The 50,660-nt window shown below is 39.6% G+C and overlaps 2 protein-coding genes and 2 pseudogenes across 3 annotated transcripts; 2 read left to right on the forward strand and 2 right to left on the reverse strand.

The window, feature by feature from the left end:
• Nucleotides 1–2,190: 2,190 nt before the first annotated feature.
• On the forward strand, nt 2,191–9,414 carry LOC145812744 (uncharacterized). Its single transcript, XM_082907875.1, has 5 exons — nt 2,191–7,723; nt 7,807–8,094; nt 8,176–8,275; nt 8,373–9,002; nt 9,194–9,414. Exons 1-5 carry the CDS (start codon nt 5,454–5,456, stop codon nt 9,278–9,280), a joined length of 3,375 nt encoding a protein of 1,124 aa, XP_082764001.1. The 5' UTR covers nt 2,191–5,453; the 3' UTR covers nt 9,281–9,414.
• Nucleotides 9,415–23,955: 14,541 nt separating this feature from the next.
• Nucleotides 23,956–27,388, reverse strand: LOC145812846 (uncharacterized; annotated as a pseudogene).
• Nucleotides 27,389–40,629: 13,241 nt separating this feature from the next.
• Nucleotides 40,630–44,133, forward strand: LOC114308548 (extra-large guanine nucleotide-binding protein 1-like). The gene is made up of 7 exons (XM_082908074.1): nt 40,630–40,719; nt 41,175–41,279; nt 41,413–41,595; nt 42,364–42,502; nt 42,585–42,766; nt 43,638–43,733; nt 43,912–44,133. Exons 1-7 carry the CDS (start codon nt 40,630–40,632, stop codon nt 44,131–44,133), a joined length of 1,017 nt encoding a protein of 338 aa, XP_082764200.1.
• Nucleotides 44,134–44,869: 736 nt separating this feature from the next.
• LOC114308555 (protein root UVB sensitive 4-like) lies at nt 44,870–49,858 on the reverse strand (annotated as a pseudogene). The gene is made up of 8 exons (XR_014356317.1): nt 49,667–49,858; nt 48,193–48,255; nt 48,032–48,108; nt 47,555–47,660; nt 45,762–45,868; nt 45,512–45,663; nt 45,337–45,397; nt 44,870–45,154 (listed from the first exon to the last, which is right to left on the reverse strand). The product of XR_014356317.1 is annotated as a protein root UVB sensitive 4-like (transcript).
• Between the last annotated feature and the right edge of the window lie 802 nt (nt 49,859–50,660).

Here is a 50,660-nt window from a genome sequence, read left to right on the forward strand (position 1 = left end):
CTGGCACATGAGTAGCCTTGAAGTACTGCTCCATGTCCCATAGAAAATTCTCAAGTTCCTTCGCACTCTGATTTCTGCCAAAAGCTTTAGGGTCTGGAACTTTGATTTTCGAAGGAGTCTTTTCCGAATTCATATGCCCACAGACAACCTTCTTCAGAAGGGATAGTTCATCCACAACTTCTTGAAACTTGTCTTTCCAAGAATCCAAAATGGCTAGCACATCTGTCAGCATGTCTTTGAACCAATCTGCTGTTGAGGTCTCAAGGGCAAACAACCTTGAGGCCACAGCATCCAATCGATCCGTCAGTGAGCGGTTCTCATCAGCAGGGTCACCCACAAGATTTTCCAACCGCGTTACTCTTTCTTTCAAGGCATCCATGCCAGAAACCATTAGAGCATAACCGTGCTCTGATACCAATTGTTACAGGGTCAATTTTTGTTTTCAATTTCTAGCTTGTAATGGCACTAAGTCTCAGCACTTAGTCTCAGCCAAGCATGCACGAATTACCCACTATAAGTTTTGTAAGCAAGCAAGCATACACAAATAGATTACAGGAACCGTTCTCAACCTTTATTATCACAAAATAATACAAGGATACATGAGTATTCGTACAGATAACATGATATGTCTAAATCCCACTATCCCTTAACATTTATAAGCATTTTACAAATCAGTTATGAGCAGTTGACACCCCCAACTGCTAAGGCAAATTCAAACCAACAAGGCTGCTGCAAATTGTAACTGCTGGAAACTGCCTGGAACTGTCTTGGACCAGTCCCTTAATTCTAGCAGCCTTTATCTTGACTTTCTGCAAACATAACTGCTATAAACTGCCCTATCTGTCAGCTTTGCATCATGCCAAGGAACTGCTATGAACTGCCTATCCATTTCAGCCTTTTGAACCCTTCTGAGTTTAACCCACGAAATTGTAAGTCTTGGCCTGCCATGTCTTGCCCACTGATCTGTTTGACCCAACAAGTCTATGCTGCCAGCAACATTCGAGCTAAGTATAGCTGTTCATTTGCCCACATGAAACATTACTCGCCTTTGGGTCTGGTGGCATTGCCACTGCCACTGCCACATTGTTACCTTGACTTAGGCATGTGTAGACGTCCCCGAACGCCCCGGGGGGAACGAGCTCCCGTTCTGTTCATTTGGGGTCACTACAGCTCAGGACTCTCAAATTGTCACGGTTCTAAATCTGAACCAAAGAGTCCAAATCCGGCAAATCGTTTTGAGAAAACAGATTTTTAGAAAAGAAGTGCCAAACATGGACTGCTTTGCCAGATACAGAGTCGCCACCTAAATATTTTATTTTGGGAAATTTAAGAAACCCTGACTCGGTGCCAAAGGCCATGTGTCTGTCATCACCAAAGTTGCCTCGGCTCGGGAACTTGGGTACGATTGGGGAAGGTCACTTCGTGAGCACCCCCGCTCGCCCGATCGAAGATCGGCCTCTACTAACCATGATATCTATTTTTGAAAATTTTGTGTGTCCTTATTCCGGTTATTAGCTTAGGTTACTATGTGATGCACACAGCATATAAGTATAGACTGGGTCGCCCGAATTGGAACAAAACATTTCATGCTTGTTTACTTGAAACACTACAGGAAAAATGGTGTATAGCAACGTTTTTTTTGTGGCGTTTAGGAAAACGCCACTATAAATTCACGAAACACAACGTTTTCAAAAAACGTTGTGTCTGACCTCAATGAAACGGTGCCGTATTGGGTCAATGTATTCACCGTCAAATCTCCGTCTCTTTGAATTCAGTCTCTCTTTCTCAGTCTACCACAACTCAGTTTCCCTCTCTTCCAAAACCCTCGATTTGAAGCTCTCACTCTCTCTCGCTTGAATTCAGTCTCTCTTTCCGTCTCTCACTTTCCATCTCTCACTTTCTCTCTATATGTTCCATAGCTCGGTCTCTCTCCCTCTCTTTCTCTCTCTTCCAAAGCCCTCGACTGATATTCATCGAACCAGATCAAAGACACACACACACTCTCTCTCTCTCTCGCTCGCTCGATTGCAGGTGTTGCTCTTCATTGATCTGTCGCTGGAGAGCTTTGATCAGTCTCTTCATCGAACTTGAACTCAAACTCGATCTGTTCTTCATCAAATCGCAGATCCAAAATCGATATCATTCTCGAACCAGATCGATCTCTGTTGCTCTTATCCCAGGTACAATTTTCATTCTCTTGAAGGATGTCTGGAGGTTTCTCTGTCTTCTAATTCTATTTGGTCATTTTCCTTATTTTTGTCTGCTCTAATAATGGGTTACATATCTATAGAGGCTTATAGGGTGTTAAATCTTTGCTTATAGCACTGTAATCACCCCGGTAAGTTTGATGATTGACAAAGTACTCCAGTTTTGGAGTCAAGAAATTTTTTGATCTAATGCCTTTGTCATATGGCTAGTAGGCCTTTTGATTTGTTTTTGTTTCCTTCGGTGAGTGTTTATCCACATTTTATTATTTGACAGTCAGAACAATGCCATTTTAGCTCTGTGCTGTTTTGTTTGGACGGCTGAACTATCCTGGAGATGTAATGAACTACAGAACTACTGAGAAATAAATGTCCCTGTATGAGAATGTGATAATCTTTGAGTTTCATCGACACATATATAAATATATTGAATGTATTCTAAATCTTAATGGTATTCACGTTTAGGTAAATGGAAATATGGAGTTTTCTTTAATTGTAGTCGAGTGTTGCTGCAATTCTTTTTTTGTTTTGCAAATTTAGATGTATGTTTTTAGTAATTCCCAAGCTTAGAATTAATTATTGATGATTATCAGTCTGAAATTGAGTATGTAGGGTTGCCTCCACTTGTTCTGAAGGAAGGCGCTAACCACAGTCTTTCTTCCTCTTTTAACTGTGTTGGTGGAGATCATAGAATGCTGAGAAACCCTCTGGCTTTCTTAGCTAATAAATTATTGATAGTTGCAAGACTAATTTCTGTACTGATGCTTTTGATCAGATGGGCTTCAGGTTATTTTGCAGTTTGTCTAAGCATATTTGGCTAAGTTGGTATGGGTGTCCTTCAATTATAGGGAATCCTGTTTGGTTGACTTTGGTGTAGTGGAAAACTTAGTGTAAACATATTTCTTTTATTGCCTACGAGCAAGATAATTTTATTATATATTGGAACTAGCTATGTGAACTTAAAAGACTCGAAAAAATTCCATGACATGAGATTTAATAGAGGATATTGGAAGTTGAATGATGGTCTCTACTCCTAAGGTGAGATGGACAAATCAGGGCACCAATTTTATCCACAAACTTGGCAAGTAAAAACTGCATTTTCTGTCTAAAGTTGGATTGAATCAAGATACCTTTAGTTATCAACCCATATTGAGGCTGGAATGAAAATTATATGTATGTGGGTCTTAGACTTGGGGATTCAGCAAATGGAAAATGGACCTTGATGATATACCACTGAGATATCCGGGGCGCAATAAGATATAGACTTAATTGCGTGATACATAAGGTTTAAAAAGTTCTTTTGGGGGTTGAGATTGTTGTTATTGTTGTCCACTGTCTTTTGATCTGCTGATATTAAATTTTATTTTCTATTTGGCTAACATGTTTCCCTGCAAAACTTGCTAACATGTAATTAGTATTTCATAATTCAAGTGGATTCAATCTTCTTTTGATGCATGTCTTACATATGAATGGCAATTTACATCAATTTCACATTGCTGTAGGCAAGCAACAGTGTTTCTATTGAAGTTTTCTTTCTTGCTTATGAGACTTAGAAGTTTGAACAACAGTTCTAACATAGATTGTCCAGTTATATAACTACAATTTTGAAAAGCAATAACCTTTATATATTGAATGGACCAAGTAGAAAATAATTTTATTGTATCTAAACCAAAGAAATTCGAAAGCTACGTGGTTGGAATTCTAAAAACTCTAATTTGATGTTTGAAACATGCTACAGTTGAATATACTTAAAAATACTATTACTACATCATTTTAGCTTATTACTTAAAAATACTATTACTACATCAGTTTAGCTTTTTTGTTTTTTGCAATATGGCAATTTGCAAGAATATACTTTTTTTGACAAAAAAGATCCGCAACATTATAGTTGCATAAATACATTATTCAAGTGGAGCCAATTCAATATTGATGGCAGAAACTGAACTTAAGAGAGTGGCAAGAATAGACTTGTGTGCAATAATAGAGACTCATGCTTCTTCATCACTTAGACAAGATTCTTTTTTTTTGTTTTTGTCCAGTCATGATTTAGTTTTGTGGACAAATCAGCTGACCTTTATAAGCATGGTAAGATGTTACACACACATATGTAGATGGTCTCATGATCTCAAAGTGACAATGTATGAGATTAGTTGGATGTTTGCAATTAATTATCTATTTGGCAAGTGTGCTTGGTCTATATTTTTTGTGCTTATATTTTTTGTGCAACATTATGATTTTGAATTTCTAATGTTTATCATAATTTTTTGTTAAGTAATTTGAAATCTACCCTCGTCTGCACAGTTTTCTTTTTGGGCTTTGATAGGGACACAAAAATGGTGCTATACAAATGAAATAGAAAACTACTAAGATATATTGGTATGTGTGGGTGTTCATGTAGTAGTGAGAACTTGTTGCTTACTTGTGAGTACAAGAACAAACTAAATGAAGCATACCTAATATCTAGTACTTGCCATTGTAATGTGCTATCAACTACAATCATGGAATTTTTTACTTTGTGATCAATCAAGATAATCTGGTTGTTCTTGTAGAATCTTCATTAGAGATACTCAGTCATCTTGATGAAGTTCTATATCATAATCTATCAAGAGCATTGTAGAAACTTTTAGTTTCTTCATTAGTATGCTTCATGCTAGAAATGCTTCTAGTATGCTTGATAGTGTTGATTCAAGTTGCACCACCGGGATGCAAAAATCATGACAGTTGTTAATTTAGCAAGTAATTATCCATGCATGCATGAATAGCCGTAGACCCGTCCAAGAATCTTCATCAGAGATACCTAGTCATCTTTGATGAGGCTCTTCTTGGATTGTCCAGTTCGGACAGTTCAGGAACACAAGTCTATGTTGTAATTAGTAGTTCTACTGCTTAAATATAGTCCATCTCGTAGAGATTTCGTGTAGTAACTCCTCATGTTCTCCGGGTGCATACTAGACAAGGTGTAGCAATACACCCAGTCTGTGTAGTGTACTTGGAGAACCATGGGGAGATGCTGCCGAAATTTCGTTAGAGATGGATAGAGCGGTATGAGCTACTTTTTACAATATAGACTGTGTATTCCTGAATGGGAAAGTAGGATGAACCAACCTATTAGAGAAGAGTTAGAGGTAAATGGTGTCATGTCGCATGCATTATAAGGTACTTAATTGAGGTTAAGAATAATTAAAATGAAATGATAATTTTGAACTTTGTTGATTTGACAGTGACAGTTGTAGTGTAAGACGAAGTCAGATGGATAAAAGTTGGATAAATCAGCATAGGTTGCATCCAGAATATATAGAAGGGGTTAAGGAATTTGTTAAACTTGAATGCCAAAATAATCTTCTATCCAATGAAGTCACATGTCCATGTAAACGGTGTCGGAATGTCAAACTAGTAAAGAAAGACCTTTTGGGGGAACATTTAATGGTCAATGGGTTTCTTCCAAGCTACACCAGATGGATTTTTCACGGGGAAGATTTACCGGCGTCTGTGCCATTGAATGAGAATGTCAGTGATTCGAATGATGGCGATGAAGTCAATGAAATGATATATGAGGGGTTCGGACTTCCTCCACCAAGCTTGGTTCATCGTGCTAGTAATGAGACAGGAAGTTCTAATATCGAACTAGGCCCGGATAAGAAAACTGAAAGATTTTTCAGTTTATTGAAGGAGGCCGAAAGAGAGTTGTATCCAGAGTGTCACAAGTTTTCAACGCTGTCATTTGTCGTTCGATTATTGCATATCAAGTGCCTTAGTGGATGGAGCGACAAGTCTTTCACGATGTTGCTTAAACTTTTGAAGGATGCATTCCCAAAAGGTGAAACTTTGCCAAAGTCGTTCTATGCAACGAGGGCACTCCTTAGGGAATTGGGCCTTGATTATCACAAGGTACATGCATGCCCAAGAGACTGCTCACTATATTGGAAGGAGACAGCTAGTAGGGATGATTGCATAGTGTGTCAGACGCCTAGATACAAACAGTTTGAGGGTGAGAAGAATGATTATAAAAAGAAGCAACAAAGAATTCCCCAGAAGATTGTGAGATACTTTCCTTTGATTCCAAGGCTTCAAAGATTGTTCATGTCATCCAAAACTGCTTCATTAATGAGATGGCATGTAGAGGGCCGAATTGATGATGGCAAAATGAGACATCCTGCTGACTCTCTTGTCTGGAAAAATTTTGATACTTTGTATCCCAAGTTTGCGAGTGAGCCTCGCAATGTCAGACTAGGTTTAGCAGCGGATGGATTTAATCCATTCAAGGCAATGAATGTTGCTCACAGTAGTTGGCCAGTTATTGTAATGCCTTATAATTTGCCACCGTGGTTGTGCATGAAACAACCTCATATGATGATGATATTGCTCATTGATGGTCCTTCTTCACCTGGCAATAACATTGATGTCTACTTGCGCTTGTTAGTGGATGAACTGATTGAATTGTGGGAAAATGGTGTTCAGACGTACGATGCAGAAACTAATCAAATGTTTCAATTGCACGCGGTCTTACTGTGGACAATAAATGATTTTCCTGCATATGCAAATTTGTCTGGATGGAGCACGAAAGGTGCTTTAGCTTGTCCTTGTTGTAACATACGTACTCGACATCGGTATTTGAAGAATGGAAGGAAAATTTGTTACATGGGGCATCGCCGCTGGTTGAATGCGAGTCACAAATTTCGAAAAGATGCTGCGTCTTTTGATGGAACTTCTGAATTTGAACCATGTCCAACTCGGTTATCGGGGGCTAATGTGTTACGACAGCTAGGGCCTAAGCATCAACCAACTAACAGACAAAAAAGAACTAGGAAAGGAAAGGAAAAAGAGGACAACGAGGAGGATCATAATTGGAGGAAGAGGAGTATTTTCTTTGAGCTTCCATATTGGGAGCATAATTTGATTCGCCACAATCTTGATGTAATGCACATTGAGAAGAACGTGTGTGATAATGTATTGTGGACGATATTAAATGTTGATGGGAAAGGAAAGGATAATTTAAATGCTCGTCGAGACTTGCAAGATATGGGAATTCGAAAGGCATTACATCCTAAAAAAGGGGTTGGGAACAGGTATTATTTGCCGCCTGCATGTTTTGCTATGAACAATAAAGAGAGAGGTTTGTTTTGTACACTCCTGAAGAATATCAAAGTTCCAGATGGGTATGCATCCAATATTTCTCGTCGTGTTAACCTCAAACAACATAGCATATCTGGACTGAAAAGTCATGACAACCATATATTGATGCAACAAATACTTCCAATAGCAGTGAGAAATTTGTTACCGAAAAAAGTTGTTGAACCATTGATTGAGTTAAGCAATTTCTTCAGGCAGCTGTGCTCCAAAACTTTAGAGCCAGATGGGTTAGATCGTCTTCAATCCCAAATTGCTCTTACACTTTGTCATCTTGAGAGAATTTTTCCTCCATCCTTTTTCGATATAATGGAGCACTTGCCTATTCACCTAGCAGAGGAGGCCAAGATTGCTGGTCCAGTGCAATATCGCTGGATGTACTTCATAGAAAGGTGTGCAATTCTACTCCAATTTAAGGTTGTAGTCATTTGTTTGTTTATAATTGAAAGTCATGTGTGCATTTGTTTGTTTATAGGTATCTTATGACACTTAAGTCATATATGCGTAATCGAAGTCATCCAGAAGGTTCAATTGCAGAGGGATACTTAGTTGAAGAGTGTATGACCTTTTGCTCAAGGTACTTGGATGATGTCGAGTCAAAATTGAATCGACCAATAAGGAATTACGATGTTAGCGACAATCCTGGGATATTACTGGGTCATGCTTTAGGAAAAGGAAAAGGGTTTGCGCTTGATAACACATCATGGGTACAAGCTCATCGGTATGTGTTATTTAACACTGCTGCGGTTGTCCCATATCGAGAGTAAGATACAATCTTTGTTCCAAAATTTTATTGATACCATTAATAAGTATCTTGCATTTTATAAGTACTTTAAATGTATAGGGAGCATCGTGATGTTATTAAGCGGTCACATCGTCGTCTTAAAGATTTTGATGTGGATCGCCGTCACAATGATGAGTTTCCCAGATGGTTTAATTCTCATGTAAGTACTAATAACTTACATGTTTTTAATTTTCAATTCTCATGTTTTCAAATTCTTTGTTAGTTAATGTTTAATTTTGTTGACTTTGTAAAAATAGGTTGAAGAGCTTCTAGCTATTGAAAATGCTGTGTTGTCAGATGAGATTAAAACTTTGGCATTGGGACCTAGTAAAAAGGCCACGAGATTCAATGGGTATATAATTAATGGTACTAGGTATCATACGAGGAGTCGTGAGTGGAGAAGAAAAACTCAAAATAGTGGGGTTATGGTGAAAGCAAAGACTTGTAGCTATGCAAGTACCAGAGACATGAATCCTGTGGAAGGTGAAGTAGCATACTATGGATATGTGACAGATATTATTGAATTGTATTACTCATACGACCGTAGATATGTGCTATTCATGTGCGACTGGATTGACAACAACAAAGGATTGAAGCAGGATGGGTTTGGTTTCACACTTGTTAATTTCAATCATTTGTTATATACAAAGAAACAAAATAGTGATGAGCCATTCATCCTAGCATCTCAGGCACAACAAGTTTTCTATGTTAATGATCCCGTTGAAGCTGATTGGGAAGTGCAGATGAGAGTTCTTATAGTGGAAGTTCAGATGAGAGTTCAGAGGAGAGTACACGCATCATACCTGATCCACCCATGTCATGGTATCCTCCAGGTAGCTTGCCTAGTACATCATCGAGTACTGGTTCGACACATGACACTACTGCTGGTATGAATTATTTTATTCAATTGAATTACTCCATTAGATTTCTCTGTTGATGTGCTTTTTTCTTTTGATGTTTATATTTCTTTTTTTTTAAACTAAGTGACACTACTCCATTTGCTCCATTGTCTGCTCAATTCTTGTATTATCATTCTTTCTAGTATCTTCTAACTTGATATTGATATTTGGATGAGTAGGTCATAGTTCGAGAGGCCCAACACTCATGCATGGTAGTGATTGGAACCCAAGTGGTGGCATTTTACATATTGTGCCTAATGAGTTGAACCAAGTGGTTGACGGGTATACACCCTTGGCTTCTCGTTTGGGTGTTTTAGCTCGAGATGGGAACCTTATGCCCCTCACTTATAGAACTTGGAGCCATGTACCGAAGGAAAACAAAGAGAGAATTTGGAGAGAAGTAAAGGTAAAAGAATTATTTCATTTTACATATCAATTTTAATCTTAATTTGTTATTATTTATTTTATTTGTTTCATATTTTATAGTTTTATTTTTCTTATTTTGTATTTTTTTTTCTTTCTTCTGCATTGCTGTCTAGCTTCCTGGCTTTGACCTTTCTACCTTCCAGGAAAATGATTAAAAATAAAAAATAAAAATTATTATATTCAATTACCCAAAATAGTGCTTGTTTGTAAGACAAATACCAGCATTGCCATTGCACACTTGGAATTTTTCAATCATCATCGTTGGGTCATAGGAACGGCTAATATTATCTTGATTTGTGAAATTAGCTACTGCTGTGGGCTTGCTGCTGTGTGTATGCTGCTGCGTATATGTTGTTGCTGCTGTGTGTATGCAATAGTCACAACGTTGCCAATTATTTGCAGATCAATACAGATGCCGACGAGTCAATGAAGAAATTTGTTTTGGCATCTGTTGGAAAAAAATGGAGAGAGTGGAAGGCTAGAGTTAAACAATTGGGGTATACGCCATTCGACAACGATGCTGATAGGTTAACTCATCGGCCCGAAAGAGTACATGAACATCAATGGCGAAGCTTAGTCTATTATTGGGGCACTCGGAAGGCACAGGTATCATTTAAATTGTTTATATAACTCTATCGTAATCTCATAAGATGAGTTTGTTAATTAATAAATTATCTTGTGTTTGTGTTCATATGTAACAGAAAAAAAGTATAAAAAACAAAGAAATTCGGAAGAAGAAGACATTAAATCACATAACTGGAAGAAAACCATTCTCAGTTGTTCGAGTAGAGGTATATAGTTTCTTTATATTTCAAATTGAAATTGTATATTTTGATTTTGTTACTTAATTTTAAGTGTAATTATAGGAAACTAATAAGAAGAATGGAGTTCCTGCAACTCGCTTAGAGGTGTGGATGGCTGGGTACACGAAGGATAACAAACCAAGTAATGATAAAGTTGTTGCGGTCATGGTATGTAGCACCATAATTATATACTTTGCATGTATGGAATGTATTAGATACTTGTCTCATATTTGTTTCATAATTATATACTTATCAATTGAGCTGAAATTTTTTGTTTGAATTTGCTTTTGTTATTACCAGTTGGCTAAAATTAAAGGGAATGTGGTGAATAGTATCACAGATTGAGTATGCAAATTTAACTGAGAAAAAATTTGTAGATTTTTTATTTTATTTTTAACTACTATAGAAAGGCAGGTAGTGTTGAATTGAGAGGAAGTAGATTTGAAAGTTTGGTGTTAGTTTTGAGTGCCACTGCCACATATGGCACCGACATATGTTGAGTTTTGGACTCCGCAACTTTAGAAAGACATGACACGGGTCATGAGTGTGAATGTTTGAAATGATGTGCTTATCATACATGAATTCTTAATTAAGTTTTTCTCTTAAAAGCTCTTAATTCATTGTTTGAAAAAGATGGGTTTCTAAGAAAGCAGTTGTATATTAATAAGCTTACAGTTTTATATTGGAGACAATGGTTTAACCTAAGCAGGTTAGCTTCGATTGCCTTTCGAGTAGGCTTTGATCGCACACCTAGTGGAATGAAAAACTAACATCTAGACCTAAAACTTGCTCGAGGGTAGATCTAGCGGGACCTTACTGGATTTTTTCCAATAAATAAAAGATGCTTCAGCTTAAGTTGGAGTCTAGGTCCCACTTCAGGTAGGACCTTTCTAGAGTTGCAACTTTAAAATCATCCAGCCTGCTCAAGTGGCCCTTGGGCATGACTTTGAGGGAGACCTTTGCTTTGGGCTCGATGAGTTCATTTTTATCATACCTTTGGGTGGCTGAGTGGTTGATTAAATTTGGAGCACCCATAGGTTGATTAAATTTGGAAGTTGGGGTCCGTACATGTCCTTTTCTCTATATGACGTTTTTCCCTTTTTGCTTCATAAATGTGTCTTTTAGCTTAGGCATCTTTCCTCCTATTGCTGCAATTGTACTCTTGAAACCCCATTTTGGTCTTGATTGATGTTTCAAAATCTTGTCAACTATGGTTTGATTTCTTTCCAGACCTTAATTGAGGAAAGGGTGAATGGCAATGGAAAGATCATGGGTTGTCTCAATCCTTGCAATTTTTTTGTTCTTAATCTTAGTTTGGGTTCCAATACCTGCCTTTTTAAGTCTTTACCTGCATGAGTACTTGCCAATTGAATTAGCTCCTTTTATAACAAGTTACACTGCCTTTTTAAGTCTTTACCTGCATGAGTACTTGCCAATTGAGAAGTTGATTTTGGCTCACCATTAAGATTACTAACTGAATATACTATGTTTTGATAAATCATATTGCAAGAAATTGAGTTGTTGTGTGAACAAGTAAATCTTTAATAACTAAACATCAAATCAATGTTGATAGATGTTGTATTTCCTTCTGAAGCACTGTATTCATGCGCTGATTGGTGGTCATTGAACTTGAGATCACAAAAGAATCGGCAATATTGTTAAATTGATCCCCAAAATAGGAAGACAAATTCATTTTTTGCAGCCAACCCAGGTTTACTGAAGACAAATGTGCAAGGATTCTGATCTGATTTCCATTCAATCAATAATGCCCAGAACTACTACTGTAAAAGTTGGTCATGGAATTGAAGAACAAAATCTGAGTCGATGGAGAAGTTATTGGTGTCTGATGGAGGAAAATTGAAGCCCAGTTAACAAGGCAGCCATAGATTCCTCATGGAATCAGAATGGAATATAATTTGATGCAAGAAATACAATTCACAACATAAATTACATTATTCTCTACTTTCTATTGATATTGATTAGACGTGATTGTGAGCGAGCATGAAGCATATGTGAAGCATTGGGAAGAAATATGAAAATGACTACGTTAACCATTCTATTCTACCTGTGTATGGATATAGAGTATCCTTTCGTGTTTACAATGCACAATGTCACGGTAGTTACATCAGGGAACTTGAAAGTGTTTTTTTTTCCCCTGTTAATTCATTACTTTTTTTAGGGTTTTTATTGTTTTGTGTGTTGTGCGTGTGTCACCTCTGCATTATGTTATTGCTGGGAACTAAGACAAATTTTCTTGTTGCCTTTTCCTCCTCCCTCATCATAGTAGATTTTTGTAGATGAAGATGATTATGTGTCATTACACCTATGCATTATTGTTGTTATTGCTGGGAACTTTGACAATTTTTAGGACAACTCTGACTTATTTAATGACGATACAGAAAAACATGAACAAGAGTTCCTTGGACAACTCTGACTTATTTAATGGCTTTTTTAGGTATGGAATTTAAAGAATTGAAGTTGTCCTAAGAGATGAGCACTGAGGTGGTCACTTGACTCTTTTTTGTGCTTGCCTTGTGGAATATGGCTGTGGTTGGTCTCTATTTGGGATGGCTAGTATTATACTAGGATGCTTCTTGTGCTGATTCGTGGGATGCTCATGTGTAGCTTATTAGGGTGCTAGCTTCCCTACTAGTTAAAAATAAATAAAAAGAAGAAGCTTCCCTTCCTGCTTAATAGTGCTTTTAATTTATGTTATCTAATTATCAACTTTCAGCTTGAGAGAAGTTGTGCCGAACAGAATCAAAAACACGTGGGTCTTGTTTGGTAGTTTATGGGAGTTGTTTATAAGTTTATGTGGAGAGTTTGTGTCAAAATGCTTTGTGCAAATTCTATATAATTGCTTATGAACCCAGGGATGTTTTTAGCCTTTGATAATCAAGGATATGGATAAATAGATGTTATTAATGGAACAAAAATAATAAAGAACAAACAACATTTTATTGACACTGTGAAGGCACCTTGACAGGGCATGCATCAACATGGCAGGATGCAACTTGACACTGCAAATGTGTGCCAGTTTGAAATATTATTATGAACTTGTTTGGTGAATTATTTTTAAATTTGAATTTTTTTTTGGTGGGAGTATAATCTGTTCTTACTTGTAAGTAAATTGACTTCTTGGAAGGTATGATTTTCTTAAACAAAGAGGTTTTCATGAATGGTGTGAACAGTGACATCCCATTACTCTGTCTAGCCTGTTAGAAATAGATGTGCAAAAGTATCTGCAAAAATGTCTTCTCAACTCACAAGTCTACAAGTTTTTTGATCAGTTAATACCCATTTATACACATATATATCTGCATAATACATATCTATTTTACTAGATAGCACAAAACAGGGGTAGGGAACAGGTGGAAGGGAAGAATCCAACTTTGTCCCATTCTCATGAAAATATAATCACAGTGGGTCCAATCCAAGTGGAAGTGGTCCTATTTTTTACCTTTTTGGATCACTGGCAGCTGACTTGTGCAGTACAGTGAGTGGTCCTATGTCCTAACTCCAAAGGTTAGGTTAGGTTTGGTTGTATGTATATGTATATATTAGTAGGAAGCCCCATCTACCTCTACTACTACCATTCCATATTTGAAGAAAAGAACAAAGTGCTTTTCCAAAGTGAGTGATTACGAAAAGCTATTACCCCTCAATCTGATGGTCTAGTATTTTTTTTTTTTTTGGGCTCCAATGAGTTTGTGAAATAGTTCTCTACATGTTTAGCTAATTAACTAGTTTGTTGAGTATGGCTAATGTCTTAACAACCGAGGAGAGAGAGAAGGGGAAAGGGGGTTATAGCTGCATCAGGGGTACAAATGCATACTCTTGTCTTCTTTAAAACAAATTATTTTATGCTTTACATTTAATACATTAAAGTAGATCTCAAATTTATGAACAATTTTATTGGTGGCTAATTACTAATTAACAATTGTAGACACAAATGAAGGATCTTGGGGCGCAATCCAATGCTACAGATGAAGAAATTATCACACAGGTTCTAGGGCCTGAGCGACCTGGTCGTGTTCGAACATATGGATTGGGTCCTTCCCCGACAGATGTCTTTGGAGGCGGATATAGGCAATCGCAAGAACAAACTCGTATCATCCAAACGCAAGTCCAAGAGCAACTTAACCAATATAAAGCACAAATGGAGATGCAAATGAAGGAGATGATGGATGCTATGCTTAATCAACAGAAAGTACAAATGGAGATGCAAAGCACAATCCAAGCTCAACAAGCCCGAATAGAGCAATTGGAGTCTCAACAGGCCATGGGTGGGCCTGTTGCACCAGCTGCTACACATGTGCATTCACAACAACAATCCCATGCATACACCTCATCATTTAATTGTCATCATTCGTCCGAGGAAGTGAGTAAAAGTTAATTATGAAATTTTCATATGACATTTTATTCATGTTATTTGTTCTTATCAAATGCAGGTTCACATATCAAAGAAAGAAAAGAAGAAGAAGAAGAAGTAGATATGACAAACTCAGGTTCATTCTAAACCATTATAGTTGGATTTGCTTCCTCAAAAAGGAGTTTAACTATATTTCATCAAAAAGGATTGCCTTATTTCTATGCATCCAAACATCAGCCACATCAATGGTAGGCAAACTAACTTATTTTATAGAATGTCTGTACGGGTTTTGTGGTTCCTCGCTTTAGTCCTTTGCATAAGAAGTAGATGTTTAGTTAACATCTAAAAGTGTCATTATCACACTCCCTCCATTTGGGGGTTTTGTCTAAAATTAGTTGATAATCCTTTTCTTCAATTTGGTTCATGAATGGAAAGAGATACTAAACAGAAATATATGGAATGAGGAAGTCTCAAGACATAGCAGCCTTTTAGTAGAAATACGGAAGCTAGTGGTTCAGTTAAAGGGACAGCCAGACCTGTAGGTTGGCACCGGACCTTTTAGTACAAATTTTTGATACGGAGAATGGCTTCGTTTACTTGTATACCTAAAGGATGCTGAATGAATAACCCTTTAACAAGAAAAGTCCATCAAACTAAATGCTCTAAGGTTGCAATAGGATAGGATTCATTAACATCTTTAATGATTTACATACCGAGAAAATGAGGACATGCGCAACCTGTATAAGATGATTCAGATTGGTATCTTTCATATTTGGATAAGCTTTTTAGCTGTTTTTTTTATCGCCTTTTAGCTTTTTAACGAGCTCTTGTTTCAATAAGTAATCAATTTTTAAACTTTTTATAGGCTTTGTGTTTTTATTTATTTGTTCATAGCAGCCTTTTAGTAGAAATACGGAAGCTAGTGGTTCAAGACATCGGATAATTATTTTCTTCAATTAAGTGTCTCAAGACATACTTAAAAGCTTAGAATAGTTTATTGTGCTCTTATTATTATCATCGTCATTTTTTTGTGTGTACTTGGTTCATGTGAATGAAATTTTGAGCCTTTTGGAAGATTAAATTAGTTGCAGTCTGCACTCCTTTTCATACATTGTTCAATTGGAGCATTAGAACAAAATTATTTTAGATATAAAACTTCAGATGTGGTTTAGTGCACATCTTAAAACTATATCAACTTGCTTTCTTTTTCCTTTGTGACTTCTAATTATTTGATTTTTTTCTTCTTCTAGAGTGATGCAGATAAATTGAATAGGAGGCTTGTTCGCTTGAAGTCAACAAACCGTACTCGAGAAAGGTTGAGGCGTGATGGCTTTTTGGGATTGTTTGGACACAAGGTTGATCTTTTAGATTACCATGAAAAGAAGCTACAAGACTTGGAAGTCAACAAACTGTACTAAAATTTTTTTTGGTTGTCTTGAGTTTCTAAAACTTAATGTGGGCATGGAATCATTTGTTTGAATTGCGTGAAACAATGTGTTACTGACTCATGGTTGTTTAGATGTCTTAGTTGACAATATGCATGTATATGACGCTAGATGTGAAATTTTTACTTGAAATGATGATTCTGGTGAGATTATATTATGCATGTATATGGCATGTATTGAGGATTGATTTTAAATTTAGTAGTTTGGTTGCCTAGAGCAAACATAAAACATGAGATTCCCGCAAACATAAAACATGAGATTCCCAAATTGTGAATTCAGTTTCCACCAGCAGCAGCAGGGAACCCACCAACCCCCCCCCCCAAAAAAAAAAAAGAAAAGAAAAAAAGTGGCGTTTTCTGAAAAACGCCACAAAATGACGTCACATATTTTATTATAAAAAGAAAAACAGTGGCGTTTTTCGAAAAACGCCACTAAATGACGTCATTCTCACGTCACACGTTAGTGGGATGGACGGTCGTCAAATATTTTGCGGCGTTTTAAGAAACGCCGTATAATGTTTTTAGCGACGTTTTTCAAACGTTGTGTAGCTATTGCGGCGGCCCTATCAGCGGCGAAAATTTTACACGTCACTATAAGATATTACGGCGTTTTTCAGGATTTTCGCGGCGTTTTTTAAACGCCGCTAAAAAACGAATTTCCTGTAGTGAAAGATGGTTTGCTACTCGCAAGTAGGCTTAAAATGCAGATTTTGCCACCCGCAGGTGGGCTTAGAAAAGATGGTTTTGCCACTATCTAGTGGGCTTAAAACAAATAGTTGATGATTTATTCCAATCCGAGTAACCTAACCTTCACCCACAGGCATTCAGGCAGATATATCACATAAGCATATAGCCTCATGGTAAGCATGCTATTCATGGCAGTCACTCACACGCATGCAAGGATGCTAAAGCATAAAAACTCACCGAGTACTCCAAGCCAAAAACAGAAACTACATTAGAAATCATGCATGATCCTAAGTATACAGAAATGCCTAATGCAACACATGCAAGAATACAAATTATAGCAGGCTCGGCTATTCTAAACATGGCATATGGAATGCTACAGCTAACATGTATTCAATTTGGAATTGAAAGTACAATGCAGTTAGTATGATGCGCCGAGCCCGGTGCATGCAAAACAGATGAATGATGCAAACATGCTGTCATACTGTATGCTAATTGAAATATACCCTAATCTAACCATCATAAGCTGGTAAATAAAAGGGAAGAAAGACGTGGGGTTGGAAGACATACATCACACACACGCACACTTATTACAATTATGCCCTCGCACAGAGGGTCCAAATAAATATACAGTCCCGAATAAAAGAATAGTACAGTCCAAATAAATATTACAGTCCAAATATGTACAAATTCCTAATTAATTAACAAATTAACTAAGAAAATAAATAAACTGGCATGCAAGTCAGGGACTGCCTTGATTCCATTCCAGATGATGAATGATGCATGCCCGGGTTGCCTTTGCGCAGAAATCTATGACGATGCCCCAATTAGCCTCTGTTTGCACCTGTTCTTGAAATGCGTGCCAAGCCTCGGAAGACCGTTGATTCTTGATTTGCTGCAACGAAGAGCAGGAAAGGGGCATAGCAATGTATTTTCACAAATGTATGCATGCCTCGATCCTTGTGCCACCAATCACGCATCTCGATGCATGATGGCCGAGGAGTCGAAATGTGCAATTCAATGTAGAATGAATGCACATGAAAACACAACAAGACCTAACTCCATCATGGATGATCCGGAGTGTCGGTGATTTGGAATTGAGACACGTTCCGTCACTCGGAGTACGGAACGTACCTCGTTTCCCGTGCCCAGGCTAACTCCCATCCCGAACACGATGCAATATGCATGACATGCATGAAATGCAACTAAGATACAATCCTAACATACACAATGTCATGGAATGGCATACACGCTGCATGAGGTAATACACAACCGAGCACACACAATGCTATGGATGAAATGGCATACGCAATGCAATAATGGGCTTACACCAACGTGAGAGAGCCTCAGCCACACTCACATAGGAGGCCATCAGATGAAAACAAGACAACTCGAAACGCGTACACGCGTGCACGCAAACCGAGGACCGACCCTCAGGCACCGAAATGCCACTCTAATGAGACATGGCAAAGACATGGAATATGGCATACTATAATGCAAAAACCAGAGGTAAAATGAGATGCAAAACAGCTCTGAAACCCGGTAAAATGAGACCCGATGCATGGAACGAGCCCCGAAACATGGATTTTGGCGCATGAAATAGCCTATTGCTATGCAATGCATGCATAATTTGAACATGAGATGAAAAGAAAGAAGAAAGGCAGCCCCTAGATAAGCATTTTTACAGTTCAAAGCATGGCCAAACAGCAAACACAAATAGGCGAAAATAGCGTGCAAAAATGGCTCTAAACATGAGGTAAAGAAGCAACTCACAGCTGCCGACCCCAAACAGATTAGGGGCCTTCTACAACATTGAAGAGGGGCCAAAAATATGATATTTTACAGTTGATGGCCAAGCCTAAATCAGTACACAAGTATGCTCAAAATGCCATGCAAGATAGGGCCCAAAAAAAGGTCAAAACACAAAGTATACAAAAAATTCATCAAACAGCCAAAGACCCTTAATGAAACATGAATATGGGGTCAAAATAAGACTGTTTTTAGTTCTGTAAAATGACCAAAAACAGAAGCATAATAGGCTAATAGATCATGCAAAAATGGGGACCAAAGAGGGATATAATGACAAGTGGCACATGGAGGTCCCAAACAGTAATGAGCCTTTCTTCAATGTTGAATAGGAGCTCAAAATAAGCTCATTTACAGTTTACATCATGCTCCAAAACAGATCACACATAGGCTAAAAATACTATGCAAGATAACGGTATATGAGAAGGATAATGAAGCAAGTGCAAGATAGGGACCTCAAATGCCAAAATTCCCTTAATGAAACATGAAATGGAGCTCAAATAAAGGGTACTTTCAGTTTTGGTCGGAGCTCAAAACAACAAGCAAAATAGCTAAAAAAATGTTGCAAAATTAGGCTCAAAAAGAGGGAATTGGTACTTACCCTTGGAGACAAGTCTTTAGCAACTCTTGGCTTGAGTTTGCAGCACCTCTAAGCTCTGGAGAACACCCTCAAACTACTGGAGTGGAGGATGGAAGGGTAGGGCTTGGTGGTGTAGTGTAAAATGGTGTAGGGTTTGAAGAATGGAAGCTTGGAGATGGAGAGGGAGAGAGATATCATGCAAAGGGCTTGAAGGGAATTTTTCTAACCCTTTTTTTAGAGCTGGCCAGCCAAGTATATCCACCAAAGAGGGGGAGAAATGGAGGGAAAAAGTGGGGGGAAAATGGATCAAGTTTCCCCCAAAAAAAAGTCCCCCCGGATAGAGATTTTTGGAGGGAAAAAAGTGCATAGCTGTAATGTATGTGTTGCAAGGATCATGGCCGGCCACTTATTGGAGTTGCAGGTGGCCGGCCGGCCACCCCCCATGGCCGGCCGGCCAAGGGTCAAAAGGGCCAAGTTGAATTAGTGGCCGGTCACCACAAATTGCTATCCTCCCAGGTTCCCTCATCACAACCCTGTGGTTCAAAATTACAAACTATAAAACAGGAGAGAGAATAGGCCATTTTTAGGAGGGGTTCAAAAGGGTCAAGCAACATTAGTGGCCGGCCACCAACTTTTAGGGTCCTCCCATGTGTGTACATCACAAATATGTGGTTAAAAGTTCAAGAAAATGGTCCAAGGGTGTTCAACATTGGCTTGGAAGTGAGGAAAACGGGCGTCGGAGGGCGCCGGAGGATATATAACTGGTTGCTGAAACAATTGCTGGCCTCCCACCTTTCTATGGCCTTCCCAGTGATAAAACAGAGGTACCTGCCAAGAATGAATGAAAACCGATGCAAAACGAATGTTCGGGGGCCAAAATGCGCAGTTCGGGGCCCCGAAAACTGCCTGTTAAGCACCGAAAGTGGCACTTGACCACGAAGTGGGTATCTTAGACCTCAGTGTCCCTCAAAAGGGAGTAAATAAGATGCACGCTAAAAACCGGAGCAATAGGAGATGGTTAAGCGGTCCCGAACCGAGGCACACGGCCTGACGGCTTCGAAAACCGGGAACCGGGCTCCGAAATGGGAAAAATGGCCTACAGCCACAAAATGTAGCCCACGGCCACTGAGAGATGGTCTACGGGACCTCTCCCTCCCCTCAGGAAAAGAAACAGAGAAAACCGAGTCTGGTTCGCAAACCGAGGCAAGGCACAGAAGAGGGTTCGGAAATCCGGAGGCAGGGCTCACGGCCGCGACTCTGAGACTTCTGAACGAGCACGATATATAGTATCACCGAGCGCTCAACTGGTGACGTTTGAGTCTTAAGGTCGGTCAAAAATGGGGTGTCTACAGCATGCCTCCCTCATGCCTGACTTGGACCTTGACATAGGTGCAAGGTGCCACCCCATGCCAAGCTGTGTGTCCAACTCTTAAGGTGCTAACAGTAGTCCAATCCGGTCACTCAAACTGCGAAATAAACATGATTTTTAAGTGAGTTTCACGGATTATTCGTCTAATCTCCCTCCCCAAAGAGCCAAATAAATATGACCTTAGTTTTATTTTATATTTCACCATCAAATTATTCAATTTCTATTTACATCATGCATAAAATTTTAAAATTAAAATCAAATTATTCAATTTTTTTAATTAAATAGATTAACTTATAAATCCTGTTTACAAATCAACTTATTTGGGGCTTTTTTAGCTATTTTAGCCACAAAAGACAAAATAGGCTATTTTAGCCACAACAAACAAAGCATCACATCTAACCCATAATCATTACACTTTTCTCTCACAAAAAAAGCCAAAAAAAACCCTTCTCAAACCAAGCTTTTTAGCCCAGGCTAAAATAGTCAAAAAAGCCAAAAAGCCAACCTATTTCCCCAACGACACATTATTCAACTTATTTGATGCAATTTTAAATTGACTAAAGCTGTGTTTGGTCTTGGCTTTTTGACTAAAAAAGCACAAAAGACAAAATTAGCTACATAAGCTAATAAGATAAAATGTTACATCCAAACCATAATCATTACACTTTTTCTCTCACAAAAGTCAAAAAAGCCAAAAATAAAAACCAAACAAGACTAAAAAAGCCATGTTAAAATAGCTAAAAAACTAAAAAGTCAGGATATTTTAGCTCTTTTCAAATGATGACTAAGCGTGTTTGGATGCAATTATAACCTTTTAAACTTATTTGGTTCAAATAAATGAGATTTTCTTAACTTAGGGTTCTTTTGAGATGTGAGTTGGCTTTTTGGCTATTTTAGTTTGAGGCTAAAAAGCTTCGTTTATGATTGACTTTTTGGCTTTTTTGATTTTTGTAAGAGAAAAATAAAATAATTATGGGTTGGATGTGATATTTTGTCTTATTGGACTAAAAAACCTATTTTATCTTTTTATGGCTAAAATAGCCAAAAAATCAAAAAGTCAGGCATGCCAAACGAAGGCTTATAATTTATAAATTTGTTTTAGCTTATTTGAAATCTTAAAAATATTTATAACCAAAAGTGTCTCATCTCTTTTATTCTAACTAGTAGGTTAATACTCTGTGTAGAAAATTTTAACAATTAAAAGTCAATTACAAACAGATTTATTAATAACTGATGAAATTTTTTATTATTGTGTGTGATTCTATGTAAAATAAGCTCATAAAATAATTTCTTTCAAAATTAAAAAAAAAAAAAAAGAGTGTATTCTCTACCTAAAATTAAATTCTCATTTGTATTGATCAAATTTATCAAAAATCATAAATTCCACTTATATTAAAATATTTTCTTCTACAAAATAAAAACAAACAAAAATTCTATAATATGCAAATTATGACCTTTCTTCGCCAATTTTCTCTCCCTGGTAAGAAATTCAAATCCCACTTTCTCTTCTCTCTCAATTTCCCATCATTCCTTTCAATTTTCTCAGTTCACTACTCTGTAGTCTGTAACACAAACTAGGATTAGGGTTTTTCTTTTATACTTGGAATGCAATTTGATTAGTTCTTGTTTTTTCTTGTTTAGATTTCTTTTGATGGTGAAATTGTAAAGCTAGAGCTTTTCTTGAAATGATTGACTTTGTTTCATTGGGTTTGTTGTTTTGTTTATATATCTAGAAACCAAACTTTGAGTAATTTAGAAGGGTAATTGAAAAGAGTTAAAACTAAGTTCTGAATCCTCTGTTTCTCCCACATCTGTGATAGCCTTTGTGTTAGGATTAGGGCACACCAAAAATCAATCACACACACAGAAAGGAGACACAAGATATTTACGTAGTTCGGCAATTGCCTACATCCACGGAGAGAGATTACACTATAGAATTTTCCAGAGGAAGATTACAGAACTCCCTCACTTCCTCTCTATAGAACTCTCTCACTCTCAGATTACATACACACTCTGTGTTACCTCACTCTGTCTGTGTTGTATATTTGTTCCCTTCCTCCTCACCTCAATTTATACAGAAAATGGAGGGAAACAAAATCAAGGGAAAAGTTATTGAGTTTTGGTCGTTCACCTGCTCTCTTCCCTCTTCCCTCCTACTTCCTTCCTTCATTAACTCCTCCATGTGGGCTGGAGCTAACACTTTAAGCGGGGAAATAGCGATGGCGATAATTCAAAAGAATTAGCTGTAGGATGTGAAACAATTGTTTCTTCAACTTCTGTGATTGCATTTGGGGAGGGAGTTGCAAATAATGGCGCTTTTTCCATGTTAGGTGAATTAAGTAGCCCGGGTACTTTAGATTTCCAAAATAGGAATGAGGGCTCTGGAGAGTTTTCTGATGTGATTCAAAGTTTGACTGGGCTAGCACTAGGCTCTTCATCCAATAGTCATGAACATTCACATGAGATATTAGGCACTGCAGGAAGCTCAGGTACATCGGAATTTTTGGATAGTTTTGACAAAACAAGGGAGTTATTAGGAAGCTTAACTTCACAGAGGGTTTTAAATGGTTGCAAGGATAGTTTAGATCTTAATGATTCCAACCAGCTGGATTGGGTTTCAAGCGAGTCAGTGTTGAGCTTGGATCATCCGTCTTCACGGGTTTCTTCTCCTAGGATTAAGGATAGCAACAAAGGACCTGCTTGTGAGGTATGACGAATTCTGGTTGTAACTTTTCGTGATATTGAATCAGATGAGGGAGATTTTGATGAGGAATTAAGTCGTTCTGAACTTGAAGTTTTTCGACCAAAAAGAGAACCTGAGGTTAAGGCAAGGAAGGGAGCATGCTATCGATGCTCGAAAGGAAACAAGTTCACTGAAAAGGAAGCCTGCATCGCTTGTGATGCTAAGTATTGTAGTAATTGTGTGCTCAGAGCAATGGGGTCTATGCCGGAAGGAAGAAAGTGTGTTACATGTATTGGATATCCTATTGATGAAAAGAGAGGGAACTTGGGGAAATGTTCTCGAATGCGCAAGAGACTGCTCAATGACTTGGAAATTCAACAAATATTGAAAGCTGAAAAGTTTTGTGAAGCTAATCAATTGCCACCAGACTATGTTTTTGTGAATGGTAAGCCTCTCTATCAGGAGGAGCTGGCTATATTGCAGAGTTGCCCAAACCCACCAAAGAAGCTGAAACCAGGACATTATTAGTATGATAATGTAACAACTTAGATTTTTAATTATTCTGTAGAATTTATACTAATATTATTTAATCACAGTTAAGAAAATATATAATTTATTATATATTATTATACGTAATTTTGTAAAATAATATAATTATTAAAAGTTTAAGGGTGAAAATATAAATAATAATATAAATAATAATAATAATATTAAGCCTATCCTATGTGATAAGGTTAATTAAACTAGTATTTAATTAGCAAGATTTGTAAATCCTCATGAGATTTGTAAATCCTCCAAGGAAAAGGGTGTTATGCCACATGTAAGGTCTAGGCCTAGGCGAGGTGAGTCACTAATTGTTTGGCACAGGTGGTGACTAGGGACATATAGTCTATCTCCTTTGCCGTGGAGTAGATCATTTTCCAACCAATAGCGATGCACAGTGCCATCTTTCACTTGCTGAACCAGCCTTCGATATTCAGAATCAATTGCAGCACTTGCCCGAATTCTTTCCAACAGTTGAGTTTCAATGTTTGATATCGCAGCAACGTAGTCCACAATTTCCTTCCGACTCAAAGCATCAGCAACCTGGTTGTGGCGTCCAGGTTTGTGTCGCCATTCGAAGTCATACTCCTCAAGGAACTCTTGCCATCTGGCCTGCCTTGGAGACAACTTCTTTTGTGTTTTGAAGAAGGTATTTGCCACATTGTCCGTCAATACCATGAATTTGGTTCCCAGTAGGTACACTCTCCAAATCTGCAGACAATGCACAACCGCTGTCATTTCCTTTTCATGGGCAAAATACTTCTTCTCTGCATCATTCAGCTTCCGACTTTCGAATGCAACCGGGTGCCCCTCTTGCACCAACATCCTGCCAATAGCCTTATCAGAGGCATCAGTATGTAATTCGAATGGAAGTTCAAAATCAGGTAACCGCAAAACCGGTTCACTTGTAATAGCCACTTTCAATTTGTCAAAGGCCGCTTGACAATTTTCATCCCACCTCCAAGGTCTGTCTTTCTTGAGCAAATCTGTGAGAGGTGCTGCCTTCTTTGAGTATCCCTCAATGAATTTTCTATAATAGTCGGCCAAACCCAAAAAGGAACGCAACTCAGTCGCTTTGCTTGGTGCTTGCCAATCCATGATTGCATGCACCTTTCTGTTGTCCATCTTTACGTGGCCTTTGCAAATTACATGCCCTAAGAACTTAATCTCCCGCTGGGCAAACTCACATTTTTCCTTCTTGACATACAACTGGTGTTCTCGTAACCGAGTGAACACCTTCCGAAGATGGGACAAGTGATCCTCTAGGGACTCACTATATATTACAATATCATCCAAATAAACAACAACAAACTGATCGACATAATCATTGAACACATCATTCATAAGATTACAGAATGTAGCCGGGGCATTAGTTAACCCAAATGGCATTACGAGGAACTCAAAAGACCCATACCTTGTAACACATGTGGCCTTTGACTCGTCTCCTTCAGCCACTCGAACTTGCCAATAGCCAGCACGTAAATCCAATTTTGTGAAGTAAGTGGCTTTGCACAGTCGATCGAACAGGTCTGCCACCAAGGGGACTGGATACTTGTTCTTTATAGTCACTTTGTTGAGAGCCCGATAGTCCACACACATGCGCAAACTTCCATCTTGCTTCTTTTGAAAAAGCACTAGGGCACCGTAAGGGGCTTTGGATGGCTGAACCAGTCCAGCATCCAACAAGTCCGTCAATTGCGTTCGCAACTCCGTAAGTTCCATTGGGGACATTCTGTAGGGTGCCTTTGCTGGAGGCTTAGCACCCGGAATCAACTCTATCTTATGATCAGTGGCACGCCGAGGAGGAAGGGACTTTGGCAACTCCGGAGGCATCACATCCTCAAATTCCCTCAATACTTCTACCACTTCATCCGGCACTTCTACTAATAGATCAGGTTTGATTTCCACCAAGGCAGCAAGATAAGTCTCTGCGCCCTTTTTCAAACCGTTGTGCACTTGAATGGCTGAGAGGGTCTCCGTCTTCCTCTTTGTGCCCTTGCCTTTGTCTAATTTATTGCAACCAGCGACAAAGCAAGGCTTGTCTTCATCCGAAATAAGTATCCCACCCAAATATGGCATTAAAGCCACTTTTGCAGTCACAAAGAAATCATTTCCTAAAATGACATCGAAATCATCCAAAGGAACCACCATCAAGTTAACCCGTCCAGTCCAATCTCCAACTGTGATTGATACTTTGGAAGCCATTCCTTGTACCGATTGAGCCGCTGAGTTCACGGCCTTGATTCGACTGGCACTTTGGGTAACTTGTAATCCGAGCGTCTGCACAACTTTTTCTGACATAAAGTTATGCGTGGCACCGGTGTCTACCATTGCAGCAATGTCGGTACCCACCAATGTCACCTTGACGTACATTAGACCAATAGTAAGGGCTTTGTCTGCATGGATTGCATTGAGCAATTGTAAGGGGTTTACCCTAGTCGGCTCCTCAGAATCCGACTCCCCTTTGCCATCTTCTGCGACCATAGCATTCAATTTCTCACGCTTGGGACAGTCTTTCGCTCTATGGGGTCCATCATAGATGAAACACCCTTTGTTAGATTTCTCACCGTTGGTCTGAGAAGAATCCCCTTTATGTTTGTACTTGGAACCCTCTTTCCCCTTCTTGAAACCAGACTTCTTCTCTCCCGTCTTCTCTTTTCCTTTCTTCTTAGATTTGCTGGTTTCAGTAGTGGGTTCCTTACTTAACTTGTAGTCAAGCAACCCGTCTGCAGCAGCCATGGCAGAGGGCAAATCTTTGACACCGAGTCTTCGAAGTTCTAACTAGGCCCAATTCTGCAACCCAGACATGAAATTGAAGAGTTTATCGTCCTCCGACATGTTCTTGATGTCCAGCATCAAAGAACTGAATTCTTTCACATAGTCCCTCACCGATCCAGCATGCTTCAACCGTTTCAGGGCATCCCTTGCAACCCAAGATGTGTTGCACGGAAGGAATTGTTCCTTCATTTCCTTCTTAAGAGTATCCCAAGTTGAGATCTCTGCCCGAGCATCATCCCCGACACGAGTACGCCACCAAAGTTTTGCATCACCGGTAAGGTACATGCTTGTGATTGTAACCTTCTCTCCTTCTGGCACATGAGCAGCCTTGAAGTACTGCTCCATGTCCCACAGAAAATTCTCAAGTTCCTTCGCACTCCGATTTCCGCCAAAAGCTTTAGGGTCTGCAATTTTGATTTTCGAAGGAGCCTTTTCAGAATTCGTATGCCCACAGATGGCCTTCTTCAGAAGGGACTGTTCATCCACAATTTCTTGAAACTTGTCTTTCCAAGAATCCGAAATGGTTAGGACATCTGACAGCACGTCTTTGAACCGATCTGCTGTCGAGGTCTCAAGGGCAAGAAGCCTCGAGGCCACAGCATCCAATCGATCCGACAGCGAGATATTCTCATCAGCAGGGTCACCAACAAGATTTTCCAACCGAGTTACCCTGTCTTTTAAGGCATCCATGCCAGAAACCATTAGAGCAAAATCGTGCTCTGATACCAATTGTTATAGGGTCAATTTTTGTTTCAAAATTCTAGCCTGCAATGGCACTAAGTTGGACACTTAGTCTCAGCCACGTATGAATACACACACACACAAAGTGCTATAACAAATAAGAGAATAAGCAACAAGTGATTACAGGAAAAACTCCCAACCTTTATTAATTGTACCAACAATGCAAAGGATGCCTATGGAAACTCTTATCAACACTTAGTTAATTTTTGAGTTCCATGGCTTATGCCTAAATAGGCTTACAATCAGTTTCAACTTACAACCAGCATTACAAGGAAAGCATGCCAAGTGGCATGGCAGTTGACACCCCCAACTGCCTAGGGACTTAGGAACATTTCTGGAGCATAACTGCTCTTAACTGCTGCTATGTTTCAGCCTTGATTCCAGATGTCCAGACTTGCCTTGTCTTTGCCCATCATGGATAACTGCTGCCAACTGACATGCATAATTGCTAGAAACTGCCATGTTGTTTGCCTCATCAAGTCAGCCACGAATTTGGTTGTCTTGGCCCCCAGACCAAGTTTTGCCTACTGATTGCTTTGAACCCCCAAGCATGTTGCAGCCCACATTCGGGTCATGTTAATGCCTTGCATCTGTGCAACGGCTGCACATACTTTGGCCAAGGGTTGTGCTGCTGCCTCAGCACTTGGACAGCACTTCACCTTGCTGTGTTGGCATGCCACCATCATGCCTTGGTCTTGGTTGGCCATGGGCACAAGGTGCTGCTAATGCCAACCATGCAGCCTTCAAGTAGAAGGTGCTAACAATTAGACATATGAACCTGTAACATCCGTAGCTCTACTTTTGTGATCTCCTGACCATTTATAAAAACTTGTGTGTTTCAATTGCTAGTATCTGCCTTGATGGGACCCTGTAACAACCCTCATACTGTTTACTGATTAATGACTGACCGATTACCGATAATCACCGATTACTGTTAAACGAAACGGATAATGACTGATAACTGACTGACTGAAATTGAAACTGAATTGATTGAGTATAGGTTAGTTAAATTGCATTCTATCTGTTTGATTGTCTGATTATCTGTTCATGTTTATATGTTTAAACTGCTAATTGAAGGCCATATCGGCAGCCGAATTAGAAATTGATTGATGTTTTATGATCCACATAATTAATGTGATTTTATGGTATATTTATCTGAAAACTGATTAGGTATGATTAAATTAGATAAAATAAGCTAATTAAAGAGTTTGGTTTATTTACCATATTGCCACCCTTAGTGGCCCACTCAACATACATGTTTGAGCCTCATTACACCTTGTATCAAAAACACATTTCCATCAGCCATTTCTCCCGAGCTTAGCCGACCTTGAGAGGAGAGTTAGAGAGAGAGAGAATTGTTCTTGTTGATTTGGCTTGAATTGCTTGGAATTGAAGTGTAGATTGCTATATTGAACCTCTAGACTTGCATTCGAGGAACCTAGGTATGAATTTCATCTTTTGATTTTGTCCTTAAGTTGATTCATGCATGGTTCATGCCTCATTTGTAGAGCTAAGTCATGATTTGGTTCATTAATGGTGGATTGAAGCTCAATCTTTGCATGCATGTTAGTATTATTGAAGTTTTGAGGTTGTGGTTCATCATACCTCACATGCATGTCCATCTTTTGGTCATACTCCATGAGTTCATCTTGTTTTTGAAGGCTTGAGTTCTTTTGAAACAGCATTAAAGCTTTGAAAATGATTTAAAGATCATGCATGTCATGTTTGAAGATTGTCCTTGGAAAAATGGTTTAAATTGAGTTTGAATTAAACACCCTTGGGCTTTGATTTCTTAAAAATTGAGCTTTGAAACATGATATTCTATGTGTTTATAAATGTTTTCCAGAAAATGGGCCCAAGAGGATTGGCTTTGATGCTTTTGAGCTTGGTTTTGAACCTGGAGCTCGAATCTGGGATTTCCAGATTTCAGTCGTCCGCTCGAGCGGGGGAAATGCCGCTCGAGCGGGAAAATCGAGCTTCCAGCATCTCTCTGCACTGTTTTGCAGTCCGCTCGAGCGGAGTATTGGGCGCTCGAGCGGAGTCATGTCTCAAGCTCGAGCGGGCGTCGAGCGGGCGTCGAGCGGAGATTTCACCCATCCAGTACTTTTACAGTACGCTCGAGCGGGAAAGTTTGCGCTCGAGCGTGTACCTTTGTTTGCCTGTACGCTCGAGCGGGGAAACCTGAGCTCGAGCGGGACTCTGTTTTTCTGAAAATCCTGAACATGCTTTTAAATGTACATCTGTGCATCCTCATCCTATTCTAGGCATTCTTAGGCCTAGTTTAAGGCATCTTGTTGAGGATATAGATGTAGAACACACCGAGGAATTAGGGATTAAGTTATTATATTTCCCAACTGTATAGCTTAGTGTGTGTTCCACCTGTGAACTGTGTAGGGTTGGCAACTGGGGAGACACGCTCTAGCATACTGTAGCCCAGAACTCTGTGAGTAATGATTGTGTAAAGATATGTTCAACTGATATCTTTTGAATACTAAACTGAACTGTTTACTGAACTGGTATTACTGAATGAATGTATGTCCTTTATTTCTGAACTGTACTGTGGCATCCTTAGTACCTACGGTTTACTGTTACTGTTACTGTTACAGAGATCTCTGTCGGTTCCCTCGTGGAACCACTACTGTTTACTGACTGATGGCCATCATTACTGTTCGGTCTTTTAAGACCTGCTGTTACTGTTATGCTAATGGATGTACCACATATGACTGTTTACTGTACTGAACAACTGAAATACTGATTGAATTGAACTGTTTTCATTACTGTAAGGACATTCATTCTAAACCCCTTTACGCTTTATGTTATTCACTGGGCTTTAGCTCACTGCTCATATATATATGTAGGTGTACAGGCACCAGACCGCAGCTAGAGGCGTCAGGGTTACTCCAGTTTTGTCAAGCCAGCCTTTGTGCCTCACTGCGAGGTTCCGAGTTGCCATGCTATGGCTTGGGGGTGTTTTGTTTGTTTTCCCCCGCCTGTCTTCTGTACTGTCTAACTGTTCTGTATAGACTGACTGTTTACTGTACTGTTACCAAGGGATTAGGTCCCTGTACTGTGTGACTGTAAATTCTGTATAGACCGTACTGTTTTGTACAGACGGGATGTTTTCTGTACTGTTGTGTAGGGTTGAGTCCCTAGTTTGCATGGATGTCAATATTGTACATACTGTTCTGTACTGTTTATGTATGAATGCATGAAAAGCCTTTTCGCATACAGACTGTCACAGCTCAATGGACACTATTTATTTACTGTATTGGCTTCCGCCAGGCCCTGTACTCTGTTTTACTGTATTACTGTTCAGCAGGCCTTCGGTAATCTCGGATTACTGGCCAGTTACGGTGCTAAACCCATAGGGCCGGGTTTGGGTCGTGACAGAGTGGTATCAGAGCGATACTTACCACGAGTTATACCGCACACACGTGTCCAAATGAGCTATAGGGTGTCCTAGAAAAGTTCTTAGGGCATCTCATGAGCATGATAAGTGTGTGGTTATGTTATGACTGAATACATGCTAATGTGGTAAACTGTTAAACCAATGACTGCTTATGTTTAAAACTGTTATAACTGCTTATAGTGAAATGGACAATGCAAATGAACCTGAATCCTCGTCTACCGAGGCAAGAATGGAAAGAATGGAAAGAATGATAGAACTGATAACTGCTAGACTTGAACAACAGAACCAACCGCCCCCACCTCCTCCTCCTCCGGTACAGCCGGAACCTAATGTGAATGTGAATGATGGGGATATAATTGCCCTGACCCAGAAGTTCAGCAAAATGAAACCGCCATCCTTCCAGGGAGGCCTTGAACCGTTAAAAGCTGAAGCTTGGGTTCTGGAAACAGAAAAACTATTTGAAGTGTTCCCGTGCTCAGAAGCGAATAAAGTACTGTTAGCTACCTTCACCCTACAAGAAGAGGCTACAAGGTGGTGGATGTTGATCCGTGACACAAATACTGTTATGACTTGGGCTCAGTTCAAGGAGTCCTTCTTCGAAAAGTACTTCCCTCAGTGTGTCAGGGATAGAAAAGTGACTGAATTTGAACAACTGAAACAGGGCACCACGTCGGTTGCCGAATATGAAACCAAATTTACTGAACTTGCCCGTTATGCACCGCACATGGTGGATACTGAATATAAGAAGGCCAGAAAATTTGAAGGTGGCCTTAATGTGGCAATACTTGACCGGATAAATGTTTTGAAACTACCGACTTTTGTAGGTGTTCTCGACCGGGCATTGATGGCCGAGTCGAACATTGCAGCGGTGAAACAATCTGAAACACCAACAACTGAATGGCATGGAAAAAGGCAGGGTTTCAAATTCAAGAAAGGCAAGCACAACCCAGCCGATAAGAAACAGAACACGGGATCAATGACTAGCCCCAGCCAAGGGAGTGGGTTCATTCCACCCTGCTCTGTATGTGGCAACAGGCACAAAGGGGTTTGTCACAAATTATCTGGAGCCTGTTACAGGTGTGGCAAGGTGGGCCACATGGTTAAAGATTGCCCTTCTGCTCCTCAAGGCAATAGCAAAGCTGCAGCCAGCGGCGCAGCATCAAATGCTCCACCAAAGCCTAACCCTAAAGCTACCGGGAAAGAGCCCATGAGGCAGGGCCGAGTGTTCGCCCTAGTACCGGGAGATGTGCAGAATACCGAGACCGTTGTGTCAGGTATTCTCTCTATTTGTGCACAAAATGCATATGTATTAATTGATTCGGGGTCTACGCATTCTTATGTATCGCATGCTTTCTCACGGAAATTGAATAGACCCTTAGAACCTATGAACTATCTGCTAGCTGTATCATCACCCGTAGGGGGATCCATGACATGTGCTTATATGTACCCTGCATGTGAAATCATTGTTGGGGATATGCATCTGTTTATTGATTTACTGCCATTGAACATTGATCATTTTGACGTAATATTGGGGATGGATTGGTTACAAAAATATCATGCCACCATTGACTGTGTGACCAAGCAAGTTGTTTTCCGTCCACCTGGTTTGCCTGAATTTGTGTTTACTGGGAATGGAGTAGTACCTCCTCCGTATTTGATTTCATCTGTGAAGGCTGTTAAACTAATTAGAAAGGGAGGTAAAGGATATCTGTGTTCTGTACTGACTGTGTCTACTGATAATAGTGATAAAACTGATGTGAATTGTATTCCTATAGTCAGGGAATTCCCAGATGTATTTCCAGATGATCTGCCAGGGGATTTGATTGACAGGGAAATTGAATTTACCGTTGATGTGATTCCGGGAACACAGCCAGCTTCGAAAGCTCCTTACCGAATGGCTCCAACTGAACTGAAGGAGTTGAAAGTGCAACTGCAAGAACTGTTAGACAAAAAGTTTATCAGACCTAGCACTTCGCCATGGGGTGCTCCTGTTTTGTTTGTCAAGAAGAAAGATGGCTCACTGAGACTGTGCATCGACTACCGTGAACTGAATAAGGTAACTGTAAAGAACAAATACCCATTGCCACGCATTGATGATTTATTTGATCAGTTACAGGGTGCACAAGTGTTTTCTAAGATTGATCTCAGATCCGGATATCATCAACTGAAGGTTAAACCGGAAGACATTGATAAAACTGCTTTTAGAACAAGGTATGGACACTACGAATTTTTGGTTATGCCTTTTGGAGTCACGAATGCCCCTGCTGCCTTTATGGACCTTATGAACAGAATTTTTAAACCATACCTTGATGACTTTATCATTGTATTTATCGATGACATATTGATTTACTCCAAAAGTGTAGAACAACATGAACATCATCTGAGACTTGCCCTGCAAACCTTAAGAGAACAGAAACTGTATGCTAAACTGTCTAAATGTGAATTTTGGCTTGACCATGTTATGTTTTTGGGGCATGTTGTTAGCAAAGATGGAATTTCTGTTGATCCGCAGAAAATTGAAGCTGTAGTGAACTGGCCCAGACCAACAAATGTGACTGAAGTCCGAAGCTTTTTGGGATTGGCTGGATATTACAGGAGATTTGTCAAAGATTTCTCCAAAATTGCCCTACCACTGACGCAGTTAACACAAAAGGGGATATCATTTGACTGGACCGACCAAAGAGAATCTGCTTTTCAAGAATTGAAAACTCGACTTGTGACTGCACCAGTTTTGACCTTACCTACAGGTACGGATGGTTATACTGTATTTAGTGATGCTTCTCATAAGGGTCTGGGGTGTGTTTTAATGCAGAATGGGAGAGTTATTGCTTATGCTTCCCGTCAACTGAGACCACATGAAAAGAACTACCCAACCCATGATCTGGAACTTGCTGCAGTAGTATTTGCACTGAAAATCTGGCGTCACTATCTGTACGGGGTGACATGTGAAGTATACACCGACCACAAGAGCTTAAAGTATTTCTTCACACAGAAAGAACTGAATATGAGGCAGCGGAGATGGCTGGAACTGATTAAAGACTATGACCTACAGATATTGTACCATCCGGGAAAAGCCAATACCGTTGCCGATGCATTGAGCCGGAAGTCGATTGGAAACTTAGCCTGTTTGCTTACCGGACAGAAAGAGTTGCTTTGTGACCTTGAAAAATCTGAAATAGAAGTTGTTTTGAGAGAACAAGGTGGAACCTTAGCTGCTATTTCTGCCCAACCGGCGCTGATTGAAGAGATTAAAGAGAAACAACAACTGGATGACTTCTTGAAGAAGATCATCGAGGAAAGAGAATCCAAACAGAGACCGGGATTCAAATTTGAGAATGATGTACTGAAATTTCAAGAAAGACTGTGTGTACCAAATGATACTGAACTGAAAAGAAGAGTTCTGCAAGAAGGCCACAATTCGAAATTGTCTATCCACCCGGGGAATACGAAAATGTACCAAGATCTGAAACAGAATTTCTGGTGGCCGGGAATGAAGAAAGAAATTGCTGATTTTGTATCCAAATGTCTTCATTGCCAACAGGTCAAAGCTGAACATCAACGACCTGCCGGACTATTGCAACCCCTACCCATACCAGAGTGGAAATGGGAGCATATCACCATGGATTTTATCGTGGGATTACCTCGCTCCAGAAAAGGTATGGATTCAATTTGGGTTATTGTTGATAGACTAACCAAATCTGCTCACTTCTTACCTGTCAAGACAATCTATAATGCGGACAAATTGGCCGTTATCTATATTGATGAGATTGTAAGACTGCATGGAGTGCCTGTGTCTATTGTTTCTGACAGGGATTCGAAGTTTACATCGAGGTTTTGGCAAAGCCTACAAACTGCACTGGGTACTGAACTGAGACTAAGTAGTGCCTATCATCCTCAGACAGATGGCCAATCAGAAAGGACCATCCAAACTCTGGAGGATTTACTGAGAATGTGTGTCCTTGATTTTCAGGGAGACTGGGAAAGTCATCTGCCATTAGTTGAATTCTCCTACAACAACAGCTACCATTCGAGTATTGGAATGGCGCCTTTTGAGGCATTGTATGGCAGAAAATGTAGATCTCCGATTTGCTGGGCAGAAGTCGGAGGTGGGCCGTTGCTTGGGCCCGAGATTGTGTATGAAACAACTGAAAAAGTGAAACTGATACAGCAAAGACTGAAAACTGCACAGAGTAGACAGAAAAGTTATGCAGATGTCAGAAGACGGGACAGAGAGTATGAAGTGGGTGATCACGTTTTTGTGAAAGTGACACCAATGAAAGGCCAGACTCGTTTTGGAGTCAAAGGCAAGTTAGCACCGAGATACGTCGGACCATATGAGATCATTGAGAAAATCAATCCGGTGGCGTATCAAGTTGCGCTTCCTCCTGAAATGGAGCATATGCATAACGTCTTCCACATCTCTATGTTGAGAGACTATCTTCGGGATCCTTTCCATGTAATAGAGCCTACTCGTGTAGTGCTGAGTGATGATTACACTTACGAGGAACGGCCTATACAGATTGTTAACAGACGGATCAAGAAACTGAGAAACAAAGAGATCCCGCTAGTGAAAGTTGACTGGCAGAACCATGGTGGTGTGTATGCCACTTGGGAAAGGGAAGATGACATGGCCAAACGATATCCTGAACTGTTTCCACTGAATCCTGTTTTCTTCCAGAATGAAGGTAACTCGAGTTTAGAGGACTAAACTCTTTATAAGGAGGGGAGACTGTAACAACCCTCATACTGTTTACTGATTAATGACTGACCGATTACCGATAATCACCGATTACTGTTAAACGAAACGGATAATGACTGATAACTGACTGACTGAAATTGAAACTGAATTGATTGAGTATAGGTTAGTTAAATTGCATTCTATCTGTTTGATTGTCTGATTATCTGTTCATGTTTATATGTTTAAACTGCTAATTGAAGGCCATATCGGCAGCCGAATTAGAAATTGATTGATGTTTTATGATCCACATAATTAATGTGATTTTATGGTATATTTATCTGAAAACTGATTAGGTATGATTAAATTAGATAAAATAAGCTAATTAAAGAGTTTGGTTTATTTACCATATTGCCACCCTTAGTGGCCCACTCAACATACATGTTTGAGCCTCATTACACCTTGTATCAAAAACACATTTCCATCAGCCATTTCTCCCGAGCTTAGCCGACCTTGAGAGGAGAGTTAGAGAGAGAGAGAATTGTTCTTGTTGATTTGGCTTGAATTGCTTGGAATTGAAGTGTAGATTGCTATATTGAACCTCTAGACTTGCATTCGAGGAACCTAGGTATGAATTTCATCTTTTGATTTTGTCCTTAAGTTGATTCATGCATGGTTCATGCCTCATTTGTAGAGCTAAGTCATGATTTGGTTCATTAATGGTGGATTGAAGCTCAATCTTTGCATGCATGTTAGTATTATTGAAGTTTTGAGGTTGTGGTTCATCATACCTCACATGCATGTCCATCTTTTGGTCATACTCCATGAGTTCATCTTGTTTTTGAAGGCTTGAGTTCTTTTGAAACAGCATTAAAGCTTTGAAAATGATTTAAAGATCATGCATGTCATGTTTGAAGATTGTCCTTGGAAAAATGGTTTAAATTGAGTTTGAATTAAACACCCTTGGGCTTTGATTTCTTAAAAATTGAGCTTTGAAACATGATATTCTATGTGTTTATAAATGTTTTCCAGAAAATGGGCCCAAGAGGATTGGCTTTGATGCTTTTGAGCTTGGTTTTGAACCTGGAGCTCGAATCTGGGATTTCCAGATTTCAGTCGTCCGCTCGAGCGGGGGAAATGCCGCTCGAGCGGGAAAATCGAGCTTCCAGCATCTCTCTGCACTGTTTTGCAGTCCGCTCGAGCGGAGTATTGGGCGCTCGAGCGGAGTCATGTCTCAAGCTCGAGCGGGCGTCGAGCGGGCGTCGAGCGGAGATTTCACCCATCCAGTACTTTTACAGTACGCTCGAGCGGGAAAGTTTGCGCTCGAGCGTGTACCTTTGTTTGCCTGTACGCTCGAGCGGGGAAACCTGAGCTCGAGCGGGACTCTGTTTTTCTGAAAATCCTGAACATGCTTTTAAATGTACATCTGTGCATCCTCATCCCATTCTAGGCATTCTTAGGCCTAGTTTAAGGCATCTTGTTGAGGATATAGATGTAGAACACACCGAGGAATTAGGGATTAAGTTATTATATTTCCCAACTGTATAGCTTAGTGTGTGTTCCACCTGTGAACTGTGTAGGGTTGGCAACTGGGGAGACACGCTCTAGCATACTGTAGCCCAGAACTCTGTGAGTAATGATTGTGTAAAGATATGTTCAACTGATATCTTTTGAATACTAAACTGAACTGTTTACTGAACTGGTATTACTGAATGAATGTATGTCCTTTATTTCTGAACTGTACTGTGGCATCCTTAGTACCTACGGTTTACTGTTACTGTTACTGTTACAGAGATCTCTGTCGGTTCCCTCGTGGAACCACTACTGTTTACTGACTGATGGCCATCATTACTGTTCGGTCTTTTAAGACCTGCTGTTACTGTTATGCTAATGGATGTACCACATATGACTGTTTACTGTACTGAACAACTGAAATACTGATTGAATTGAACTGTTTTCATTACTGTAAGGACATTCATTCTAAACCCCTTTACGCTTTATGTTATTCACTGGGCTTTAGCTCACTGCTCATATATATATGTAGGTGTACAGGCACCAGACCGCAGCTAGAGGCGTCAGGGTTACTCCAGTTTTGTCAAGCCAGCCTTTGTGCCTCACTGCGAGGTTCCGAGTTGCCATGCTATGGCTTGGGGGTGTTTTGTTTGTTTTCCCCCGCCTGTCTTCTGTACTGTCTAACTGTTCTGTATAGACTGACTGTTTACTGTACTGTTACCAAGGGATTAGGTCCCTGTACTGTGTGACTGTAAATTCTGTATAGACCGTACTGTTTTGTACAGACGGGATGTTTTCTGTACTGTTATGTAGGGTTGAGTCCCTAGTTTGAATGGATGTAAGTATTGTACATACTGTTCTGTACTGTTTATGTATGAATGCATGGAAAAAATCTTTTGCATACAGACTGTCACAGCTCATTGGACATTGTTTAATTACTGTATTGGCTTCCGCCAGGCCCTGTACTCTGTTTTACTGTATTACTATTAAGCAGGCCTTCGGTAATCTCGGATTACTGGCCGGTTACGGTGCTAAACCCATAGGGCCGGGTTTGGGTCGTGACAGACCCCCAACATTCAGATGGGCGCTAATAATTTTGTAAGGCTTCTGTCCTTGTTAAAATTATCAGCAGTTCAGAACCATCAAGTTCCACGACAATGCAACAAATGAATAATAATAGTACCAACATAATGTTGAGTATCCACACCATATGAACTTGGCTATGAAAGTCAAGAATAGAGGCTGCAAATTCAAACTATCCTCTTGTAAGGTGGTTGTGTTCATAGCTTGCCATTTATTCTGGTGGTTAGTTGTTGGCAGGCAAGTGTTGATTTTTTGGCTCTCCCATTTGTGTATAAATGGGGAGGGCTGTGAGCTGAGTTGGTATATTAGAGTGTGAAGAAAAGAGAGAGTTGTGAGTTGAGTAGAGAGAGTAGGAGACTCCTCCTCTCTTTTGTATTTTTACTCTGTTTATAGTGCATTCTCATTTCCTCCCATGGACGTAGGCATTGGGCCAAATCACGTAAATATTTGTATCTTATTTGTATGTGTGATTGTTTGTTGATCATTTTATGGTTGTGTTTAACCCCATCACACATAAAATGATTCAAGAGGTGGCTCGTACGGATTCTAGAGGTGGCTCCCACAATAGTGTAGCACTTAGCTCCGCACAGCACTTTGGTCCGCACAGAACAGAGGTCAATGGATCCATGACAAACAGAGGACCACAAAGTGGTCAAATAGAGGCCAATAGTTATTTAAGTCCCCAAAGGCGTGGGACTCCCGTGGTGGTACTTACAAAACATAATTTTATATAAGGTCATAGCCAAATATTCTTTAAAATATAAACAGACATATCCATGGATTTCCTTTTAAGCAAATAGGATTCAGAAGACAAACCACGTAACTGAAACCTTTATAAAACATAACTTTTATTAAAAACATAACTTGTATAAAACAGATTTTGGTAGGTTAAAATATACGTAAAATATATTTTGGTGACTCAAGGTATAATATAACTCACCTTAACTTTAATACCTTACTTTTCTTTCCTCTATCAAAGACCCTTTCAACTTCCATTATTTTTTCCTTCATTTCCTCTCTTTCTTTCCTTCTTCTTTTCTTCACATCCCTCGTGCAATTCGTAGTCCCACTCATTCTTATATGCGTTGGTGGACTAAGATTGGAGTTGCTTAGAGAAACTCATGATCCGCAATGGGCGGGTCACCCCGGACAACAACGCATGATGGCTTTACTGTCTCGTTCCTATTGCTGGCCAAAAATGGAGGAGGATGTAGAAGCCTACGTCAAAACTTGCCTGGTGTGCCTATTGGACAAGACAGAAAGAAAGAAGGCCGCTGGACTGCTGCAACCGTTGCCTATTCTAACGAAGCCATGGGTGTCTGTTTCCATGGACTTCATATTCGGGTTGCCAAAGGTGAACGGTATGCGTTCTGTTATGGTTGTTGTTGATCGTTTCTCTAAATATGCTGTATTTATCCCTGCTCCTCATGCTTGTCCCGCCGATGTTGCGGTAGACCTTTTTTATAAGTATGTGGTGAAATACTTTGGTTTGCCCGAGGATATCGTTAGCGACAGGGATACCCGTTTTACGGGATAGTTTTGGACTGTGCTATTTAACTTGATGGGATCCGAATTAAAGTTTTCTACAGCAAATCATCCTCAGACAGATGGACAGACCGAGAGAATGAATGTGTTGCTGGAAGAATACCTCCGACATTATGTGACTGCAAGTCAGAGGAATTGGGTTGACCTGTTGGATAGTGCACAATTTTGTTATAATCTGCATCGGTCATCTGCCACAGAAATGAGTCCATTTGAATTAGCCACGGGGCAGCAACCCCTCACTCCGCATGACGTGGCAAGGACTGACTCAGGAGGTAGATGTCCCGCAGCATACCGGTTTGCAAGAGCTAAACAAGACATGCTAGATGAAGCACAAGACAGTTTGGCTAAGGCAAGCAAGCGGATGAAAAAGTATGCTGACAAAGGGCGAAGACCCTTGGAATTCAAAGTGGGAGACAAGGTGCTGCTGAAGCTTACTCCACAGATTTGGAAAAAGATAAGTAGCAAGACAGTGCACCGCAACTTAGTTCCAAAGTATGATGGACCCTTTGAAATTCTAAAACGTGTGGGAAATGTTGCTTGCAGGCTGAAATTGCTTGACCGGTTGAAGATACACCCAACAATCCATGTTAGCTACCTGAAACCTTATAACGAGGATCAGGCTAACCTAACACGGACGCAAGCTCGACGCGCCCCTCCGGTGATCAGGAAACAGTTTGACAAAGAGGTGGAACAGATTTTGGATCACAAGACATAGGGGCAAAGCAAGAAAAATCGAAGAACTCATTACTTGGTTAAGTGGAAGGGTTCTCCTGAAGCGGATGCAAGTTGGGAAAAGGATGTGACTCTATGGCAGTTTGAGAAGCAAATTACGGACTACTTAGAGGCTTTACCGACGAGGACGTCGGCTTATTCTGGTAGGGGTGGTTTGTTAGCACCTTCTACTTGAAGGCTGCATGGTTGGCATTGGCAGCACCTTGTGCCCATGACCAACCAAGACCAAGGCATGATGGTGGCATGCCAACACAGCAAGGTGAAGTGTTGTCCAAGTGCTGAGGCAGCAGCACAACCCTTGGCCAAAGTATGTGCAGCCGTTGCACAGATGCAAGGCATTAACATGACCCGAATGTGGGCTGCAGCATGCTTGGGGGTTCAAAGCAATCAGTAGGCAAAACTTGGTCTGGGGGCCAAGACAACCAAATTCATGGCTGACTTGATGAGGCAAACAACATGGCAGTTTCTAGCAGTTATGCATGTCAGTTGGCAGCAGTTATCCATGATGGGCAAAGACAAGGCAAGTCTGGACATCTAGAATCAAGGCTGAAACATAGCAGCAGTTAAGAGCAGTTATGCTCCAGAAATGTTCCTAAGTCCCTAGGCAGTTGGGGGTGTCAACTGCCATGCCACTTGGCATGCTTTCCTTGTAATGCTGGTTGTAAGTTGAAACTGATTGTAAGTCTATTTAGGCATAAGTCATGGAACTCGAAAATTAACTAAGTGTTGATAAGAGTTTCCATAGGCATCCTTTGTATTGTTGGTACAATTAATAAAGGTTGGGAGTTTTTCCTGTAATCACTTGTTGCCTATTCTCTTATTTGTTATAGCACTTTGTGTGTGTGTGTATTCATACGTGGCTGAGACTAAGTGTCCAACTTAGTGCCATTGTAGGCTAGAATTTTGAAACAAAAATTGACCCTGTAACACTAATCCACATGCATATATTTAATATTAATGTGTTGAACATTGTAGCTGGCAGGGGTCCAATGTGCTGGAAACCCACACTTTTGGGGAGACGAGGATAGTTCATACCAGGAAGAGGGACAGAAAAATACAAGAGGGTATATCTGGGGTAAGGTGTGTATCAATGTCCATATACTTCTGCATCTTTCTAACCACACCAAAAAAATAAATAAATAAATGAAAATAAAAGTAAAAAGAAAAAAGAGCACTATTTTGTGTTTTTAAGTTAAACCTAGTTGACTTTCAGGCTGGTACAAAGCTGGTTTGTGCTGTACTATCCCTTCCTGTTCCTTCCAAGTCTGCAAATCCTTGTGGAGAACAGGTGAATAATCTGGTTAGCCAAGCTGTGCCTGACTACATTGAGCAGAGAACCCCCTTTCAAAAACTTCTTTTAATTGGATACAGTGGGTCTCGGACTATATTTAAGCAGGTACTTTCCTAATGGGGCCATTCAAGTTTCGTGCTTTCTCCATGTTGTTCCTTACTTATTTTATTATTTATTTACACATAGAATAAAAGATATTTTAATTCTTAGTTTTTTAATTTATATTTCAATTATTTATAACTTCTTTCCAATAATGCATTTTTTGTCCTAAAGAATAAATTTGACAAATTAGTTAATTTAATTAGTAAAAACTCATTTATTAATGAATTCTATAATAACTCAACATACATAAATCACTTTGCATTTTAACCATAACCACTTGTGCATAAGTATTGTTATCGATACGAGTCATTTTTTTTTCTCCTTTTTGATCAGCGATATGATAGTTGTCATCCTACAGAATGTGTGATTATACTTGTTAATTTATTATCTTTGGACATTAATTACAGGTGGATGACAATGATGCTTGTTTATATATTTTATTGCGGCCACACTGTTTAAAATTTGTTTCCATTTTCTTTAATTTTAATGAAGTCATGTTGGCATTGGTTCTACACTAAATTGACATGATCTTTTAAATTATGTCTTTTATTGGTCCAACGCTTTGGACATCGCCACCGGGATCATTGAGACCCCACGAAGACAGCTCTCTTTCACAGGGAATACGTGGTATTCATTAGCGAGCATCTGGTGCTGGCAAAGCCCCCCAAAATTGGTGTATTTATTAATAAATTCTTGTGATAAGCCAAGATCCTTTGTAAAGATGTCCCTTTGTCGGGAGATGAACGTGAGAATATCAAATTACTGATCCAGAGCAATGTGTATGGCTACCTTGGTATACTCCTTGAGGGCCGTGAGTGTTTTGAGGATGAAAGTTTGAATGAAGCAAGGAAAAATCAGTTTTCTGATGCATCTGGTTCCTCAGTTAGCAATTTATTATCACATAGATATGGTTATTCTCTTATATTACCGACAATTTTTACATGTCTTATCCGATTCTTATATGTCTCAAAATATTCTCTGGTTGACAACAGGGAATAGTGATGTGAATGATGGCAAAACTATGTATTCCATCTGCCCAAGGTTGAAAGCATTCTCTGATTGGCTTCTCAAAGTTATGGCATCAGGTAATTTAGAAGCAATTTTCCCAGCTGCTACTCGGGAATATGCACCATTAGTTCAGGAGTTGTGGAACAGGCGACTTACAGCCGGAGAAGTGAGTTGGAATTGCTACCTAGTGTTGCTAGTTATTTCTTAAGGGGTACTTACGTGTAAGGCCAAGTTTGGCATACACAAAATAATCTATCTTTTTATTTTTTTATCTTTTTTCCATCACATCACCTCTCTACTTTTCTGCACATTTTTTCGTAAAAAGACAAAAAGTGCACTTATTTAGGTCTTTTTTTTTATTCAATGGAAATTCAAGAGAACAAGAGTTTGAAGTTAAAACCTCTCAACACTAACTCCAGTACATAAACTAGAGGGCTAGTAGTACATAACTCCTTTTTCTTCCTTCTCCAACATATTTCACCACCCAAAATCTCCTCACCTTTTTCATTTCTCCAGTGTGTTCTCTTTGATGGGACAAGACAAGATGAAAACTATATTTGTCATATCTCATGCATGACATGATGAGTAGATGACAATCCCTTATTGACTAAATGAGCCGAGCTTAAGCAAGCTGAGTTCAGTAACGAGGGGCCTGAAAGTTGGGCCCAGACCCAGCTTGTTCACTCAGACAGACATTCTTGAATAAGTTCATGTAGATGAGTACCAAGATGTTCATGAATTGCTTGGTTCATCTGCACCCATAGTGGATATGGACTGACTCTAACCCAAGACCTCTGCTCCTTGAGTGAATTCCTGCCACCACTTTTCTTTACTGCCACCACATTAAAAATCGCTTGAAACTGTAGAGTTTTATGTGTTCAAAATGAAACCACATGGAATGAAGGGGAATTCAGATGCAACTATTAGGGAACATTGGTGCAACTTATTCTTATTTCAGGCTTTTGTTTTCCAAGAAAATATGCAGGCATGAAAATTGGCATTATTGATGGTTGTGTCATAATCCTTATCCTTTTCAGGCAGATGATATATTGAGACTAGACTATGAACCTTCAGATGTGGATATCATATTCGCTGAGGGATACGCTTGCTTGTTTGGATTTCTCATTTCCCCAGTGAGCACATGTCATCGACACTGACACCGCTGATCAGCTTTGATTCTTTGCTCAGGTTGGTACTTAAGTTTCATGCTTCTTCCTGTGTTGGAATTTGATGTCAGGTTTTGACAGGTGTGTGTAATTACTTGTGACATAATTTTACCTTTTCTTTGGTTCCCACATACCAACTAATTAGAGTGCAAGCCAGAGGGTTTGGGAAAGCTGCAAGTGGTTAGAAATGCTTGAAGATGTTCGAATAGTCATTTTCTGTGTTGCCCTGAGTGACTATGACCGGTATGCTATTGATGGAGATGGAACTCTGGTGAACAAGATGTTACTAACCAAGAAATTCTTCGAGATCAGTTACTCATCCAACCTTCGATCAGATGGACTTCCTTCTGATACTCAACAAATTTGATCTGTTTGAAGAGATGGAACAGATTCCTCTGACACACTGACTGGTTTGATGATTTTGATCCAGAGATGAGCCTTCATAACTCCACCATCAACAGCAGCAATAGTCCCTCATTCAGCCAGCTGGCTTTTCATTATATTGCAGTTAAGTTCAAGAGGCTGTATTCATCTCTCACTGATTGGAAGTGAATGTTGCTTCGGTAAAGGGTTTGGATCCTTGAAGTGTTGATGAAACTATTTACGCAAGTGGGATTCTGAAGTGGAATGAAGAGAGACCCAACTTCAGTTTGAGTGAGTACTCAATTTACAGCACCGAGGGAAGCTCTTTCTCTCATTGATGACAACATCGTAGAGGCTTGCAAATGGACTAATACTATTAACAATCATCATTGTTTGTGTACATAAAAGGGTGTTTAAATGAACAAGAGGGAGGTTTAATCGTAGGATAATAAGCCGCTGTTTTTTTTTTTTTTTTTTTTGGGGGGGGGGGGGGGGGGGTTTGTATTTTCCTGTGTAATCAAAAGTCAATTCTTGCGATATTTGCTTTTCTAATGTAAAATCATTGTTTGTGTACATAAAAGGGTGTTTAAATGAACAAGAGGGAGGTTTAATTGTAGGATAATGAGCCGCTGTTTTTTTTTTTTTTTTTTTTTTTTTTTTGGGGGGGGGGGGGGGGGGGGGGGGGAATGAAGAGAAATATCCCTGTATTTTGTGATGGTACAAATGCAAAGCCAGCAAAATTCTAAAAGCAACTGTATTAACTTTCCTCCAGTGTGCTTGAAATTTCAGTCATCTACAAAACTATGTCGAGCTTGCTCTTGCGTGCTCAATAAAATGTTTTTACAAGCCCAGCTTAACCCTAACATCTGTTCATTCACGAAGTTAAAATCTCGCTGTGCAATTCACTTGCTGTCTTCAATCAACTGAAACCAATGCCTCGAAACTGAATCTGAATTGTCAGGAGCTTCTAAAATGCTCTCCCACTTGCACACACTTGATAAAATAGCCTTGCGGATATGGCACGCCTACATGATAACATAAATACATCACATGAGATTAATCATAATTGGCATATACCCATTTGAAGTTAGCCCAAATAGCTGAGCAACAGGCAACATGGTTGTTTAGTCCAGCAACATCTATTGGCTATTTCTTAATAAATGCAAGCTTGTGCAGTGCAGCGAATTAGCAAAACAGGATCTTCTACCTGCAACAAAACCATGATAATATGTGCCAGCCCCTTCCCGCACACAAAGGAGAATGCCTTGCTGTAAATCATCAATTGTAAAGAAAGAAAAAAAAAAAAAAAATGGTTAAAGAGTAAGAGTCCGCAAATAACTATGGGAGAGTCCAACCAAAAGCTTTTTTCATAATATACTCACTTGCCAGGTTTTTGCCATTCCACTGCAGAGGATCTCCAGACATATGAAATAGAAGTCTTCATTATTCAAAGATTGCATAGTCATCATCGACAACCTTGGTAATTGACTTTTGGGGTTTAAGCAACCAATTCTTATGGGCCACGATCCTCTGCCTAATCCAAATCTCACTAAATGCCGGTATCCAATTCTAAAGCACCCCATATAAAAGCAATAAACATATTTATGGAAAAATTAAGGTGCAAGACCTCACCTTTGTTCCACATGAAATCAATACCTTCCTCTTCACTCACATCTGCAGGTGAAGGGATACATACATCCCAACTGAATCCAGATATTAATTATAATCTCAAGCCTATCCTGACAACGAGAAATGGATAATAAGATGCAATACCACAAAGCATTCTAAAGAGAATACAGACATTTCTTTCATCCCTGAAACAATGGAGCAATGTTGGAGAATATGTACTCCAACGGTGACTCATTTCCAAGAACATCGCACAAATGAGTTGGGGAATTTGTTTCTGTGGGTGGTTTGAAGCAAGCAATGGCACAGTAAAAATGATGTGGTTTGTTGCAGGCAATGGCACAGTAATTACTGATTACCCATTGAAACTGGTTTTGAATTTTGATAGCAAGACAACCAAAAAAAAAAGGGTTGATTAATGAAGAAGAAAAAAAGCAAGAGAATGTAATGTATAAACAAGTTATCTAATGGAGGCGTGACATCCAAACATTTTTAGGAATCCATCAATAAAACATTTTTCGAGCATTAGCTTGTCAGGCACAACTTACCTATGGGAGACTAAAGCCAAAAACTTGAGATAGTACATGAGGGGAACTCATCAAATAGGGAGCAAAATTTACGTTCTTTAAAAACCCGAAGTAGTCTCAATATGTGAGCAACACCTTTATTGAAGTTCTCATATACACGCCCAATAATGTCAATAGTGTTAGGTTTTTATTCTTAGCAACCCTATTTGACAAAATTCCTTTAAGTTGTATTTATTTTCGCACTTTTTATTTCAGTGAAGCTATAAGTGTTTAGATGCAAATCCAACCCGAATTGTGCCTTGCAGAGAAGTTTGTGATGTTAATACTTTCAAGATTGCCACTTCACTGATTATAACGGGGATCGAGCTGCCTGGTCAGCTCGCGGGGGTCGAGGGGGCAGTGCCCAGGCGGGGTCAAGGGATAGCGCCCCCGAAGCAAAATGTAAAATGCAAAATGAAAATTACATTCAAAGTTGCCTGTCCGCCCTTGCTCGCTCTCGCTCGAGCGAAGGAGTCCTCGCTCGAGCAAAGACCGCGTCTGGCAAAAAACCTAAAAGAGATGAATGTGCGCTTGAGCGAAGCTTGCGTGGCTCGAGCGAAGCCACTTATGGAAAACACGCGTTTTTGGTTCCTCGCTCGAGCGAGAGAGTCTTCGCTCGAGCGAGCATCGCAATTCAGATTTCTATAAGTACGGGTTTCTGTCAGATTTTAGGATGACTTCTCCAGATCTTCTTTTTGGATATTAAGGTTTATCTCTGGAGATATTTTGCTAGTTTTCTTTGATGTTTCGATTGAGTATTCAACTCATGATTTTAGAAGTTTATATCAAAGGATTGTTTGTTTAATTCTATACAAAAGAGAGAGTTGTTCTTCTGTGGATTCTGAAGAATACGAGCCTGAAACTTTGGTGGATTCTGGAGTGGCTCATCGTCAAGACAATTCCGAGGTGAAGACGGGGTTGGAAGAGACACATAAGGGTTGGTTCAATTCGGGCGTGGATTCGCTAGGTAATTGAGAATATACTTGTATAATTCCTTCATATCTTCTTAGTGGATTGTTTTGTGGCTGTTGCCCGTGATTTTTTTATCGCAATTGGAGGTGTCCAATTGTGGTTTTTTCACGTAAAATCATTGTGTCGATTTGTCTTGATTGTTTGATTGGGATTGTTATATACTGCTTAAAATTGATACATAATCACAAATCAACATCTAGGGGATTTCTAGATTTTTCAAATAGAATGACTGTTAGTTTGGTACAAGCATAAAAGACCAACCTTAGGTAATGTCTGCAGATGTATATGCTTCAAACCTTGATAAATTCCAATGAGGTCGATTGCTGAGAAGATTGGGTACACGGCAAAAGGCAAACTTGCTTGCAACCTTTCATATTAATGAAAAATTATGAGTTAGGGAGCCAAGTAAAGCATAAGTGCCATCATCACATCAGCAAATTGGATACATCACATCAGTTAAAAAGTCATAAATTTTTTATACCTTTCAAACACATATTCATGGGGAGCACAGGTAATATAAAATAGAAAATTTTAGCAAACCAATCAATATTAGACATATTGCAATATAATGTAAACAGGGGAAAAGAATTCTACAATGTCGAATTGCAGCAGTAAGACGTACAATATGGTCAACTTAGCTATCACAAAAGGCTGGGACGATCATAGAATATCAATTTGAAGAAGATTAACAGTGGCACTATGGAACTAATTTAAAATCTGAAAATGAAAAGTAAATACCTTAGATTGTTTCTAAACAAAATGTTCAAGGCTGCAGCAAGCATAAGACGAAGGCTATCGAAGCACACCGTTTGAATCTGAAACCCAACCAAAGATCATTTCAGTTTATATAAATAAGATACTAAGCACAATACATTGAATATGATAGGAAAATCCATAACCTGTGCCTTTGCAGAAACTTCACCAAGATTATCTGCTACTGCAAAACTTCGATGAACAGCAGTCTACAAATCCAAATATGACAACATTTAGATTCCATGTAATAAGGTGAAAGCCAACTTTATGATTATCCAACAAATAAAATTCTGAACGTCAGACCGCTCAGAATTAGAATTTATCTAAAAATCCTTGAGGAATGAAGCATTTGCAACTAAAAATCAGCTGAAAGCATTCATATCATATCATTAACAACTAAAAATCCTTGAGGAATGAAGCATTTGTATTGACACTGATGGGAAGGCAATAACTGTCCTGTGAAATACATATATGAATGTCCAAGAAAACTTTTCAGAAGAAATAATTTAACAGACTTAATAGAAAATGTTGCAGGGAACAAAAAAGTTGTTACACAAATTGATGAGGTTTTAGACTGACACCAGTTGCCAGGCAGCATGCTAGACTTATTTGTTTAGCGATGTTTGCTATAGATGCGACAAGCAAGAGGTACTGGGGAAAAGCAGGAGTCAGCAACTCAACCCCAATGCTCAGACTGAATAGCACAGATGTTGAAAACCTAACTCTCTACAAAGGAGAACATAATTAATTAACAATTTACTAAAAATCTAGTTATCGAATTATAGGGAACATACTCTGCAATGTCTTGCTTTGTAATTCTTTCGCAGTTACCAATTTGGCCACTCCATAATATTGTATTTCAGATTTTCCAGTATTTCTTTTGGAATATAGAGAGTATTTTTTCTCCGAATCTAAGTAATGAAGTGTGGTAATTGGTACATCATATAAAAGAATTTTTTTGTCCAAATTCAAAAATGAACTGTGGCTATTAGTAACTGCAAGACATGCCCAAAGAAATGTGTAAAATTGTAATTGCAGACATAGAGTATATGTGACCCCTCATTTTGGTAGGAATGGAAGTCATACGTTCAAATTGGTATCAAAAGAAGATGCTAGGCTAGCAGTGTAGCTGCACCTACTAAGCCTGCCAAGCCCATCTTTCAAGACCCAATTCAGGGCAGCGGCTGATGGAAGTGAACGAGAGTATCCAATTCCAATTGCTTGAAACATTGCCTAAGAGTAACCCATTTGCATACAATATGCGATCACATATTCTAATTCATCAACAAGAATGAAAACATCTGCTTTCTGTTACCTGAAGCTGAACTAAACACTCAAACTAATCAAACCTTAAAATTACAAATGTAAATTCATAAATACATGTGAAGCAATGCACAAATATTTCATTGGTTTGCCGACCAAAGAGAGATGTTATATTGAACCATAGAAACCCCAATATGGAACCATCTATTTTGACAAAGGCTATCTGCAGAATTCCAATAATCATCCAATGTTCCACAAAGTATGCATCATCCAACACTAAAACAACAATGCAAAATTTCTTTCTACTTACATATATATATATATATATATATATTCACAGGAATGAACAGAAGTTACTTGGGTGGCAAGAACCTGAAGAGCATAGCTGAAGAACCTGTGCAAGAACTTCCATTTGACATACTCCAAATAATTCTCACTAACTTCCCGGGGCAGAAAAAAATTTCTCAAACACGAACTACATATTCTAAACAATCTTCGAAACCCAGCGACAAAGAAAAAGAATTTCCGTCTACAGAAACCAATTTTAATTCACTCCCATCCCACAGGTACCTAGAAACGCCGCCGGAACGTCGAATTACGACCGGAAGGCGTGCCGACGAGGCGGGTTCATCTGATTTGTCGAGTTTTTCTTCTTCGAATTCGTAATCGAAAGAGGTTTTCAAGGAGTTCGAGAGAGTCAAGGGTTTAAGAGAGGGTGCGGGTATAATGGGTAGGGTTTGTGAGGGACTGAGAGTGTGGATTTTGTGTGGTTTCCATGGGGAGTGGAAGATTGGTGGACAATTGGAAGCAATGTATAAGGTGGATTACATGAGAATCGACAAAAACACAAAACTTTGATATCCATCTATCTATCTACTATCTATTATCTATCGAATCCGGATCACCGTCGCCTTCCCCTGTTGCCTTCTCCTGTCGCCTCCAAACCGACGTCGTTTTGGGGGCAAATTTTCAAAAAAAAAAAAAACGCAGAGAAGAGGGAGGAAGGAGAGGAAGAGGAAGAGGGAGAGGGAGGAAGGAGGGAGGAGGAGGAGGAGGCTGCGAGCTCGCCGTCCTCGTTCCTCGCCGCCGTCGCAGCCGCCGTTGCAGTCGTCGCAGGTCGCAGCAGCTCCACCTCGTCGCAGCACCTCCGACCGCCGTCACCTCCGCCTCCGACCCGTCTCCACCTCCTCCTCCTCCTCCCCTGTATTTATGGCCCCCTCCAGTCCGGCCCTCCTCCTCCTCCTCCTCCTCCCTCATCCCTCCCTCTTCCTCTCTTTCCTCCCTCTTCTGCGTTTTTTTTTTTTTGAAAATTTGCCCCCAAAACGACGTCGTTTTGGGGGCAACAGGAAAA

The sequence above is a fragment of the Camellia sinensis genome, chromosome 15 (genome assembly GCF_055761805.1).
Source record: "Camellia sinensis isolate YWXY chromosome 15, ASM5576180v1, whole genome shotgun sequence".
In the NCBI taxonomy this organism is placed as follows: Eukaryota; Viridiplantae; Streptophyta; class Magnoliopsida; order Ericales; family Theaceae; genus Camellia; species Camellia sinensis.

Bases quoted from the DNA above. Each gene is read 5' to 3' on its own strand.
- LOC145812744 (XM_082907875.1), top strand. From the start codon at position 5,454: ATGGATAAAAGTTGGATAAATCAGCATAGGTTGCATCCAGAATATATA. The intron at 8,095-8,175 runs GTAAGATACAAT...TTAAATGTATAG, and splicing joins GCGGTTGTCCCATATCGAGA to GGAGCATCGTGATGTTATTA. The intron at 8,276-8,372 runs GTAAGTACTAAT...TTGTAAAAATAG, and splicing joins CCAGATGGTTTAATTCTCAT to GTTGAAGAGCTTCTAGCTAT.
- LOC114308548 (XM_082908074.1), top strand. From the start codon at position 40,630: ATGGCTGACTTGATGAGGCAAACAACATGGCAGTTTCTAGCAGTTATG. The intron at 40,720-41,174 runs GCAAGTCTGGAC...TGAACATTGTAG, and splicing joins CCATGATGGGCAAAGACAAG to CTGGCAGGGGTCCAATGTGC. The intron at 42,503-42,584 runs GTTATTCTCTTA...GGTTGACAACAG, and splicing joins TTTATTATCACATAGATATG to GGAATAGTGATGTGAATGAT.